This window comes from Zeus faber (genome assembly GCF_960531495.2).
Source record: "Zeus faber genome assembly, chromosome: 14".
In the NCBI taxonomy this organism is placed as follows: domain Eukaryota; kingdom Metazoa; phylum Chordata; class Actinopteri; order Zeiformes; family Zeidae; genus Zeus; species Zeus faber.
Genome location: NC_137200.1, coordinates 1,955,934 through 2,009,118, shown reverse-complemented (window position 1 = coordinate 2,009,118; position 53,185 = coordinate 1,955,934). Strand labels below are relative to the sequence as shown.

Sequence of the window (53,185 nt, the reverse complement as noted above, 5' to 3'; positions counted from 1 at the left end):
CGCTTGTTCCAAAGAGGAGCTCGACCACCATCTCTGCATCACCTACAGCGATTCTGCGAGGGAGGAAGACCCACTGCCCTACAGACCTTTGATAGACCCACCAGGACCCATCATGGACTTCAACAGCAAGGAGCCCAGTTTGAAGGAGGCTCAGGAGGTCGTCAAGGCAGCTAGAGCCAGTTCAGCCCCTGTGGAGTGCCCTACAAAGTCTACAAGAGAGGGTTATCTGGAGGAGGGGAAAGGTAGACCAACAAGATTCACAGAAGGTGTCTGGATTCCCAAGGCGGAGAATGCTAAGAACATCGAGCAGTTTAGGACAATCTCGCTGGTCAGCATTGAGGGGAAGATATTCTTCGCACATCATATCCTGTCAATTGATGGAGTTCCTCCTGAAGAATGAATACATTGACACCTCTGTACAGAATGGTGGAATTCCGAAGGTTCCAGGATGCCTCGTCCCAGGCAAAATCAGGGACCTCATCTTGGACTATTACAAGCGTTTCAATCTGAGTGGGCTGTAGAGGCTTTGCAGCTCGGTCTCTCTGCAAAGCATACAGCCTGCTGGGCATCACAGGTGCACGCCAGAGAAAGGCTCAGTCTCATTCCTTCAGTCTGTCAGTATTCACAACATTAGTGTTCGCAATCGCCACATCCCCTTAGCATGAAATAACACGGTTCCTCGCTTATCGACCAATTCGCTTAACGACCTGGTCCTAGGAAAGGAACTCGGTTGTTGAGTGAGGAGTACCTGTAGTTACTGTAACATCCAAACTTTCTCCCAAATTTTTAATTATTTTATACAGTCCTGATAAATACATGTGATTTCAAAAACATAATTAATAAATGTTAGTTTTAATTTGTATTTAATTGTATTTTTTCTAACAACGTATCATTGAAAAAAATAGTTAAATAGATTACTTGTCTATACTGCAATACAAAAATTGCTTATTATTAAAGGGCTCATCAATTTTTAAATCCGTTTCTCTTTTAATTTCATTACGTTTAGCTGTAGGAAGCTGCATCTAAATGAATTTTCATTAAAACAACTGTCTATTTTTTGCCTTCAAACCAAACCATGTCATTGTTATAACTCACCTTATTTTTTGTGAAAAGATCTGTAGTCACAGTGACGGAAGATGACGTTTGGTGTCGTGTCAGGCAATAATGACGTATTAATGGAAGCGTATGTAGCGAAGCTAAGTAATGTAATTTTAGTGGTGACGCTTTTCTGTGGATTAAATTTCAGGTAGGTTACGGTTCCAAGAAATCGGACAAGCATTGATGTCTTTCTGTGACTAATTACAATTTCATTGCTTCTAGTTTTCCGAAGCGTTCCTAGTACATAAATGCATCACTTATTCCCACAGTTGGGATAGACTCGACTCGATGTGGTCACGAGTTTCTGTGGATGAATGTTTTTTCGTGTCGAAATTCTCTGATAGGCTACGATTATCTGACACAGGAAAACGGTTGACATTTTTACGTGTTTATATATAATTTTCAGGATACTTTTTTCCAGATTCGTCACAGGAATATGAAATATGTCATGGACTCATTGATTTTTTTATCTTACCGCTGTCACGAAGTAAGGAGGACCAAAACGCCACATCTATCACAGGGTTATATCGGAATGTCTTCATTTACAAAAAAAATAAAATATCAGTCGAACAGTCCTACAGACATCAACCAGGTATGAAGGTACGTAAACACACACAATCATGCCTAGTTTGTAATCTCTAACCACTATGGATCGAGTCTACACCACACACTGGACATGACACAAATTGACATTTAGAACCATGTTCTTCTTCTTCTTCTTTTGGCTGCTCCAGTTAGGGGTCACCACAGCGGATCATCTACCTCCAATACCTTCTGTTTTGCGCATCTTCCTCCCTTACACCAACCGCCTGCATTTCCTCCCTCACCACATCCATAAACCTTTTCTTTGGCCTTCCTCTTTTCCTCTTGCCTGGCAGCTCCATCCTCAGCATCCTTCTCCCAATGTAACTCTCATCTCTCCTACACACGTGTCCAAACAGTCTCAATCTCGCCTTTCACTTTTTCACCAAACTGTCCAACCTGAGCTGTCCCTCTAATGTACTCATTCTTAATCATGTCCATCCTTGTCACTCCCATTGAAAATCTCAACATCCTCAACTCTGCCACCGCCAGTTCAGCCACCTGCATTTTTGTCAGTGCCACCGCCTCTAAACTGTATAACATAGCTGCTCTCACTACTGTCCTGTAGACCTTCCCCTTCACTCTTGCTGGAACCCTTCTGTCACATTTCACTCCGGACACTCTTCTCCACCCACTCCACCCTGCCTGTACTCTCTTCTTCACCTCTCTCCTGCACTCTCCACTGCTTTGGATAGTCAACCCCAAGTACTTGAAATCATCCACCTTCTCCACCTCCACTCCTTGCATTCTCAGCTTTTCGCCACCCTCCCTCCCATTCAGGCACATGTATTCTGTCTTACTCCTGCTGACTTTCATTCCTCTTCTCTCTAATGCATGCCTCCACTTCTCCAGGCTCTCCTCAACCTGCTCACTACTCTCGCCACAGATCACAATGTCATCCACAAGCATCATAGTCCACGGAGACTCCTGCCTGATTTCATCTGTTAACCTGTCCATTGCAAACAAGAAAGGGCTCAGAGCTGACCCTTGATGCAATCCCACCTTCACTTTGATTGTTTCGTCACGCCTGCTGTACACCTTACTACTGTCTGACTGCCCTCATACATATCCTGTACCACTCTTACGTACTTCTCTGCCACCCCCGACATCCTCATGCAATTCCACACTTCCTCTCTCAGCACCCTATCATATGTTTTCTCTAAATCTACAAAGACGCAGTGCAACTGCCCCTGGCCTTCCCTGTACTTTTCCATCAGCATTCTTAAGGCAAACATTGCATCTGGAGTACTCTTTTTCTGGCATGAAACCATACTACTTCTCACTGATCCCCACAACCCCTCTTAACCTAGCCTCTACTACCCTTTCCCATAGCTTCATGGTGTGGCTGATCAACTAGGACACTTCTTCTCCATTCCTCTGGCATCCTTGCCCTTTCCAGAATGGTGTTAAACAGTCTCGTTAGGAACGCCACTGCCATCTCACCTAAACATTTCCATGCTTCCCCAGGTATGTCATCTGGGCCAACTGCCTTTCCACTCTTCATCTTCTTTAATGCTGTTCTCGCCTCATCCTTGCTAATTTGCTGCACTTCTTGATCCACTATCCCCACATCATCCACTCTTCTCTCCCTCTCATTTTCTTCATTCATCAACTCCTCAAAGTACTCCTTCCACCTTCGCAACACACTCTCCTCACTAGTCAGCACATTCCCATCATTATCCTTCATCATACAGAACCTGCTGTACATCCTTCCCAGCTTGGTCCCTTTGTCTTACCAAATCGGTACAAGTCCTTTTCTCCTTCCTTACTGTCCAACCTCTCATACAACTCATCATATGCCTTTTCCTTTGCCACTTCTCTCTTCGCCTTGCGCCGCACCAGCTTGTACTGCTATGTACCTTCTTGGCCGTCTCCCTCATCACTTCTGCAGTCGTTTCCCAGTCAACCGTTCATTCCCACCTATTGCCAGCCTCACCTCTTCCCTAAATTGCATGTAACACTCCTTTTTCAACTTCCACCATTTTATCTTTGGCTCTTCTTTCACTCTCTTCCTCTTGTTGGCCTCCAGAGTCATCCTACAGACTGCCATCCGATGCTGCCTAGCAACACACTCCCCTCCCACCACTTTGCAGTCACTAATCTCTTTCAGATTGCACCTCCTGCATAAGATGTAGTCCACCTGTGTGCACCTTCCTCCACTCTTGTATGTCACTCTGTGTTCCTCCCTCTTCTTGAAATACGTATTCACCTCAGCCAATTCCATCCTTTTGGTGAAATCCGCCACCATCTGTCCTTCCACATTCCTCTCCTTGACACCATACCTACCCATCACCTTCTTGTCACCTATGTCTCTGACCCCTTCGCCTGCATGCCCATTGAGATCTGCTCCAGCGACCACTCTCTCCCCCTTGGGGACCCTCTCCACTACTACATCCAACTCACAAAATAATATAATAATTATAAATAAATTATATTATAAATATAATAATTTATAATATAAATTTCTAGCTTCATGCTCATCACTCTGTCTGACATGCTCGTCACATCCAAAACACTCTTGACATATTTTTCCTTCAAGACTATCCCTACCCCATTTCTCCTGCCATCCGCTCCATGGTGGAACAGTTTGTACCCATCTCCGATACTCCTGGCCTTACTCCCCTTCCAACTGGTGTCTCTCTCTTTACCCTTCATAGTGCCAATGTTCAAAGTTCCTACTCTCAACTCTACTCTCCTACCCTTCTTCCTCTCCTGCTGTCTCCGGACACACCTTCCCCCTCTTCTTCTTCGTCGGTCGACAGTAGCACAATTTCCACTGGCACCCTGTTGACTAACGGTACCAGTGGCGGTCGTTGTTAACCGGGACCGGCACTGATGATGCAGTGGCTTGTGCACCCCCAGTAGCTAGATTAAACATTTAGAACCATAACCTGCACATTTATAGCAAATTGGATGATAATGTCACAAAGCGTCCAATTTGTCTTAAGTTTTCAAATGTTGGCGGGTCAGTGAAGGACAAAGCACGAGATCTTCGTCAAATTTAATCAGTTTTTCACTAATTTCTGCTCCATATGTGGATCAATTTGGATGAAACTTGAATCATGATGTCACTTTTGGCCCAAAATTTCACAGTATAATAAAAATCCTAACAATAACAATAGGGGACCTATTGGGGGATAATAAATATTATTATTATTATTATTATTATTATTATTATTATTATTATTATGTTTATTATTATTATTATTATTGTTAATATTATAATTATGTTTATTGCTATTATTGTGTTTATTATCATATGAATAATAATAATAATTATTATTATTAGTATTATGTTTATTATTATTGTTGTTATTATTATTGTGTGTATTATGTGTGATTATTATTAATAATCATAATAATAGTAAATATATAGGGTTTTTGGGGGCTTTATTACAGTATTGTGTATTTATTGTATTCAAAAATCCATCTGAACTCTAGGGGAGTGATTCAATCCAATTATTAAATGGGGAAGTGTTGGCTCAGTAAAGTGGGCGTTTCGGGCTGAGGCTGACCAAACAGGTTAATCTGGAAGGGATCCGCCCATCCGGACTGACAGCCCCGACGAAGGTAGGTTCTCACAGCCGACGGGAGTGCCGTTCCATGGGATTTAAGGACAGCTCGCCGTTGATTGATTTTCGATAAGATGCCTTTGTAATTGTTCTGAAAGGGAGTACATGTAGTAGGCTGCGGTTTGTAGAAGAAGTCACCTGCTACATTGTAGGCGCTACTCAGCTCTCCGATGCATCCAACATGGCTGCACGCGTTTACTCTGCTGGGAGGAATCCTCGGGCCAGGTGAGAACTCACTTTGGGTTCATTAGAACTTGATGAAACAAAATTACACAACTGTTAATGCCAAGACATCCAATCGACATATTTAAAATGTTTTTCCGTAAAAATGGTTGACAGCCTCCCCATCAAAACAAACTTGTGTTTATTTATAACTTTAGTGTTTATTCAGCAGAGGCCTTTTGTTAAGTACTAAGGCCCTTTTACTTAAGTAGAAGTACAAATACCGGGACACAAAATTATTCTTGTCAAAGTGAAAGTACCACATTGCCATATGTACTCAATTCAAGTATATAAGTCCTTTCTGTTAAGTATTAAAAGTGAAAACACTTTCCATGTCCAGTGTCCTGATATAACAGAGCCTATAATAGATAAGATCTCTAATATATAATAGAGAGAGAGAGAGAGATAAAATGTAGTGGCATAAAAGTCGAAAGTCTAGATAGTACAGATACTTGAAAAATGTACTTAAGTACAATAAAAGCAACAGCAACATATCACAAGAGGAAATATTTTAATACATTTTGAGAGAATTAAGGAACGCACACACACACACCCCACCCGAGGGCTTTTCTGGGAGTTTTAGAAGGGGGGGTTGCTTTTGATTTCTATGTGAAATGTGAGGCCCTTTGAGACTGTACTGGGAATAATATATGACCAATATAACTAAACCTGACTTGCCGTGACATCGTTGTCAGCCACATGATATAGAGTTTTGCATTTCCTTGTACTTCAAATCTTCTCCTCCCAGAAAAAATAATCTTGTCTTGTTCCTGTTAAGTGTCACAGGGCCTGACCTTGTGCTGGATTCCAAAAAGTCTAAATTCCTTTTTTTAAATAACATGTTTTATATTCTGTGCATGTTGCAAGCTGCTGCCAAGCTGACCCTCTGTTCCCTGGACTTCCTACAAACATTAACCAGAGATATTGCATTAATCGTGATACGCTCTGTTCTATACAGTATACAGACCCAGTCGTGGCTTTGGCAAACATTTCCTTAACTTAAGTTACAGAATATGACTTGCCCTGTAATTTGAATTGCACTGCACAGCTGTAAATTTATAATAATAATAATAATAATGATAATACATACTGCTATTATACTATACTAATTTATTATGTGCCTTTCATTGAGGAATTATCTACAGGAAAAAATAAAGGAAGAACAAAACTTGATAAAATAATAACAAAAATAAAGAATAAAAATAGGATAAAAAAAAAAATCAGAGCAGACAGCTACAAGGAGCAGGTTTACCCCAGGGAGGCTTAGTCAAATATTTCACGTTGTGTTGACTTTTTTGAGTTAACAGATATCAAATATTGCTCCCCTCAGTGGTACATACATACAGGGGATTTGCAGAGACACTCTCTGGAGATTAAAAAGGGAAAGCGATAGATTCGAGGCAGTGACGCATGGTATGAAGACTCTGTCAAGGACTTTTGAGCGTTTTCTACGCAGGCCAGGCCAAGTGCAAACTGCGGATTGATAAACGGAGAGAAGGTGGACTGTGCACTGAATAAAAAGCCACAACACGACTGCTAATCTGCTCCACCTATGACGTGAGCAGGGTCGTGTGCTTCTTTCTCTCCATAAAGTTCTCATAATAAGCAGAGTCAAGGCCTTTCTTTTCTTTTTTGAAGTGCTTCCCATTCCCACTAGAGGTGTATAATTCTGCACGGTTCAATGAAATGCCCCCCAAAAACATTCAGTGGTGTTTTGTTCTCACTGGGTTGGACTGAAGAGATGCTACGGGTCAGCGGGCTGGAGATTTCCACCTCCAGTGAGAAGGAAGTGGTGAATGGCACCGACGTGCGACTCAAGTGCATGTTCACCTCCAGAAACACGTTATCCACCCAAACTGTGACAGTGGCCTGGAACTTCCGTCCCCTGAGCGAAGGACGCGAGGAGTCGGTGTGTGAACAACATAATTTCTTTGTTTATGAAATGTTGTTAATATGTGAAATAGTTTCAGAAGAGATAGAAATCACTCATCATTTTTTTGGGATGTCCAGATAGATGCTGATAGTGGGGTATCAGTTAAAATATTGTATGGTATTGGTACGTCAGAATATGGCGGAGGGAAATATCAAACATTTAATCAATGCAACTTGATTTTTCATGTTTTTCTATCAATGTCAAAAAAAAAGTATGATGTTTGACCCCCAAACGAACTTTAGGCCAGGTTTAGGCTATTCTGTGTGATTGCACGTTGGTCATGTGTATGTGTGTGTATGTGTGTGTGTGTGTGTGTGTGTGTGTGTGTGTGTGTGTGTGTGTGTGTGTGTGTGTGTGTGTGTGTGTGTGTGTGTGTGTGTGTGTGTGTGTGTGTGTGTGTGTTGCTTCAGGTATTTTACTACCACGACAGTCCTTTTCCTCCCACATCGGGGCGTTTTAAAGACCACGTCGTGTGGTCGGGGGACATACTCAGAGGAGACGCCTCCATTACCCTGCAGGAGGTTGTCCCGACCTTCAACGGCACATACATCTGCCAGGTGCGCAACCCGCCCGACGTGCAAGGCAACAACGGGGAGATCATCCTCAAGGTTGGCGAAAAAGGTGAGTCTGCTGTTTGACATCGTCGTGTAAAAAAACAAGGTTCTTACCAGGTCCTTGAGGTGCTTGAAGTGCTTGAATTCCGTCCTCAGAAATGTAAGTACTGAAATCCCTTTGAAAATAGCCCCTTTTGTGGTGAAGTGCGGAAAGGTTCTTGGAAAACATGTTATCCTTGAAAACCTGTGATATTCCCCCAGGTTTTGTCACTCAAATCGTAACATATTAAAAGATATCCAGAATTGCTTTTATGACATCGATTATGTAATTATGAAATGTAAATTTAATCCAGCATGCATGGAAATAGAAACTTTTAATAGTAGATAACATAATATTAATAATAGATAGATTAATAGATATATACTTATATAAATAATAGACAATGAGACTAGGATTATAATGCATCTCATTAGATCACATGGAAAATTGATTATATTCCTTGAAAATGAAAAAATTGTGCTTTAAAAAAAAAAAAAAATTACTTAGGTCTTTTGAATTTAATTTTGTAATGCCAGAATGTACCCTGTTAGTACATTTTGTCATTTCATATTGAGAGTCGTGTTCTACAACGGAGAAGCATCCGCCTCACCCTTACTGTTTCGGTGGCACGTCTCACAGTTTCCCTCTCGGAGATCGCCATCCTAGCGGCGGCAGTGGGCGGAGCCAGCGGTGTTATCCTGCTGCTGGTGGGTGCCACCATGCTCGCAAAGTTCCTTCAGAGGCGGCGCTCCGAGGCCGATGTTGAGATGGACATGCGGGAGAAGGAAAGGAAGGATCCCACAGTGTGGTGAAGGCTCTGCAGCCGCTGATGAAATTGTCTGGAGCCGGCAGAGGAACGTGACTTTGCAGCGTCTGTTTTCGGTCGGGGAAATACTAACAAAGGTTGAAATGGGTGTTCGCTCTTAAAATCCAGTGCTGGTGCGCTTCACCTGTGCGTGAACCTCTTAAATATTTCATAGTTTGGGGGGGAACACAGAACACCCTCTTTTTTTGCCTTGTTTTTATAGTCAGAAAATATATTTTATTCTATTTTTCCATTTCATTGAAGTGGTGTTCACTTCATTTTATTCATTGTTTTTATTTTTTTATTTTAGCCTGATGTGGAAGTGCTGAAGGGAATATACTAACAAATGTTCTGCTTGTCCAATGATTGTTCAGTCAGTTCACAGTAGTATCAAAAGTTTGATTATTTATCATTTGAGAAACAAAACGATCAAGAGCATTTTTTTAATATTTGACTAACTCATCATAAAGTTTGGTTTTTCATCAAATGGCAATCGATTTCAATGTAGTATTTATAATACTATGGTGAATTGTGTGAGGTCAATTCAGAAGGATAAGTGCTTGGTGTAAACGTTTTATGGGCAAATACTAACTTTTTTTTTTTAGAAAAAACAACATCCAAACAATAGATACAAAAGACATCTAAGCATAACCTGAAATGTGAAATTAATGTTTCCAAGTGTGAATACGACAAAACTAACTAACACCAAGACCTTCTCCCAGAGAAACACAAACTGTTATGTTGAAGTGAAATTCATTCATTTTATAACGCTGTGATTAGGATTTGTCTACGGAATATAGCTGCACAATACATAAATTCTAGTGGTGCCCTGGAGGGAAGGTGTGTTGGGGTCTTTCTGAGCTGAGGAGTCTGGGTATTGTATTATCCAAAGTTTTCTGGAACCGTTGGAACAACTTTTAATGCGTTCGGGTACCTACCAATATCTCACGAGTTTGTTTTTGGGGCCATATTAGTTAACCTGAAGAGGCCCTGCATCTGAAGACTGTGGGGAAGGCAATAGAAGCTGAGAGTTCAGATGAAGAATCTGAGCCTAGCAGTGGGGATGACGAAGAGAGTGAGGAGGAAGAAGGTGACGATGATGATGATGACGACGATGACGACGATGGTGGCGATGATGATGACGATTAAGCCAGGTCCATTTCATTTAATCGATGTCTTTCCCACTATAACAGTTAGCCACATTGCCAGTTTCTAAACGTGTCTAAATAAAAAAACAATAGCAAAACAGATTTCAGTCAGATTGCATCTAAGTCAATCTTGATTAGGGGTGAAACTTTTCATCAAATAACTGATTAATCAATTAGGTGAAATTAGTAAAAAAAATTAGATTTAGAACTTAACCACCTCAACCATGTTGTAATATGGAACATAGACATGGTTGAGGTGGTTGAGTTTATTATAAGGTTATTATTTTAATCATAAAGATCGATATCAAGATCTTTGTTTTAACTTAAGCATTAACCATAATTAAACCTTGTTTTACTGTCATTTTATGGCCAAAATTTTGCATAGATTAACCAGATAACCGATTAGATTAATCGATTGTAAGAATAATCAATTCTTGCTGCCCTAATCACAATTTCATAGTTATTGTTATCTGCTGCATTTTATATTTTATGCAAATGCTAACATTTTTATAGCTTTATGGTTGTTGCAGCTGAGTCTCTGGTAAGGAAGGAAGATTTTGCGTCCTTCTGCTTAATTGATGTGTTGAGTGGATTCTGTTGCTGAAGATCCAAAATGTTGGAATAGATCAAAGAGTTTTAAAGGATGCCACGGATACAGCTAAATTGTACATACAGAACTGCCATCTATTTTTGTAAGGGGTGTTATATGTAATCCCGTAGTATGTATGCATGCATGCATCCATCCATCCCTCCATCCCTCCATCCCTCCATCCATCCATCCCTCCCTCCCTCCCTCCCTAGTAATACTGTGTGATGATGCTTGCAGTTTGCTTTTAATGCTCTGAGCAGGAAGCAGTCTATCAACATGGTGTTTACCGGAAATGTAATATTACACAGAACTGCCTTTTTAATTGGGTTTTTGGGCATTTTCATGCTTCACTTGATAGTGACATTACGGGGAGAAAGGGAAGGCAGGGTACAGAGTGAGGGGATGACATGCAGCAAATGGCCTCGTGCCAGAATTTAGCCCGTGCCACTGTGGTTAGGACTCAGCCTTGTATATAGAGCGCTCTAGAGTACGGTGTTTGTTTTCGTTTTTTTTTTTGTTGTTTTTTCTTCATATAAGCATTGTCTTTTATGAACCTAGTTTTGAAACTTTTCCATGATTGTTTTTTTCATCGACAGAGCACTTTTTTAAAATAAAGAGTCATTAAATATAAAAAGCAAATATACAAGTAGAGGGTATAATATGGAAAGACAGCAAGATTGAAACAAAGAGTTTCTAAATAAATCAGGGTGGGGGAGTTTGACTGTATGTCAGCCGCAGGCAGCTCCTAGTAGTATAAAGGTTAAAGAGAAATGGCAGAAAATGACACCAACTTCCTGGTTGTTCTCACTACCAGGAAGAAATGCCACCATCTGGTGGTTCCACAAACACTATCTTTGTCATCATTCCAGAACAATTTTTAGTTTCTCATCAAAAGGACCAAACCAAGTTAAACGGTCAGAGGTAAATAACCGAAAATTAGTCAACAACAAATAGTGTTAATTTAAAGTAAGAGTAAGAAAAGGAAGCACAGGTAAAAACAACACATCATAAAATAAAATGGTACTTACATAAAATGTAAAACAGAATTTAAACCTTGAATTACATTTCAATGAATACTGTTTCAGTGCTGTAAAAGTCACCTCAAAATTGTGAGATATGCATAGTTAACCTCCTCAAAAGGTTTTTCAAATGATCATTGTGGAAGAAATTCTTCTGCAATCATCGGTGAGGTTAATCTGCCCGCTACAAGAAAACAAAACTGAGAATATTCAAGATTATTTATTCTGCAGAATAAAGAGAAAGGTTCAGTACTGCTCCAAAGCAGTGTTCAGACCAGTCTAATCTTATTTCTGATCAAGAGGGCTTTATACAACAACAGAGGGTGTGGCTTGAGTCAGAGGTTCCTTCCAAGTCTGCGTCCCCCAACTGTTTCCTTGGGTGCTACCCTCAGACAGTGAAATTCACAGGTACTTGCAAACTTGACCTGGCAGACGGGGCTTGCACGACATTGCACCTTTAGGCTCCCCTGTTGAGTTTCTTCATTTCCATAGAAGGTAAACAGGGCCAAATGTGATCTGATTCTTTCATGTTAGAATTGACATTGTAGGGAGAAAAAACATTTCTCTTTACATAAACTCTGGGGGGTTCCTGGGGAAACGGAGACAAATGTTTTAAAACCCACCTCTGGAGGTAGAGGCCTTTGTCCTCATTTAAAATAGTTGATCGTATGCATTTTTCCTCTCACATTTCCTCCTCTTGTTTCTTCTGGAACAACACCATAAGGAAAATTGCAATAATGCCGAAAATTCCATGTAATCTAAATTGGAATCAATGCGGGTTAGGGTTAGGGTTAGGGTGGAGGTAGAGCTGGTCGTCTAGTAATCTAAAGGTTGCTGGTTCGATCCCAGGCTCCTCCTGCTAGCATGCTGTAGTGTCCTTGAGCAAGACACTTAACCCCTCATTGCTCCTGATGGCTGCGTCCGTCGGTGTTTGAATAATTGTAAGTCGCTTTGGATAAAAGCGTCTGCTAAATGACGAAATGTGAAATGAAATGTAAAATTGAACTATATGAACTCATCACCACATTCCAGATATAATTCAAGGATATCTCCACCTCAAATTGGCCAAACCTCTCTTCTCACATTTGGCTGGAGAAAGGTAAAAGACCAGGTAAAAGACCAGTGAGGGTTATCTACTATACTATGACAACGCACAGGACAAGAACCCCTGGTCATACAGAGGAAAAATCCTGTGTGGCCATATTACAATTCTAACTAGAAAACACAAAAAGAAAATAATCATGAATCACATAATGAAATAAACAAAACAAACATATAGATTCCACTAATACATAATTCTATGCAAATTAATCAATGGTTATCACTTAATAATGACAACAGCAAAATGAATTGTGCACTTAATAACTAACACATCCTATAAGTAACGATAAACATGATAAGACAAACATCTCCATATTTCAGCATCTCAGCGTCTCATTCGTTATTAAAAGGTGGTTTCCACTCATCTAGTGGTATGGAGACAAACTAACCCGTCACCATATTCGTAATCATCTTACGAAAAGATCATCACGTAACTCTTTCATAGCTTGTATGGCTAAAAACAAATTTCCTGATTCTACATCATTGGCAGAAATATATGTATTCTGATTCTGATGTACAGCACGACTCACCTATCATAGCACATACACTTCCTTGAGCCGCACTCATTATGTCTAGTAACATGCGATTCTGGAGAACCATTCAACGGATCGAAGTTAATTCTTGTTTCTAGCTTCTTCTGCTAGGATAGTTGTATTAATGAACATTAACAACTTATAATGCATGATATTTAGTCACTTAAAAGCTGTAGATGTACCTACGGCGCTAATATAGACGTAAAATGTTCTGCTCCACCTACAATCCTATACTCAGCTGGAACCGATGTCACGGACATACACTACTCACAAAAAGTTAGGGATATTTGGTTTTCAGGTGAAATTTATGGAAAATGTAAAAGGTTCACGCTACAGTGATATTATATCATGAAAGTAGGGAATTTAAGTAGAAGCATGCAATGGTAATTTCCTAATCTCAAACTATTTATTGAAACAAAAGCCAACAATGGTGGGTATACCACAACAAAAAATGTCAATGTCTCAATAACTTGTCATGTGCCCTTGAGCATCAATTACAGCTTGACAAGGACGTCTCATGCTGTTCACACGTCGATTTATTGTTTGCTGAGGCATGGCACCCCACTCTTCTTGAAAAGGTGGCCCTCAGGTCATTGAGGTTCTGGGGTACAGAGTTACGAGCCTCTACACGGCGACTCAGCTGATCCCATAGGTTTTGTATGGGATTCAGGTCTGGAGAAAGTGCAGGCCACTCCATTTCAGGTACCCCAGTCTCCAGCAGCCGTTCCCTAATGATGCGACCTCGATGAGCAGGAGCATGATGTTTTTCAGGTAGTATGGGCTTGTCACTGTACCATTCATAAAGTGTAGGGCACACCTGCCCACACTGTAACACCACCACCACCAAAGGCTCGTCTGGTGACAACAGTGGCTGATGCATAGCGCTCTCCTTGACGTCTCCAACATCGTTGACGGCCATCATTTCTGCTCAACGTGAATCGACTTTCATCAGAGAACAGCACTGAGGCCCACTGGTCCCTCGTCCAGCGTAAATGCTCCCTGGCCCATGCAAGACGATGATGCCTGTGCCTGGTGGTGTGGTCAGGTACCCTTGCAGGTCGTCTAACACGCAGACCACCCTGTAAACAGTTTCAAATGGTCTGACGTGACACTTGGTGCCTCTCACCTCCCTTAAATGTACCTGGAGTTGAGTGGCATTCATCATCCGGTTCCGCAGGGCACTGTTCACAATGAAGCGGTCATCAGTGTGGGATGTGGCCAAAGGACGTCCACTTCTATGCCTTTCTGTGACTCTTCCAGTCTCTGTATCTCTGTTGCAACCTGCTGATAAAACTCTGTGACACTCTAAGCTCAGTGGCCACTTCCCTCTGAGAGCATCCTGTTTGAAGCCTCGCAATGGCGAGGTCCTGTTGATCAATTGTTAGGTGTTGTTTTGGTCTCATGATGTCAAAATGTGAACAGCATGATGAAGAGGACTGTTTAAATACCAATTCTAATTGAACCACTAATTTATTGGTCGATTCATGGATCAAACACCTGTTGTGAATTTTGCCGTTCAGCTCCTTGTTAGAGAACAGCACGTTGTGCAAAAAGTACTGAAACATTGAACAGTTGGACATGTGCATTCAAAAGTTGAGAGAACCTCAAATTAAGTTCATGTACGTGTTCAGCGCGTTCAGATGTCGTGTTATGTCAACTAGAAATCCAAAATCAGCCAGCCAAACAGGATCGGAGAGTTCTGGGATCGGTTGTCTTTTTTGTGCCAAGCTGTAGATGTACCCACGGCGCTAATATAGACGTAAAATGTTCTGCTCCACCTACAATCCTATACTCAGCTGGAACCGATGTCACGGACATACACTACTCACAAAAAGTTAGGGATATTTGGTTTTCAGGTGTAATTTATGGAAAATGTAAAAAGTTCACGCTACAGTAATATATCATGAAAGTAGGGAAGGTGGCCCTCAGGTCATTAAGGTTCTGGGGTTCAAAAGTTGAGAGAACCTCAAATTAAGTTCACCTGTAAATGTTATAGTGTATTTTAGGTTCATCCTGAAATTTCGCCTGAAAGCCGAATATCCCTAACTTTTGTGAGTAGTGTATATGTTCCTGATCGTCTTACATCAGGGGTGTCCAAACTTTTTGCAAAGAGGGCCAGATTTGGTGAGGTGAAAATGTAAGCGGGCCGACCATTCAGCCTGACATTCTTTGAACCATTACCATTGTAAATTAACATGTAAATATGTAACTATATCACTTTGTACAGTTTGTTGTATACGTGTTTATTTGTATTTGCTTTTATTTTGCTTTGTTTTACTCTGCAGTCTGCAGCTAGGTTGACATTGCAATTCGAATCTGTTGTCAATTACCTTATCAGGATAGATAAAGGTTAAAATAATAATAAATTAAATGCAAATGAACTATTTTATGAAATCTGACTCCGAATTTTTTTAGAAACATGTTTTTATTGATTTTGTTTTAACAAATCACATCAAAGTGCATTTTGACAAAGGATAGTATAGTCAAATTAAATGACTGAAATTTGACAAAACTGTGGTTTTGATCATCACAAAAAATTAATTCACTGAGACTTTAGTATTTATTCTCCTCAGAAGAATACAAAGAATAATTGACCTACATTAATGTGAAGGGTGCTACTGAGATCTCGACTGCAGTAAACAGGGCAGGTCTGGCTCAAAAACAGTGGTTTTGATGCGCAAGATGTCACGCAGGTGAGAGTCACTTAGTCTTGTCATCATGCGGTTCTTGTTAATGTTCATAACTGAGAGCGTCTTCTCGCACAAGTATGTAGAGCCAAACAAGCTCAGCATTTTCTTAGCAAATGTTCAAATCTTTTGGAACCTGTCTTTGTCCAGCTGGCGGTAAAAGTTTACAAGAGGGAGTTGCTGGTGCTGACTCTGACACTCTGCGTCACACTGCAACTCAATAAGCTCCAGCTGCAGGTGGGCTGGAGCGTCATTAGGATCCACGGAAAAAGGAGAGGAAAAAAGTGTGATCTCCTTTTCAATAGCTGCAAAATCCCTGAAACACTGTTGAAACTCCTCAGCCAGAGATGAGATGATTGCTGCATACCTACTCATTTGCGCAGTGATATTGTTTGCTGGAAAACTGGTCATTATTTCCTGCAGCGATGGGAAATGTGTGGTATTGGGCTGCTTTTGTGACAGGTGCCTTTGGAAAAGTAGCAGCTTTGTTCCAAAAGCTTTGATGTGTGAATACAACTGGCTTACCACTACATTTTCCCCCTGAAGGCTCGTGTTCAGTGCGTTCAGATGTCGTGTTATGTCAACTAGAAATCCAAAATCAGCCAGCCAAACAGGATTGGAGAGTTCTGGGATCGGTTGTCTTTTTTTGTGCCAAGAATTGTTCGATTTCCTTTCTGAGAGAGTAGAATCGCTGCAGTGTAGACCCCCAACTGAGCCATCTTATGTCATTACGATACACAACATCTCCATATTAAGCGTGGATGTCGATCAGAAACTGTTAAAACTGGCGGTGACACAGGGCTCTGGAGCGAATATAATTAATAGCCTTTATCATTGGTTTCATAACGTGATCATATTTCAGGTGTTTGGCACATAGAACTTGTTGGTGAATAATACAATGAAGTTTTATAGCTTTGCTTCCTTCTTCATTGACTTTTTTACAGACTAGGGTCGATAGCCCACTTTGCTCACCAACCATGGCAGGTGCGCCGTCCGTAATAATCCCAGTGATATTATTCCACTGTAGTTTCAAGTCATCTACGGCGGAACAAACAGAAGCAAACAAATTTATTCCTGTCGTTTGGTCCTTAAGGCTCTGGAGGTCAAGTAGTTCTTCACTTACATTAATTTCATTGTCCACTCCTCTCAAAAAAAATAGTAACTGAGCGCTGTGCCGCTTAATATTGAATTCCTTGAAAACAGCCACAGTCTCTTGACAAATTAAGCACACGCAGTTGTTTCGCATGTCAGTGAAAATATACTCCGATTTCCACTGGAAACGGTGGCCCTCATTGTCAACATTCCTTTTTTTTAGCCATTTTAGAAATGGGCTAAAAATATACCACGGTGGTAAAAGTTCACAGAGAGGTCATGTGGCGAGAGTGCGGCCACAAGTCTATTGCCATCCTCTGGTGAAATATAAAATTGCTTTTTTTTTTATGTGCTGGCGGGCCACATATTATTGATTTCATGACAGACGCTTCGGGCAGGTGGAAATTAAGACACGAGCCGGATTTTGCCCAGGGGCCGGACTTTGGGCATGCCTGTCTTACATGCACATCTTGATGGGCCTTGGTCAGATTATACATGTAAATTGGCATAGAAAGAAAGATGATCACACAGGCGTGTCTAATCTTTTCCTGTTGATGGGGCGTCATCCTTTTCAAGTAGAAATACTCTAGTGGCATATCCCCTTCACGGGACCGAGGTTACTAGCACATATCCCGCAAGGATCGTGGTCTCAGTTCACGTCCGATGGTTCTCCGTTGTTGTCGTCGTTTATCTGGTCCTCTGGAAGGTTGCAGACTTTCTTGCAATGGGATGCCACCTTAACTGCCACTGCGGTGGTGAGGAGGATCTGGAACAGTCCCAGGAATCTGGCGAAGTTCCAGCTTTTCCTCCGGCAGTCGCTACCCAGGTATCGGAGGTGGTGTAGTCGTCCTTCGATTGGGATGGGTAGGGCTGCTTTGACCTGGGCACATAGACGTAAACACTTGGGTAAGAGATACACATTTTTACAACATTGTTTGGTCTAGGTCCATAAATGTAAAATAGGGTACGTGGAATAATTCTGTAATTTCCCAAACAGTTATGTTGAATAACCGACTACAGACTCAGCACAAAAGTTTAAGTATGCACCCTAGTGTAATCACAATGTCTAATGTGTAGGAGACAATGTCCATAGAATCTAGATTAGGCTACAAAACAACCGACAGTGTGTAAATTATGCTTATCAAATTAACGCTTTTCAAATTTTCCTAGAACTCATTTCTTGAATGTTGCCTGAACATAATCCCATCGACACAATACATTAATAAAGTAAATCTAACAATGATAAATACTAAACTGGACAATCTGATCACTAGTGGTTTAAGGGATGTAATTCATATGTGGCTTTTGTCGACAGAAGACAGACTTAACCGCATTGGTCTCCTGGTCAGCAATTCATGCTGGGACAGTCATGTCGCACCATGTGATCATCCTTGCATTCCCATCATCACTAATGACAGGAATGAAAACTCAGTAGAGCTTACCCTTACTGGGATTCCATTCTGAAAAACATGTCAATTTTCACCAAACAATATTTTAATCATGACAAAGCGTCAGCTTGATAAGTCCATCATGAGGTTCCTGCATTGTTCTTAGCACAATCATTATGTTTACTTAATTCTCTAACTATATCCCTCCTTTTTGACAAATGGTACCTACCTGATGTCAAACAAGTAAAACAATGAAAAAAGTTGTGGGAAAGATCCAGCTCAGTACATACTGTACCAAGCGGCTCTGCCACTCCAATAATTTAGTGCAGGATACCTTTGAGTAAAGGAAAAAACAAAGTTAGTGAGCCTGTGTCCTCGTCTGTGGAGGAGACAACCATCATTAGACAGAGCAAAAATTGGGTACAGCGGCTTTGTTGGCTGCATTGGCTCCAACATTTCCTATAGAGATGGGGTCAAGTACAATAATGTAAACACACAAACACAAATGTGTGTGTGTTTGTGTAAACACAAACACACACAAACACAAATAGGAAGATCAAAATGGAGAGGTTATGACATCACAACATTAAACATATGTTCTGTATGTCTTATCAATCAGCTACACCACACCATATCACAGTTGCCTGTACATATTCAGGCAATCAAAATAAAAACAAAAAACTGTTTACCAAAGATAGAAACACAAACACAACCGGTTGTACAAAGATAGACACACACTGTTTTATACAAAAACAGATGACAAACAAATCAAACAAAAACCCTCCTTTTTTGTACTCATGAGTTTAAATCATTGTAGTTGAACTTTTCAAGAACTTCAGTCGCAAGATCTGGGCGGGGCGAAGCCACAAGGTCTATCGCTGTCAAGCAATCATGTGAATCTCCATAAGAGTGAAGAAGAGAAGTTGGAGTAAGCAAAGTGGAAGTTGCACATGTTGATGATGGAGAGGTGATGTCTGAGAGAAATGAACCGGTTTGCTTCGTAGCAAGATAAAGGCTACATAGTAATCAACCCAATGACCCTGGCACCGAGTTTCCGAGCATAGTATGCAACAAGACATAATTCATTTCCATAAGATTGCAACAACACAGCTTACATTAAACCATCTTATTCATCCACAGTTAAAGTAATCCAGCAAACCCAACATGGAGCTGGTGCAAAAAACATGGTCGAAAAACAACAAAAGGTTCTACCGTGTAATGGCTTGGCAAGCATTGCCTCGTTCCATGATCCAAAAACGACAATAACCACAACAGCCAAGAAAGGCCATGCCAGGGTGCGACCCTGAGGAGACAAAATTTAAATAAAATAAAATGTCATGACTCAAATAATTAGCGTTCTTTTGTGCTGGCTGGAGTTATAAAGGAAAAAAAAGAAACTGTAAACATCTTGTTCTAAGTATTTTAGCGATTCCTGTGTATCTACGACACAAGCAGATCAATTAACTACAATATTCTAATAAGTGTGCTGCCACTGATAAATTCAAAATCAGTCAAAATAAATTTCCGTAATGTGGCAGAAGAAAACATTACCGGAGGCTCCACATAACTTCAACAACGAGTTAAGCAACCAGAGAGGGTTAGGAAAAATGTGATTCACATACTAAAACATTTTAAAATATAGCGCTCAATACTATATTCCTAATTTATTTATTTATTTGTTTGTTTGTTTATTTGTTTGTATAATTCTTACTTATACCCTTAAAAGTACAATTAATAACTGCAAACAATAAGCCTCATATGTCAGCAGTCACCAATCTAATAGAACCCTAACGTTATCAATCAAATAGGAGCCTAACTGGTGTTGATAAATAACATTTGATCAACTATTGATTATCTCATGGTCTATTTACATTGCTCAACTCCTAAAAATGACATACATTATGTGCTAAGTTTTGAACTGCTAGTCTTACCTTTTGGACAAGGAGTATTCAACTATAAGTTCCATCATTTTGAGTCTGATTAGAGAAAAATCGAGAGGTTATTTGGCATTCCAATCAAGTTAACACCTTTTTAAAACAAATATATATGTATAATGACAATAACATAGCCAGCATTCAAATTGAGACCATCTAAAACCTAGAAGGGCTATTAATAACATATCTGTCGATTTAATGAAACAATCACTTTCATCTATAATCTGTGCCTAATTCTGTTTCTACTTAATTATTGAATTTACAAACCATTCAAAACCTTTTCCTAAAATTTAGGAAAATTATTTAATTTAAATTTGGCAATATTTTTACTAGAATGTATTTTTTCTTAGAGAACATGAAATAATCTGTGTACTATCAGGATAGACAGATTGATAAAACAATGGCTGAGAAAACACAGAAGCAGTCCTTATGGTAATCACACAGATATCATTTCCAGCAGGACTTCAGGTGGTCAGTCATTCAACAGCTCTCAGTTGGAGAAGAAATTCCAATTGCAGTCATTCAGTTTCATCTTGTCTGATGCAGTGACATCATCGAATCCAAGTCCAAAGGAGCACAGTTTAGAAGGCTCCTCAACTGTGCACAACATATTTTCCAATTGTGCGTCTGCTGTACTTGGAGGCCAAACACTTCATGTTCGTTGGTGGAGGGAAGGATCAGCAGGAGTCAACGCTTGCATTGAATTTCCATAACAGAAGCGTTTTCATTGTTCAGAAAATGTCCCAAGTTATTCAGCCTGATCTTGGCTAAACTGGATCTCGTATACAAGGTTTTCACAGACCTCCTCGGAAATGCAGGAGTAGGCAAGTCTCTCATCAGATATCAGGCTTTTGGGCTTGTGTGAAAAAACCCTAAGGTGCTTAATGTATTGTTCTGAGACATTATCATAAGATGAAAGGAAAGGTCTGCCACTGTAAGAAGCAGTGTCATAGAGATAATCACTCTAGGGTGCTCTGACAACAGTGTGTTAACTGAGTGTTAACACAGTAATCCCTAACTCTGAAGATTGTTTCAACAACTAGACTAGACAACTAGAATGTCATATTAAAATAAGAACTAATCAAGAATTAGAATCTGGTTCTATAATGCACTCTATAATATCTGATGCTTTTATCAATTTTAACGATTGAGCTCAATATTGGATATAGAGCTAAATTCAATCAAGGTCTCTTCATTTACATACGTGCATGCATATCATCTCAAAATAATTCCAATTGAGCCTATTAAATAATCAAATTTTCAAATCAGTTAAATACAAATAGTAATAACATCAATCATTTACAAGGACCTTTGAATGCTGGACATGTTATGGCCTTACTCAATTGTAGAGCAATTCTCTTTGATCTGATTTCTTTGTCAGTCCTCCAAGTCTTCGCAATCAGACACAGTCACATCTACACTGTTCAAAACTGCAGTCAGTGGATTCCTGCTTAAAACTGCGGAAATAAAATACTGAATAGATGGGTTGCAAAGAGTAAAGAGATTTGAAACATACAAACACAGTTGTATATCACACCAAAACTAACGATTCACTCATGCAATATCATGATTTAATGTATAGTGTTCAATCTATACTATATAGTTATTTATCATATCCTTTGATTTAGAAGTACCAATTTATTAATGCTTTGTACCATTCAATTTGTTACTGCTGTAACACTGCAGACGATCCCACTGTGGGAAAGGATCATCTTATCTCAACCAGCAGATCACTTTGACACAAGAACACAAAAGGGAAAAATAAAGCAAATTTAAAAAAGAATAACTCTTTATAAACCAAAAAACTAATTCATTTCTGCTGCTACTATGCATCATATCTGCGCAATGTCTTAAAACATATTTTGGAAGCAATTTTCTTTTTAATTTATATTGATCAATTTAGTTTTACCAATTTTGGAATGCTTTTCCATCAATGCACAATGCACTAACTATAGTTCTTAAAAAAAACAAAAAAACTCACCATACTCCTAACTTTACCAAAGTCACATTTAATGAACCAAAAACACTTTCCAGCAACTTAAAATCTACTTCAACTCACCACAACACTATTATCGCAATCATCTCTCTAAACACAATCCAACAGTTCAAACTGTGCAATATCTATTCATACTATCACAGCATAGCTCTCTGTTGTACAACATTTGACTATTAGTTAAATTATACAGTTCTGCAGCTTCCTCTGCTGAACCAATATCCTACTAAAATGTCTTTTACACACACTGTTCTCCAAGTTTCATCCTAAACAAAGAATCCCAAATGCATCATGGGCAAACTTAAAACTTAAAAAAATCAAAAAATGTACTAATTCATTTAAAACCTTACGGTATCCTTTCTAGCAATCCTACCAGATATTTCAGATTATAATGCTACTTTTACACCAAGGACTCATGTGTGAAACTAGGTTGACATGTTATGTACAGCACACATACCACGCTTATCTTGCATTTATACATTTGTTTGTTTTATTGAGATTTTTATCAGCCAGGAGGCTAAACAAAACCCAAGAAACTGATAGAATCTCTCCGAACTCATCTCATCCATATACGTTCCAGAGTGATCAATCGACCTGGCACCAATTTGATCACACAGGATTCATGTGAAAGTGTATTATACTGCAAATAGAGTCACACAGTGGGCCCTTGAACTGCGTTCTCCTAACTAATTAAAGCTTACTGAAACTAGTTAGAAAGTAAGTTGCATAGCTGTATTATCAATACCTCCAAAATGAAATCTAAACAAAATAGTAAACTATAAACAAAACAATAATTAAAGTTATAATAATTACAATTATTATTATTGTCTTTGATTTTATTTTGATTCCCTTTTCTTTATAATCAATTTTACTCTATTTATTAATTAATTTTATTGTATTTCTACAACACCAGAAGTTTCTCACCTTCCCTCAGCGCTTCTGCTAGGAGGAATCATCAATACTCTATAATATTATGTATTCAATAATGTTGAGTTATTATTGAATAAAAAAATATATATAAAAAAATAAAGATAAACAAACAAAAACCCATGATCCTCTTGATCGATACGTATCGGCCACTTTTGCGGTCCTCCAGACCGGTTATCCACTACCCCGTCCTAGTTGCGCCGCACGCAAACAGGCCATACCTCTATGTGGGGGGGGAGGGATTTCTGAGTTAACAAAGAAGTTTCACTCAGAGCTACTTCTTACACAATAGCTTTTCCTTCGATCTTCTCTGATCGGTACAATATCTCAGTTAGTCCCCACCTTAATTTTCCAAGATCTCGTGTTGCTCTCTGCTGGATCTGCCAGTCATGTCCAGATGATTCCTTCTCGGATGTCTTTACGGTCGATTCCTGCCTACCGTTGTGCACACAACCTGGGCATGAAGAGATCCAACAGAGGCAAGCAGAGATCCTGCCGACAACCCAAAACTGTGGAAGAAATTCTCTGCAATGATCGGTGAGGTTAATCTGCCCACTACAAGAAAACAAAACTGAGAATATTCAAGATTAGTTATTTTGCAGAATAAAGAGAACTGTTCAGTACTGCTTCAAAGGAGTGTTCAGACCAGTCTAATCTTATTTCTGATCAAGAGGGCTTTATACAACAACAGAGTGTGTGGCTTGGGTCAGAGGTTCCTTACAAGTCTGCGTCCCCCAACTGTAGAGGCCTTTGTCCTCATTTAAAATAGTTGATGGTATGCATTTTTCTCTCACATCATTTCATTGAATCATTACAAACTTGACTAGATATATACTGTATATATTTTTTGTCCACATAGGACAGGTTTCCCTTGATATCACCCCACTCGTTTTTCATTACAAAGCACACAATATGCACTAATTATTCATCAAACTTGGCCATGATGGTCATAATGTGCATGGGGTTTATTTTGCTGCGATGTTTTTAGTATCTTACAAATGTAATGCTTTCTTGCATTTGATGAGTGGCAGATTTGGCACAATAACATTCATTGTCATTTCACTATATGTATGCTCGTATGTATATGTATGTGACAAATAAACATCTTGAATCTTGAGACGAGTTGACCCAGTGGCCCTGACATTATGACAAATGTAACTCACATCAAAACAGTCATGAATAATTGAATTTAGTTTGTTTTTAATGACAAGACAGCACATTTTCGGATTTGTGTTGCACAGAATAATTCTCTCCACTGATCACAGAATGAACAGTTCAAAGGCAGATTTGATGTCATTAACTCATGTAACTGCAATTCTGGTACTGTTTTCAACTGAGTTTTCCTTGACTTGTTTGTGACCATGCCAATGTTTCCATTCCATCAGCAACACCTCTCTTTTAACCTGTGTATTTTCTTCTTCTTCTTCATCAGAGGATGATTCATTGTACTCCGAATTATGTTCAACATTATCCTCAGTTTTGGACACTTCCTCCTCTATATAACTGTCATTATCACTAAGATTAGAGCGAGGCCTTCCTGACATTGCATTTAGGATGGCTTTTATCCAAAGCGACTTACAATTATTCAAACAGTGACAGACGCAGCTATCCGGAGCAATCTCTCCAGACAAACTTTTAATGTCAGTGTGTTGCCATTGGTTAAAATAAAGGGGGTGTTTTTTATATTTGTGGTGAGAGCAATGTTAATTAGATAATGCTAGAAAGAGGGGGAGAGAGACTTATTTACACTACTGTAGCTGCTACTTCATAAAACCCTATTCTCCTTTGTGGTCAAAACTGGCCAAAGCATCAAAATGGGGTGCAAAGTGCTTATAGACTTACACAAAACATCAAAATGTCAATTCTGTATATAAGTTAATGACCCCAAATGATGCAGTCACCTGGCCTCAGGCTGAAACAAGTATGTTAACCAGCCTTTTTGTGATGATAAACACCGACATTTGGGTCAAATCTGTCCAATTTAATACAAGGGTTAAGGCAAGATTATAATTTTTGCTGCAGTAAGGGTGGGTTACTCTTTAAAGCTATAAGTATAAATGGATACATGAATTTATTCTATACTTATGCCTATTGTATCCAGTTGTAAGGTTCTGTTTTGCTGTGATACTCCAAGGGCGATCCTCATTTTGCAGTCACAGTCCTCGGGGGTCTGCACGGGTCTGCAGCACCCTTTTTCTTTCTGCACCAAAACAGTGCCCCCCCTTGCAGTTCTGGAAGAGTTCCCATTTCTCTGCAGTTGTCACAATTAAAACAAAATAATTGGCCTCCTAGGGTCAGCAGTCATGTTATGAATAAGCTCCTAATCAATCAGGCAAGTGCTTGTGTTTTTGCTAATTTAGCACAACATTTTTAATGTGTAAAATGGTCTGTAAGAAGAAAATTGCATTTGAATAGGTACAGTCCCCTTCTGTTAGAACTTTGTGAGCCACTGCATTCAAGAAACTTTAATACGATTAGAGATCTTATTAATGTCCACAAAAAATTGCTGCTAACTGCAGGTGAGGAGAGCCAGCACTGGCAACCAGCAGGGGACGCAACTGCAGAAGATTGAGATAAATAGCAGAGTATTGAAAAGCTGCTGTGATTTCATCTCTCTCCAGACAGTGAGGCTGGGCTCCCATTGCAGAGCTGTGTGTACTATGTTACTTTCAGTACTGTACAAACCTATTCATATCCAACAATAAGATCATATGAACATTGTGGCAGACTCAAGGGCGTGGTCGAGCGTGTCCTGGGAGGCGAGAGGAACTCACCATGGTAGACTGACGCTCCCGCCTCGGTGCCAGCTGTGGCCAATTGAATGACTGGCCAATCACAGCAGCTGGGAAGGTTTCTTATATGTCTGTCTTGTCTTGTAGAGGAGGGATGGCGGGGATGGTGCGGGAGCGTTATGAGTGAGTCCCGGTCGAGGTCCGTTCATCAAAAGTATTTTTGTACGATCCGCACTGGAGCTTGTTTTATAAACGTTGTGAAATAAAACTCGCCGTTCTGGCGCTTCTACCCCGCTAGACCCTGTGTCACGCGTCCTTGGCCAGAACCTTCTGTAGCGATCGCGCTACAAACATACATCTTATGTCCAATATTTTGTTCTTGTGAGACGCAGGACAGGAGACACACCATCCTATGGAAGCATGCTCCAGTTCCTTAAATAGATACAGCAAATAGCTTTCCCCATGAATAATAAATCACAGTGCAAAGTAGTTGCATAGGAAGTACATTATTAGCTTACCTGGCAGATACCTGTGGCTGTCTTTTTATTTAGCGTCAACTTGAGCTTCAGTCACAGCCCTTATGCGAGAAACTTCCCCATTCCCTCTGTTACAAAAACGATAGTACTGTAGATAAAAAATAAATAAAAAATACACAATCAAAGAGCATTGTTAGAGAGGGATGTGTTAGCTGTCCCCTTTTCCTCTTCTTGTGTACTGACCTTTTTGGGTAGTGACGGCACCAAGCCTCCTCATTCATCTCTTTCAATTTCTATATCTAGATCTATATGTCTCTCTTTATATATATATATATATATATATATATATATATATATATATATATATATATATAAATACTGTATATACTGTACAGTATATGGAGATAGTTTATGGGTGCACCAATGTTCTTTCTCTGTGTTATAAGATGCTGAGTAATCAGAGCTAAGAAGAGTGATTAAATCAAAAGCTCCAAGATAAGCATTTCCCCTGTTATGTTCTCTCTAGTAAATAGCACTGACAGTAGAAACAGGCCGGCTGTTGGTTTTCTCGAAGGTTGGAAGGGATGTCGTTATAGTAATATATATTTCCCACCATCTCATATCGTAATGCACTTGCAGCAGCGTCATATTAATTGCAACACAGTAAAGAATGCGTTATGGGAACTACAAGGTCATGTGACCTTCTTTGGCGTTGAATGGGACAAACGCACATGCACACACATTCACACACAGTGTCTGTGGACGTTGATTATCCTGAGCCAGGGGAATCTGATGCTAGCCAGGATTTACCTTTCAGGGAAAAGCCAGTGACACAATCATAACCCAGCAATATTATCATCTTAAAGCTGAATGGGAGGAGAGAGAGGAGAGGAAGAGAGGGATGGGAAAAAAAGGAAAGGAGAGGTGATGCAGGAGGGAGAAAAAATGCAGAGTCACAGGAAACTCAACTCCATCTATTGTGGGATAGGACTGAGGGGACGAAGGGGAAAAGCCATGATTAAAAGGAGCATCACATACCACCCTGCAGGTTGATAAACATGGTATTTAGAGGTGTTGTGCTGGGGGGATCACTCGCACGTTGCGTGCCTTCACACTGTGCCGCCTCGACTGACTAAATCTTAACTGAGGGGAGAACACGCACGACATTGAGGGCAGGACACTGAGAGGCTGTCTAGCACACCATGGCCTGCATGCTGCTTCCCCAAACCTGCACTGCAGAAGCTTTTCCTCTGTTCTCCACAAACACTGATAAAAGTGCCTGTGTCTGCATACACGCCTGAGTCAGGAGTCTGGGAGCTGGCTGGGTGGGGGAGGCAGGGAGGGAGGCAGGAGTGAATGGGGAGGATGGGAGAGAAAGAGGAATGAGAAGTGGAGAGAGAGAGAGAGAGAGAGAGAGAGAGAGAGAGAGAGAGAGAGAGAGAGAGAGAGAGAGAGAGAGAGAGAGAGAGAGAGAGAGAGAGAGAGAGAGAGAGAGAGAGAGAGAGAGAGAGAGAGAGAGAGAGAGAGAGAGAGAGAGATTTTGAATGGAGGAAGAAGGGGAGGGAAAAGTGGCATAGAGCCAAAGTGGAGGGTAGAGAAAAGTTGAGAAACAGCCAGAAGGACAGGGAGAAGAGAAGAGTCTGCCTCGCTCGGGCACTGCTGTTGAGGAAGAGGAGCAGTAATCCGCTGTCTGTCTGCTTGTCTGTCTGTCTGCCCTCACTCCATCCATCCCTCTGTCCCTCTCTGTCCGTCCCGCTTTCTGTCCCTCTGTCTGTCTGTCCGTTTCTCGACTCTGTCGCGTCTGCAATGTGTCTCTCTCTGCAGTGAGAGCTCTGGCTCGGCAGATTCTCCTTGACTGAACCCCGACTGCGCAGTGAGTCGCTGTCGTGGCCGCTGCTGCAGCGTCCACATCGACTCGGCCGTGCAGTCAACCTGTCGGCCTATGAGGGAATACGTCCACGGGAAAGAGGTGAGTCTGGTAACATGAGAATTACCACTCATACCACATGCAGATTTACACACCTCTTCTTTTCAGATCTGCCTCTCTCCCTCTCTCTCTCTCTGTCACCTCCTCCTCTCCAAGAGAAGGAGGCACCTACAGGTATGTAGTTTGTCACTGTCTGCACCCATAATGACACACAGAAAGAACAACTTTTTTTTATTGCACTGTAATGATATTATTGATTATGGTTTCTGTCTCAGTGTTTGTAATCCCCCATTTTCATCTTGAGCTATTATCACAAAATGTCTTTGCATTTCCCCTGATTTCTTAAGTTATTTGCAATAATTTCATCTTTCCTTACTCTTCCCCCTCTTTCCTCATTCTCCCTCTCCTGTGCCCTCTGTCTAACCTACACTTTCTCTCACAGGAGTGCTGTGGGGGCTGGCAGGCAGGCTCACTGCAGCTACGACGAGCTTTAACACTTGGACGTGCCTCGGTGGGGGAACGTACACCCCTGTAGTTAGCTTCCAGATCCTTATCCGGCAGCTGTGGAGAACCAGTGCAGATTTTCTCTGTCAAAATAGTCTCATACAGCTGGACAGAAAGGTCTGAACAACGCAATTATCCAAAGAGAGGGCTAGATCCCACTGCAGTGTTTGTTCGGGCAGGCATGGATGTCCAGGGGATCTGGTTCGACCCCTGCGGGATGCTTCCCAGACACATGGCTGCTGGTGTGGTGCTGTCCCTGCTGCTAGGTAAAACCCAGTCCTTCATCCACGTCATCGTCACTTTGTTTACTCTATCTTCATCATAACCGATAAATGCACTGTTCGCCTTCCAGTTTTTGTCATCTACTCATATTCATATCACAGTCATATTCACCAAAAAGAGTGCTAATAATTAGTAGAAAATTGTGCAAGTTACGTTAAACATGTAATATTTTTGAATATTTTGCTGTTATGTCGTGAGCGGTATTGTACAGTATGTCAATGAGACATGTCAGACATTTTCCAGGAAGGAGCCAAGGCGATAGAAACACTTGACCACACCTTCTATCATTCACAGCACTGAATCAATATTCAAAACAGCAGTGTGATGCTTCAATGACTAGAGCATCACTACAGCATAACATATAGATGTGGTTTAATCTTCTTGACTAAATGTTGATGTGCTGCATAGCGCCTGTGAACCACAGAATGACCTCACCCTACATTGGCAGGTTATTCACTGAATTTATATTTGGAGTTCTTTGTATTATTGAAAAAAATACAAGAACTTAGGATACGGAAGTCTTTGTCATTCTGAATGTCTATAGTTAAGAAGTTACGTGCGCCGGTTCCAAACTGCACCTTCATATTGAGCACCACCACACTGTAAAACTGCTCATTACAGATCTGCTGTATCTTTGATAGATTTTTGATAGACGGTGCATGCAGGCTTATGCTGTGATGGCGTGTCCTTGGTGAAAAGTCATTTCTTAAAAGTTTGGAGGACATTTTTTAACCATTTTTTTAAATTACTAAAACTATTGATGAGTTTTAAGAGTTTTAAGTATGTTTAAGTATCAGTAAACTTTGTAGATGGAATAAGAATGTACTCGTTACGATTGATTGAATACTCATTGAAGTGAAGTGAAAGTGAAATTAATTTACATTAATTCCGTACGTTACCATCATCAAAGATTTAAATACTACAAATATTGTGCCCTGCGGCAGTGGCCAACAATGTTCTGAATGCTATTGGCCGAGGTGAATTGTTCAGCGATTCTGGCATGTATACCCAGTGCTAACGAGACATTAATAGGAATAAACACACAGTGGGGCATCAGTTCTGCTCCAACTGGAATCACCAGGTAGAGAACTTTATTGATACATGCCCATTGATACATTCACGCATATCATATGTCAATCTCAGCACATCTCATTGGCTTTTATCATTGTCCACATACAGTACCTGCTTTAACTCATTATGTTTGCCTTCATTGAGAGGACATTTTTCATACTGTATATGTCAACATCCCCATTTGCTCTGTAAATTTTCACATACAGGTACTCCTCACTTAACGTCCTACCTGTTTATTGACCATTCGGACTTACGACCAGCTCTCTGACCAGTCTGTATTGTGCGCTGCGTACAATACCCCGGCGTGTGCGCCGTATGCACGGTGTCTCAGTGTCAAGCATCTCATCGCGCATCATCTTTCTCGGTCTAAGTCTCGTTCCCGCAGTCTGTCAGTATTCACTACACTAGCGTTCACAATCGCCACGCCCCCTTACCATGAAATTACCCGAGTCCATGCTTATCGACCAATTTGCTTAACAACCTGGTCCTAGGAATGGAACTTGGTTGTTAAGTGAGGAGTACCTGTACATGGTTAATCCTCAAACATAAAGTTTGAAAAGGTAATCAACATAAATTGTGTTGCAGGTTTCATCATCACATCTGCTAGCATCTGGTCTGTTGGGCAATAGTCCAAACTTATTTTTCCACAATTCACAGTTAACCTTACAAAACAATACTTTATGTCAACATGCTTACACCTCTGTCTTCTTGCAGGATTGTTTGTTAACGCTATTGTACCTTAGTTATCCTCATAAACCTTAGATGGTGCACACTGACGACCATCAATGCCTTCTAATAGTTGTACTATGAGTTGTACATACACTCTTGTGTGGGTGCAGCTATTGCCATATACTCTGCCTCACAAGTGGACAGTGCAACAGTGGGCGACTATTTGGTTTTCCATGAAATCAAAGGACCATTTTCATTAGGCTTACACAATAACCAGTTATACTACGTCTGTCAGTTACATCAGCTGCCCAATCTGCATCACTGTATGCTTGTACTGTAGCCCTAGTTTCTCATTGTCACATTTCCTGTAACGCAACTATTTCTCAATTGTGCCTCTCAGATATCTCAGTACATGTTTTGCAGTAGTCCATTGCTCTTCTTTTGGCTCAGCAAGGTACTGTTACAGTCAACTTACTACAAAACTTAGATCGGGTCTTGTACACGTAGTCAGATAGATTAGGCTACCGACAATACTGCTTCTCTGTATTTTCTGACATAACTCATCATTTCTGCATCTTTAGTGTAGTTCATTTTTTGTTCACAGGGTGTTGCTCTAGGTTTACAATCTTGCATGTCAAACCTTTCAAGTATTTTCTCCACTTATCTCTTCGGTGACACTTTCACATAATCAAAAAAAAAATCGAAATCGATACCAAGAAAATGTTTCCGTTTACCCGAGTCTTTCATCTTTAACTTTTCTGTGAGCATCTCCTTCACCGTGCAAGGCAATTTTTCCGACAGCCCATTATTCTGAAACCCCAATAGTCCAAAAAAATGTTCCCATTGGACATGGATGACACCCTTAACCTAACCCTAACCATCTATGCTTATACCTAAACTTAACCATCTCTCAGCTTATACCTTCACTTAACCATCTCTAAGCTTATACCTGAACTTAACCATATCGAACCTTATACCCAAACTTAACAATCTATTCGCTTATACTGTACCTAAACATAGTTTTAGTCTTAATTTTTCAGACCATCGCGGTTCAGAATAATGGGCTGTGGGAACAATGGGCAGTCCCCTCCTTAACAACCTTGAGTGCATTTTCATCACTGGCAGCAAAGATCAAGTCATCAATCCATATTATTATGATCACTTTCTTTTTTTATGTTTCCCTTGTGTAAACACAATGATCAGCTGGATTATGCAGAAAGTGGTTTTCACTCAGATACTTGTTCCAATTTCTGTCTGCCTGATTGTTTTAGTATACATATCGTGCCGTGTATTTGTCAGATCCTTGAACATTGTTCTTAATTACATATACCCATCTATCCCCCACTGCTTTCTTACCCTCAGGCAAGTTGGTTAGAGTAAATGTGTCATTTTCTCTTGGCTGTTGCATTTCCTCATCCATCGCATTAACACATTCTTTCGAGTTAGATGAGGTTACAGCTTCCCTAAATGTTAGGGGTATATTACACATTAATCTGTAACAATAATCTATGTTAGTCAGTATCTGATCATCACTCTCCTCACCAGATACAAATTCACTTAAATAACCTGCTTTCTTCCTCAATCTAGAAGGGTATAGCACAGGGTCATGATTGGTTTCACCTGTCTGTGCTTGGCTATTCACCTCAGGCATAGTTTCTGGAACGCGGCCCTGATTATGTCCTGGACTACTATTTTGCCTGGTCTTGCTGGCCATATTCTGCACCTCAAAGTCATGGTCATCAGGCGTCATGTCAGTCTGCCACTCTAAAATCGTTTTGGTCATAAATGTCACCAGTCTGTGCTCCTGCACTTTCCCATTGTTGTTGCAGGCTGGGGTATTCTTGTCATACCTGACCAAAACTCCCTTCTCACTCCCTGTTTATAGGCCTAACACAGTGACCCAAACTTTTGCAAGGTTAGGCCATCTTCCTGTCAGCATTGAGTAAGGTGTCTGTTTTGTGTGATTGTTAAAGCATCTGTTCCTTAATACAGATGCTATCTGCACTGCATAGCTACAGTACATAACTCCTTTGGCAACTCGCTCTCTCTATTAGCATACACCTAGCCATGTCAAACAGGGTGCGCCAATTTCGCTCAGCAGTACCCTTCTGGTGTGTTGAGTATGGTGCCAAAGTCTCATGTTTAATCCTATTACTGCTGAGTAGTGCCTGGTAATTCTTTCTCATGAATTCCGCACCATCGTCTGATCTGAAACATTTAATCTTCTTGTATGGGGCTGTCTCAGCAAGAAACTTCTCTGTTGCTTGCACCCTGTCACTCAATTTTTTTAGAAAGTACTTAAAACACTGCACTAGAATAATCATCAGTGAATGAGAACGCAAACCTATACCCGTCTCTAGACTCTGGGTCTATTGGTCCCGCTAAATGTACTAACTCTAGAGCTCCTTACATCAGGCTCCGTGTTCCAAGTTTGGATAAACTTCCCCTGAGTGCACGCTTGGCAATGTAGGGCAGGTTTGTCTATTTTACCCTTGATTGTCGTACCATCAACACACTGTAATTTCTGAATATCAACATAATTACAGTGCCCTAGGATCTCATGCCATGTCTGCATATGATAAAACCCCTTACGTTGGTCATCACATTCATCATTTACTGTGTGTAGGCAATACAGTCTGTTATACTCATGAATGTGGAATTTGGTACAGTCTCTGTGTTATAGGACATTTTCCCTTGCTTGAAGATTACGGTTGGTCCACTGGCAGTAGCTGCTTATACAGAAAATAAGTCCTGCGGGTATGAGGGGATGTAAGACGTGTCTCAGCTATATCCGTGATAATATGCAAAGTTTCCACTGTATCCACTATCAGATCTGTCACCTTGACGCCATGCCCTGGCTGGACAGGGCATGGCGATATGGCCGGGATTGCACCTTCACCCCCGGGTTTTTTTCCACATGGGCAGGGGAGAAAACACATCAGCAGACGCGGACGTGCGGCTGCAGCGCCGCGACGTCCGCCAGGAGAGAGATGTTCACTTAAAAGGGCCGCGGTGCAATCTGCCGGCTTTGGAACCTCTGGCCCCAACTCGTCCCTCTCAATCGTCACTGTGGCCAGTATTATGGGCACACCTTCCCTTCTTCATTCTTTTAGGAGGTTTAGGTGGTAAATTTGAGTGGACCCCCTCCTGTCTGTGCATTCAACTTTATAATCAACCTCCCCCACGTGTCGTGTGACCACGAAGGGCCAAGCTGGATGTCGGGAGCAGTCCTAACATCTTGTCTCCCGGTAAGAATTGTCTTAACCGAGCCCCCCTGTCGTACAGGCGGAGGTGACGTTCCTGGGCCTGGAGCAAGTTCTTCTGTGATTCCTGCCCTAACGCGTGTAGCTTTGCTCTCAGGTCCAGGACGTACTGGACCTCGTTTTTACTGGTGCTGGACCTTCCTGCCAGTTTTCCTTAATCAGGTCGAGCACCCCATGAGGTCTTCTGCCAAACTGTAGCTCAAAGGGGGAAAACCCTGTGGAGGACTGGGTAACCTCCCACACCGCGATCAACAGGGAGTTTAGCTTTGTGTCCCAATTTCGGCAAGTTCATCATGGACGAACTTCCGGATCATGTTTTTCAATGTTTTGCTGAAGTGCCCGACCAGGCCGTCCGTCTGCGGGTGGTAAACGCTGGTCTGAATTGAGCGGACACCCAGTAACCTGTACAGTTCGCGCAGTGTGCTTGACATAAACAAAATGCCCTGGTCGGTCAGGATTTCCTTCGGAATCCCGAACAGGGAGATGAACTGAACCTGCGCCTGTGCCACATTTTTGGCTGTAATACTGCGCTGTGGCACTGCTTCTGGGAATTGGGTCGCGTAAGCCACTAGCATTGAGCACTGCAGTCTAATGAACCGATGAGATCCATGGCAATTCTCTCAAACAGCGTCTCAACTAAGGGGAGGGGCCTCAATGGCGCTCTGGGAATAGCCGGTGGATTCACCAGCCGACACTCGGGACAGCCAGCATAGTGCCGCTGCACTTCCGCCCAGATGCCTGGCCAATAGAAATGGGCCATTATCCACTCGAGTGTTTTCTCGTGTCCTAAGTGACCGGCCATTGGGTTATAATGAGCCGCCTCGTAGTCGTAGCCACCGCTGGGCTGCGTCCAGGAGCTGCTGGGCGTGCAGGAACGGCCGGCCCGCGGTGTCGTAGGGGAGTGAACAGAGGTGCAGGCGGTGGCCCTCAGGTATTCTCCCGACCTGCTCAATCACCGTCCTCCAGACGACAGTGTAGCTCATCCTCTGCTGCAGGGTTAGGGAATGTGCCACCAGCTGGGCTTCTCCCGAGAGGAGGGGAACAAGCCACCACCCCTGCTCGTGGTCGGACGAGCCGGCCGCCTTGGCCATCAGTTCAAAGTTGGCGAGGAACACCTCGGGATCATCCTCCGCGTCATCTTCTGTAGCACTCTAGTGCACTCCTGGAGGAGGGCCTGGATGGCCTGTTGGCTCTCCCAGAGTGCCTCCTGGTCCCACTCACAGACCATTTGTTCCAGGGGGGAAGGCGTCCAGGATTCTGCCTCGCACTGCTCCATCCTGTTCAAGTGCCAGTTGTGGAGGTGTGTGCGGAGGGAATAAGAAAGAGGAGGCAGGCGGAGGCAAAACAGCAGCTGTTGGCGTGTATTTATTTCTAGTTTATGAAATAAAAGGCGGGCCAAAGGGACAACTTAGAGGCTCGCAGGCAAATAATGAAATAGTTTGTCCGATCGACTGAGACATGTTTGCCGCACCAGTTCTTGTCCCTGTGACGTCATGCAGCGCATTTGCAAATGGCCTCTATGAAAATATACATGGTTCTTTTTAAACCGTAAAATGAGGTGTTGTTGAGATATAGTGTGTGAGCAGAAGCTGCTGAGTGTGGAAAATTAGCATATGCCATTGGTACAGAGGAACAGTTGCTGCAGCACCTGCAAAGAAAACATTTTATTACGGTCGATGGAATTAATGGACCGTCCAGATTTTCACCGCAAAGCATCATGTGGATACTGGTTGACCTGTAGTTGACTAGATTCCTTCCTTGGTGTGGGTTACTCATGTTCATAATAATTGTCTTTAATACTTGATAGTCTATTGACCGCTATCAGATATGTAGTTATTATTCTGGCCCAAACACCAAAAATGTTCCACACCAATCTCTTGACCTGAAATCAGTTTGAAATCTCATACTATACAGCAGGATTATTGTGGGACCCCATGTTAAACCTGAACAGGGGTGGAAGATGAGTTCCTATGGATACGGTGAAACTGGTATTTGAGACATAGGAGCCAAGCCAATCAAGAACCCTCTCAGATAGTTGGTCAGGAATTTGTTGTAGACTGCGTCAAAGGCTGCACTGAGGTCTAAGAGAATGAGGATGGAGTAGTCACCTGCATCTGCTGCAAGGAGATCGTCAATTGTTACCTTCAGCGGAGCTGATGGAAAATTACCTTCTGTTGTAGCTTACTCAAAAATGGGATTTTTGAGGTAGGTCTAAAATCATTTGGGATGGCGAGGTCAAGACCTGTGTTGTTTTTTAAGTAATAAAATCTGATAAAACTCGGATGGACAGGCGTGCATTATTAAAGGGGAACAACAGTTCTGTAGTGTTTGCTGTTAGAGGAGAGGTTTCAATAAAGCAGGAGCTGGGGGCAGTCTTATAAGTGAAAACACACCAGCTGTAGTGGAATTTAGGACAATAGAGTGAGCAGGGGCAGCTGATTTAACTGCATATCAAAGAAAATACCTTTGTGATCTGACACACAAATTTCCTTCAGTGCAGGCCAGAAGGCCAGAAGATAAAACTAGATCTAAAGTGCTTTTTCTTTTTACATGTTGGGTCATGTGCAGACTGGACATTGAGGTTAAAAGAGTCTATGTGGTAAAGAAATTCATTGGCTAGAGAATGTTAAAATCACCAAGATCCCTTATTATCCCTCTATCCCTTATTTTGGCAAAATAAGGGATAGAGAATCATTTATCAAGGCTGTGAAGTAGTGTAGTAGTGAAGTAGGGCAGACTGGACCTATCCTTAAAGTTGATATTTGTAGGCTGGAAAATTGGAGCGTTCCCGTTCCACTACAATGCAGGAATAAAGACACTAAGGGAACATAGAAAGGACATTTTCTTTGGAGAAAAAAAATCTGATGGAATGGCCCGAGCCAAATGGGTAAAATTGGATGTGCTTAGAAACAAAGGAATTTTTCCTTCTTGGTTGTAAGAACAAGATTATAATTTTATTTGCTTCTTTTAAGAAATCTTATCAACTTAGACGTCCTCATTCCACTCGTGGGTATATTTCCTTGATTCAAGTATTCCCTTCTTTTTTTAGGAGCAAATTTTGGAGGATAGCGAAAAATTGTGTGTGTGTGTGTGTGTGTGTGTGTCTGTGTGTGCGTGTGCGCGCGTGTGTGTGTGTGTGTGTGTGTGTGTGTGCGTGTGTGTGTGTGTGTGTGCGTGTGCGTGTGCGCGTGTGTGTGTGTGTGTGCGTGTGTGTGTGTGAGCAATACATCGCTCTTTATTTTTCTCTTTCTCATCTCGCACAATTGTTCGGTTCAGCATTACTCACAGGATTATAAGAAGACATTGTTTATTTTGGTTGTCAGTGTGGTTTTGAATTCGCTCCTAGGTGGACAATGTAAATTTCACTGTAGTAAGAGCCACTGAGGGGGTGCCTGTGGTGTGTTGCACCCTGAGAGGTCACTCTTAAATGCTGGTCTTGTAAAAACATGTACGTTAGGCTAACTGAATGTCATTTTGTGGTGCTTTGGTGACTTTGTGGTGCCTGCTGAGCCCTCAAGGCGTGGCCACCCCATCCTCAACCACTATTGAGACACCAAAGTCGTTGGTATTGTAGTTATCAGATTACAACTTACAATGTATTTTGTCTTGGTTGTACTAATTCCGTTGACATTCTTCATGGTGGGACATGCTGGGTCATGCTGGGACACTCTGGGACATGCTCGGAGGCCCAGCATGTCCCAGTGTATCCCAGCCTAGAACATACTGGGACTCTAAACCAATCAACCAATTAATTCAGTTCATTTTTTCTGTTCCAAACATAGCTGGGAAGTTTTGGACAGATTACTGTCTGGGATTATTTGGATTTCACATTGGTCAAACATGTTTTCCCAAGTATAACCACTGAGTATGGGAAAGCTAAACTGTCCCTCTGGTGTCCTTCTTCGGTTGGTTGAAGTATGAGATGCATTGAAATGCACTATATTGTCCTTTGACTTGACCCACCTTGGTGTCTCAAACCCAACAGTCCTTAAGAGAATAGCTGGACATTTGTGTATTTCTAAATGACATAATTACAATTTATGGATTTTGAATCCAACTGGATTCACTGACTGCAGTATATATAGAAGTTATATACAGTATATGCTGTATTATATACAAATAATCTGTGTGACTTTGATATTCCTAACCATTCTGTCGTGGAAATGCACTACTATCCCTGTAAAAATCGTTGTAGGTGCACTTTCAGTCTTACAACTCGATATCTCCACAGAACCTAGTTGTAGATCAAAATCTTTGTGTCTGCAATCAAACTAAAACCAGACTCGCTTGATGTTGATATGACACTGTGTTGCAATAATTTGAACCTGTTGTATACGCCGCTCCTAACGCTCCCCTAATCCCTCCCAGGCCTATGGTCGACTCAGGCCTTGGAGATGTCTGTGGGGAAGATTCCCTTCCTGGAAGCGGTGAACGGCAGCACAGTCATGTTGCCCTGTACTTACGCCAGCTGCATCGGCATCAGTAATCTCTATTTTAACTGGCAGTTCAATGAAAGTGGCACCATGGTCAAGGTAAGGCCGATTTGATCAGCATTGGCATAAAGCAGAGTCCTTCATTTTTTCCAGCTCTTGCTGAGATCAGGGTGACAGTGTGAGGGGTGAAGTGTCCGTAAGGTTAAAGACTAACTTCACCCCCTGGTTTGATTCCCCCCACTTCACTAATCTGCATCAGTGTCCTCCCTGCACGATTCATGCCGATTTCAACTAGTAGGTGGCACTAATGAGCCACACATACTATCTGTAAAACTGATTCAATCACATTTGAAAAACAAAAAATAATATTATGACCAGGATTACTGTGTGTTACAAGGATTGATGTGTGTTTCATATATTTCAGTTCACAAAACCTCTTCCTCTTTGAAGTTTATTTTCCTTAAACATTGTCCCCTGGGATGAAATGTTGTGAAAATAAGGAGTCCTGTCCTACTTTTGCTTAAGCTTTTGTTAATAGACCACAATCAGTTCTGGTTTATCGACAGCTTTCTGGTCTTCCCAGATGTGTGAGTCCGTGATTCCGAAGGAAGGAGTAGAGCCCGACGTGACTATCCTCCGGGAACGCGTGGAGTTTGTGGGCAGCAGCAAAGGGAACAACGTCTCCATTGTTCTGTGGAACATCACTTTCGAGGACGAGGGCCAGTACACCTGCTTTGGACGCAACCCCAAAGAGAAGGGCAAGAACCACAGTGCCATCTTCACCCTGATCGTGGTGGACGAGTGTGCGTGGAGTCTAGCAGCTGTGCGGTGTATATTGTGCATGACGTCTCTTCTTGACCCTTAAAGGACCAAATTGAGTTGCAGCCCATTTACTTTATTTTCTCAATGATAGGTCACAAAAGGACACAATTTTGTCGTAGTTTGTATTTGTTAATTCCATATTAAAACGTCGCAATGTCGCCTTTTCACATGGTTGTCTCTCCATATCCCTTTCTGTAGTGAGGGTGGTGGACAACACCCTGACCATCATCATTGGCTCGGCAGTGGGTGGCGCCATTGGGCTCCTAATGGGCTTCATGTTGCTGAAGAACTTGACGCTCTTTGTTCTCGCCAAGCTTGAGGAGAAAAAGTGGGTACTACATGTTACCTGTCCTACACGTCTTTTCCTCACAATGCACTGTGGGATACACAAACTAGCGTAGTGTGCAGTGTGAACACTACAGTACATATCTGTCATCCTGGTAATCTTTGCATACTATTTGATGCATGCTATGGTTTCGGATAGACAACACACGTCCACATACTAATTTGCCGTATTAAATAGTGTGCTCGATGCCAATTGGGACAGTGCTATGTTGGTTGTTCTCTTAGCATTCCCATCAACACAGCTATTTGATGTTTTTTATCATTACTATTACAATAACTGCTGAACTGGTACGTTATATTTTCAGATGTGTAAGATACAGTATTACATTGTTATGTAGTATGTAGTATTTTGCATTAGGCAAGTTGAGTATTTCCAGTAATAATCCTCCTGATCTCTTTTTCCTTTCGTCCAACTGCAGTAAGGAGTGCCTTGTAACTTCGTCAGGGATTGACAACACAGAAAATGGCCTCTCAGGATCCAAAGCTGATTCAAAACCAACACCAAAAAAGAAATAAGTGAATGCATGTCAATAAATCATATTTATTTATATTTGCATATATTTGTATATGCACATATGTTTGCAGAGATGAATCTTCATGATGTCTGAGTTAGTAATAAGAAATATGGCACCTGGTTGTGGCCAACCGGTAAAATGTAAATAGTGTTACGTGCATTAAGGTCCAACACACTAAATGCACAGATGCAATGTGAAATAGGTGCAAGTCCACTAACGCCTACTCTTTTCAATGCACACAAAACATGGTGTAGAATGTGGCCGGGATTGTGTCAGTTGATTTAATCTCCCAGACACTTGCTGTGTTTAGGCCATAGGGGGCTTGCTTGTCTCAATTTATAATCCTCCTAGCAAACACAACACCAAGGCCTTGCATCAAATAACAAGTGAGTTTGGGCTATGACCTGCATGAAAACACCAGTGAAGTGGAAAGTGAACTGTTTTTCACTAAACTCCAGATGGAACTTCTAGCTCGCCAGCTTGCTTTGTTTACACTCTTAACAATGTACCTTGAGAACAATCACCCTTTATTGCTAATCAATGGTCTACATTGTACTTTGGGTACCTTTTTTGAAATACTTCCTGTAGATGCATCTGCATCATATTACAGTTAGAAGTATGTTTTTAAGAATCAGTTTGTGAAAGCATTGGAAGTCAATGAAAAGGCAGAAGTTGGTGGGAGAAGTGAGCGGCAGCAAATGGTCTCATCAATGTAAGGGAACATACTGTATACAGTCAGATGTTCCACATAACTTCAATATTTCCAAAAAGTGATTTTTTTTTGCAGCTCACACGAAAACTCATTTAAGATGTTCAGCGTCCCCCACAAGTCCACATCCATTTATATCTCACCCATCCAAATAATGTTATCTATGATTATAATGGTGGTATACTATACTTAATGTCTTCTGTGGCCACAGCCAGGTTGCATATGAAAAATAAACCTTGGACAATTATTCATAAGGCAAAAAAATAAATATATGTAGTTTGTTTAACTGCTTGAGACAGGGAAATGTGCAGTGTAAGTAGTTTGAGCTGGGCTGAATCTTGTTTTACCTCACATTAAATTCAGAGTTGGCCTCAACTGAAATCGTCCACTTAAGCTGTGTATTTGAGTGTTAAACACAAAATAAAATGTAAAAATGTAAAAATGTGCAAAAAACATCCAGTTCAGTTTAAAAAAACCCAGCTGAATATATTATTTTATCAATTAAAGAATATTGTGAGGATCCAGGCCAGCTCTCCATAACTTTTTTTGCTTGATACTAAAACACAGGTGCCTGTTACTGCTTCCTTGTTCCTCTAAACCCGAGGATGACGACATATTAGAAAACAGTTTATAGATCCCAGCAAATGCAACAGATAATACAACATGCTTCTGAACTGAATGATAGACAAACCCCTGAAGCAAACCCCTAGAAACATGAATGACCCTCTTACAATGCTGCTTTTAAGATGAATAATCAATGCATTCTAAGCATGTGATCCTTTATGGGCCAGAATTTAGACACATTGCTTGGAAGTAGAATTACGCACTTGTATTTCGGACTACGCATTCAAATATATCTGCGTTATACCGAATCCATTTTCTATTTGTTCTGCTGTAGATCCCATTTATAACGGATTGTCTTCTGAGGGACTACTTGGGCTGCTTACGGGTCCTACTGGTCCTGGCCAAGCCTCGACCAAACCCAATTTATTCCCATCCAGTGTGTCGATTAACATACATCAAATCCTAAATATTTTAATCCTTGCAATAATGAATCATTATAATCTGCAGTGCAGTGTACAGATTAGGATGGCATTTATACCAGAAAGAAGCAAACTGATGCTGAGACTTTGGTCCCTCTGTTCATGTGTTCAGTAAATTTGCAATAAGTTCATATTTCATATGAGGTTGGCATTAAACAATAAAGATGCACAGATCACTTAATGATAATACCACTAAATTAACGTACCGGGTCTTTCAAAATAAAAAATGATTGTAGTTGAATATTTCTGTCTTCATATCGGTACTCGGTAGGGTATTGTGCATCCTTGCGAATCAAGCAGACGAATGTGCGTCTTCAGCTCAACCCTTTCAAACTGTCCTTGCGCTGATGCAGGAAAGGGGAAAACTGATCTTTCCTCTAGAGCTGATTGCTGATTGACTGTATTTTGCTCTCTGTTCTTAGATCATAAAATCAAACCAATGAAAAACATTGTTTACTGCATTTACAGCATTTACAAGTGTTGCACATTTGAGACATTGAATGTCCGGTTTAAACAAAATACCTCTGGGTAGGGTGACCCAGCGTGAAATGAAAAGTACCATTGCGTGTTTGTTGTTTGGTGAGTTTTTCGGCAGCGTCGTCTAAAACTCACATGTTGTCACTGACCTGTTGTACTGTATGTGCCTCCAGTCTTAAATCGCTGGCTCAAAGCAATACTGTAAAGAGAGTGGGTCGTGCACTTTAAACATAGATGTTTATTTTTTGTGTACATAAAATACTTAAAAGTGTAATTCACAAAAAGTGTTGGCGTGTGGCAAAGTGTGTTGAGTTGAGATGGAGAGAATCCAAACAGTGCCCAGGTGTTAGAGGTGTGTGCATGTCTACGAACATTGTGAGAATACAATTGTCAGTCAATTAAGTCAAATTGGCGAGATTGTTCCAAAATCATCACTCTGTGCCTGGGATCAAAGCGGTTTGTGACACCACGGGAACTGTAACACTAAATTAAAACAGGCTTCATACCTCCACGTCACACTAATGCAATCATTCCCCACAATTAAACTAGTAGAACCTTGTCTTATACATAAGTAAGTATAAGTTTGGCATTCTGTGTAATCCATTTATTTATTTTTTCCTCTTCAAACTTTTAGTCATCTTCCTTTAATCTATTGGTATTAATATAAGGTCAGAGACTATTTGTTCATTATAAAACATACCCTCACCCTTTCATGGTTTCCACGAGAATGTTTACTGATACACTCAAAGCGGGGTTGAATGCAGAAGACAAATTGCAGGTGTATGCAAATGTAATTCACAAGTAAGGTGCTTCTTGAATTGTATGTCGCTCATTTAAATCTGAGGCGGTGTTCCAAACTGATCCCTTCTTCACTGCGTCACAAAATTTCATTCAAACACTGCTAGACTATATGGTCCATTGCTATTGACCCAAAATGCCCCTACAAATGTAGTGAACACACAATGTTCACCACGAGGGCACAAATATCACAAAATGTAAAAGCTTTAAAGCTTTGTTTTGTTGTTGAAATGTGAGTGTGGAGGGGTGAAGGACTTTCATTTCAGTGTCTGTTTCCGGGATTTGAGTTTTTTATGTTGTGTATTGATCGAGTTGTACATATTTGTGTGGGTGGACAGTATATCACTGAGAAATGTCAAAATTTCAAATCACCAATTTTTTTCATTCAGCCTTTTTTCTGAAAATTGGACTTGGAAAAAACAGAAATGCTGCTGTGCTTTATAACAAATGATGTAATCAGAAATCCTGTGCGTTCTTTTTACAATATAAAACAATTGAATCTTTTAACAAAAAATGAAAAAAAAAAAGTAGTACAGCTTGTTTTGGTGACGTTAAAGCAGCGGACTGACACACCTGCAGAAGAAATTAGGCAATTTATACAATTTATTTGCCATTCTATAACTCTGTCTTTCATTTTGTAATAGAGATGGACTTAACGGTCACGGGAATAGTTGTTTTGAAAAAAGGGATGTCATTCTTGGCTTGTGTTCAACCTTGGTGGTGATTTAGAGACGGTAGAATAAGGTTTCTATCATCATAAGAACAATGTATTTCCTGATAATTTTTTATGTGATTTAATTCACCTGTAGCTGATCCATACAAATTGCCTTCTGCTTTTGTAACCTGGAAACAAAGGCTGGATCAGGCTTTGTAGCTTTCCACAATAAGGGCCATGAGTATATTGAGAAAATAGATAACTCTATGCAAGTCAAAGAATAATCCAAGTGCTTCTCATACTGCACCTTTAAGTTACTGTGATGATATTGTAAGCAATACTAATAAAGGGAATGGCACCTGGCTCATGGAGGCGTGATGACGGGGTTTAGGGTGAATGGGGGAACATCCAGAGAACAACAACGAGGAGGCTCAAGCTCCGGCAGGGTATAGCCTAAGCCTGTTGCAGGCAGACCAGGGGGAAGCCTCACCAGGGTACAGCCTCACCAGGGTGCAGCCTCACCAGGGTGCAGGCTGACCAGGGTGCAGTCTCACCAGGGTGCAGGCTGACCAGGGTGCAGCCTCACCAGGGTGCAGGCTGACCAGGGTGCAGCCTCACCAGGGTGCAAGCTGACCAGAGTGCAGCCTCACCTGGGTGGAGTCTCAGCAGGGTGCAGCTTCACCAGGGTGCAGCCTCATCAGGGTGAAGCTTCACCAGGGTGCAGGCTGACCAGGGTGCAGTCTCAGCAGGGTGCAGCTTCACCAGGGTGCAGCCTCATCAGGGTGAAGCTTCACCAGGGTGCAGGCTGACCAGGGTGCACTGCAGGCTGACCCTTATGCATTGCAGGCTGACCATGATGCAGGCTGACCACAGTGCAGGCTGACTAGGGTGCTGGCTGAACGCCCAGTCCAACACTCAGACATACATTAAAGCTCTTGCTCACCCTCAGTGGATGACCCCATTTGACCCCTCTCATTCATGCATATCACTTCTATTTAAATTTCAAGATATTATTTGTCACATACATATACATACGGTCATACATATATTCTAGTGCTCTTTCCTGACCCCCCCCCCCCCCCCCCCCCCCCCCCCCCCCCCCCCCCACAAAGTCAAATAAAGTTTTGAACAATATCTATTCTGTGTTCTGTGTTTTGTTTAAATGATTGACGAACAACCTTTTGTTCCTTGACAGGCTTTGAATTCAAGCTATAACCATATGAACACATTGAACACATTGTACCGCTGGAGAGCAGTAAATGCTAATGTTGCCCATGTCGTTTATTTTTTATAGTGTGGTATATATGAAAAAATAACTTTGAATTATCCTTGTTTAGCAAAGTGACATCGTATAGATAAATGTGCAGTGACTGACAAGCTAAGCGTGTCTCAATATATAGCATATTTCTGTGTACGCTTGCGTGCAATGGAAAAACAGGACAGCAGGTGGCAGCAAAGATGTACACATTCAGACAAAGGCTCCCGACCCAGGACATGCAGGTATTTGCTAAAAAAAGATTAGTGTGGTGCTGCTCTTTGCTGTGGTCTAAGCTGCACACATCATCATGTTTTTCATAAAACCTGCTTCACTAATGGCATGGTGCTACGGTTTGTGATGTTGACATTATGTGGCAAACATATTTTTTGTAAAAAAGAAAAAAATATATCTGTATTTTACTCTCAATTATAGGACTGGGAAGCTATTATGCCAATTGTCTTTAAAACAGAGCGATATAAACGAAATAAACTAACAAACCGTCAAATAAATACCACATAGTGATAGACTACTGTCGCTGTTACACAGTACCTATTATTTGGAAAGGTAATTGTGGCCCTGCAGGTCAGAGGCTGTGTGGAGAGTGAACATTCCTCTTTCTTGGTCCTGCCATGAAGAGGAGAAGGAAGAAAAAAATATATACGGTGTGTGCACAAAATTCTCAAACTTAAATTGGGTTGTGGAGATACAACAGTTCTGAAACAAAATCAGTTTTTAAACAAGAGTTTGCAATTGCATTGCAGATGAAATTGTGAACTGTACTAGCCAGTTCATCAGTTGGTTTGGGCTGAAGGTGTTCTTTATCATAATTATTATGATTATTATTATGATTATTATTATTATACATAATTTTTATTTTTTATTTTTCTCAAAAGCGCTGTTAAATATTGGTTTATTTTGCATTTTAAGGGAGAAAGACACAAACAAAAACAGTATGAAAAAGTTGTTTTTTGCTTGCTAATGAGAGAAAAACAAAATTTTTGGATCCATTATAATAAGATTATTCAACCTGACAAATGCAAAGGATCACGAAGTGACTTCCTCTATTCCTCTAGTGTGCCGCATATTACTGCGCATTAATGCCCCTCCATTAGCCCACAGACCCAGTGCAGTGTGTGCATCTGTAGATCACTTTGAAATGCTGAATAATAAGTTAACCAAGAGACAAGACCAGAGACATCCCAGAAGGGAACTCCACTTGAGCTCATCAAGGCCTCATACTACACTAGGCCTAGGCCTATTACAGGAGTTTCATGATTATCCTGCTGCAAATGTGTGTTTTCTGATCTGCATCCTAGATATGATGAATGCAGGAATAATTGGTTGGTGTGGGGGCAAACTGTAGCACCCTTTGTGAAATGTATCAAATTGTGCATAATATTGGCCGCCTGAAATGTTTGCCTTTCTTTGTGCAAAACTCAATTTTAGGCGCATAGATCCTGTGGACACCTTTTGGGGAGCGCACCTTTTGGGGCGCTATTCGAAGTGTGACCGCGGGACACACTACTGTGTGCGTAAAATTAACTTCTGCAAACAGCCAAAAACCAAAAAGAAAATCCTGGTTTCCCCCACTCGTCTGCATTGCCCGTGACGCATTGGCTCGCGGTGGTTCTTTCCGATAAGGATGAATCGGTGTTACCGGGAGGAGGGAGGATGGGGAGGATGGGGAGGATGGGCGGGGCTGCGGAGGCTCACTTCACCGGGATGGAGAGCGGGGCGGCAGGGCTGGAGACACCTCCAGGGATCAGTCCAGTACGGATAGCCGCCGCCTGGCCACCAACTGCGTCTCACAGCCGCCAGGATTGCCAAATATTCTTGAAAAATATACCTGCTATTTATGGCATGTGGCTTGTAACTTTACTCCTGTTGTACTCGTTCCAAGAAGGTGAGGCAGCATCTTTTTATTATCTATTATTACAGGCTGCTCCACGTGTGGCCTCTGTTTTCTCACCTTTTTAGTTTAATCAAAAAAAGCGGACGGAAAGTTTAAAAATGTAGTGGGGGAAACAATGTGCATGCCTGCTCTGTGCTGTGGTGAATGATTGGAAAAGCCATGCCCTGAGGATTTACAAAATGGATTTGGGGTTGAATTCAAAATGCATGAAGCATTTCTATAACACCTGGAGAAGTGGAAATATTTAAAGTTTAAAGTTGCATTTTGAGTGTTTTGTACTTGATTGTTGGTCGTGCAATGGCCACATTGTGCTCCAGATGATTCTGAGAGCACAGATTGTTTTCGCATTACCGTCTACAGTTATGAATATGTAAAATGGCTGAATCGCGAGAATGAGGTGGAAATACAGAGAGAGAGGGGGGGGGGGTGAATTAATGAATCTACATTTGAATGTGGTTGATGATTATTTTACAACCTACAATTTTACTTGAATGTGAAGTCTAAAAGTTTGAAGTGATATTTTTTTATTATTATTTTGATTTGGTCTGTAGGATGTTTGCAGGCTTCTATTGTTCAGCCTGGGTGTTAATTGCAGCTGTTTCATTGCAATGAGGTTTTTCTCTAATTTAGGGAAATTGTCTTTAAGCCATTTTTTCGACACGCAATTCCGTATCAAATAAAGAAAATACGGCCATGTTATAAAATCGAATGAAAAATAAAAGGCCTTTTGTGCGCATCCCAAAGTAGTTAAATTGCTTGTCTACAGCCAAATTCGGAATTTACCACCACACTTTATTGAGTAAAAATCGCTTTGTGTGCATGTGTAGGGAGTTTAACATTTATATCTTACAGTGAAATTTAAGCTATGAGTAAAATTGCATGTTTTTGATCGTATTTTTCGGTGTAAATCCCTGCCCCTATTACCAAGCTGGCCCTCTGCTGTTACAGTGAATTAGAATAATACTGATCATAACTGCTGAAAATATCAAAAGCCTTTTTTAACCTTTTTGTGTGTCGCATGCTTGTTAAAAAAAACTACATTCAACCGACCCATGCCTTTGGACGGTGCAGGTTTTTTTTTACAGTATATATTTTTATTTTCTTACAGAAAAATCAGGAGCGGCGATTTAATCGGCAATTATTTGGATTGCTCAAAGACCAATCCTGCTGTTTTCCGATCGAATTGGTAAATTCATAAGATAATAGTGGGCCCTACTAGTCTATGGCCCTTACTGTGCCAACAATAAACTCTGTGTAAAATAATCCTGATAAAGTAGATCACATTATAGCAGTATCTCTATGCATGTTTATGTCCAGGGGATGTAACGTCATGAGGCCTTTTCCTTTAAATATCTATATTTATTTGTTTATTTTATTCGGCCGAATTAGACCGTCCGGGTGCGCGTGGACCGGCCCGGACCGTCCGGGTGCGCGCGGACCGGCCCGGACGTGTTTCGCGCGCGTAGCGCACCTGGACCCCACTGTGTGTGCACGCGCACACGAGCGTGAACGCGCATGTTTGTGCTCGTTCCGCGCGCGGGTTGCCTGGAGGAGGCCACGTGACGACGGGCTCCCCCCCTTTCGGTTTGTTCCCAAATTATAATTGGATTGAATTCCCACCGTCGGTGTGCTGCGGTATCTCTGTTGGACTCTTTAAATTGATTTAAAAAAGTATATCTACATTTACAATTTCCATTTACATTTTTCCCCAACTAAAAGTACGTTTCAAATCATACAAGAAAACGACGTTTATGCAGAACATTGTTTTATCTGGCCTACTGCTTACCTCATTTGATTATGTTTCGGTGAACAACAAAAATGGGTCAATTTGATCAATAACAGCTAATTCACCTATTCGATTGGAAGACCGTCATGCCTCGCGACTTCTCACAGGCCCATTAGCGGAGCTTTATTATTTTTGGAGAAAAGTAGGACGCCGTAGACGACGATAACAACAACGTGACTGTTTGGGCCAATACACAACCTTGTTTTTAGCGATCGATCCAGAATGAAACCCGCCATGAATGACCAAATGAATGAAATAAATGATAGCCCTAAAACTAATCATTTGACCTTTTTAATGAAAATCGTAATAAAAGTCAACCCCATAATTGCTTGATACGTGGACGCCCCCCTCTCCTCCACCCGCGTGAGGTTGCTCACGAGGCACCATCCGAAGGCGGAGCGCAGGGCCCGAGAGGTGCCGCGATTGCGCGTGCATGACGCCAGTTTATGTCTGGTCAATCGAAGGTCTTCATACAAGCTTCTCAGGGAATGTCTCATTTTCTGCATTTCTTTCCAACGGCACAGTGTAATTTGTAATCTGTGGGAGTGATGAATTCCCTGAATTTGTCCTTTTTTTTTTTAATTTACTGAATACAAAAAAACAGACCGTCCAGACTGATTCAACAGAACAATTTTCGATAAAAAAATTGGTATAAGGTAGAAAACGATGAATTCACTTGAATTCTGATCAGTTTTAATCTCTCACTCCCTTCACTCTATTCAGTGAAATACCAGTGATTTTCACCAATTTATTTTTGTTCTTATCCCTAAACTCAATGATTTTTTTGTTGTTGTTGTAGTTTTCTAGTTAATCCCAGTTCATTTTATTATGGCGGATCTAGACTCTAGAAAATGTCAAATCTCAGAAGCAAGTTGTTTTTGCTGGATCTCTCTCTCTCTCTCTCCATCAATCTGTCTATTTTTCCTCTACCTGCCTGGCTCCTTCCATCTGACTCCATCTCAGCTCTTTTTTCCTGTTTTAGCCCCATCTCTCTCTCTCTCTCTCTCTCTCTCTCTGTCTGTCTGTCTCCAATTCTCTCCACCCCTGGCTTCCTCCTTCTCTTCTCTTCCCTCCCCACCCTTCCTCCGCTCATAGATCCCCCCCCCCCCCTCTCTCTCCCTCTATCACTCCCTCCCTCATCACTAGGCAGAATTAAAGGCTGGGGGAGGGGCAGTTTATGCAGACTGTGCTGGGACTTGTGATCCACAGATTTGATATTCACATTAAGAGAGGAACAGGCTGCTTTGATGTGTGTGTGGGGGGGGCTCCCAGGGGAATGCTGAAGTAGCACACTTTTTTTTACGGGGGGATGTGTGTGGTGGGGTATTGGGAAGTCTTGATTAGATGTAACCCCCAGCACCTCCAAAACACCACTTCTCGCCCACACGCTAACCACCTACTTATCCAAGACCCTCTAAGGATTATCCCTGAGCTTACACCTATCTTCCCTGCGACCATGCAGATAGATAGATAGATAGATAGATAGATAGATAGATAGATAGATAGATAGATAGATAGATAGATAGATAGATAGATAGATAGATAGATAGATAGATAGATAGATAGATAGATAGATAGATAGATAGATAGACAGAAAGATAGATAGATAGATAGATAGATAGATAGATAGATAGATAGATAGATAGATAGATAGATAGATAGATAGATAGATAGATAGATAGATAGATAGATAGATAGATGAAAGAAGAAGAAAATGGCAATATGCAATAAACAATTAACCTGAGGATCACCTACAATAATTGACTATATACGGCAAAGCTAGAGATTTATTAAAAGATAGGGAATTTACAATAAAAATAAACCTAAATATAAACCTGAGTCAAAGAATAAAGTGGCTATTGCAATTACCTACTGATAGACATACATGTAAACCTGGAATCAACAAAAACAAAATAAGCCTAGAAAAATTTATTTTCTAGGCTTAATTTTGGTTAACTTTCCACATCTCTTTCTGTTTGCATTTGTTTCACCACCGCTACCGAGTGCATAATTTTCTCCTCACACACATGCACGCATGTCCATGCATGCCCGCGCACACACACACACACAAACACACACACACACAAACACACACACACACACACACACACACACACACACACACACACACACACACACACACACACACACACACACACACACACACACACACACACACACACACACACACACACACACACACACAGAAAGTTTTGATTTGATTCAGTCAGCTTCAGCAACTGGGAAAGAAAGTGGGCCACATACCAGGCATTAACAAGAGCTGCAGTGTCGTAAAAGTAGCTAAAGTAAAGATGGTGGAGAGAGATATGCAGCGATAAGAGAGAGGAGCATTGGAAATGCCAAATGCCAGAGTTCCAGTCTTGGTGGAAGTGACAAAGGGGGAGTGGGGGCTTCGAATCCTATTCATGACCCTTTTGTTGCCGCTTGCACAGCAAACTTCTGGGAATCAACATCTGGAGCTGGACGTATAAAGCATGAAAGGGGTTAGATTTTTGGTTTCAGAGCTGCAATCCAGCTTGTGTTCAGTGTTCATCCTATTTTGTTTATTAACTATGGGCTGCAGTCATTTCGATGGCCTCATCCGTACACTAAAATTTAGTGCATTGTGACTCCCAGGGAGTTTATTTCAAAGACCAGAAAGTGCCGTGGGCATTCTCCCCTGGTTAGCTTACAGTGGGTAAAATGAATAAAATTTAGATGCAGCTGAGGGTTAATCGCTGAAATGAGGGAGAGGTGGAGAAGGGGGGGCAGGGTGCAGAGGTCGGGTGCAGGAAGGGCTGGGCATCGGGTTTGAGGATGCGTGTGCATGAAGCGGTTGGGGTGCCGCGGTTTGTTTACTCTCTCAAAACACAATGTAGTTGTGAGTGTCTTGTGTTTATTTGCATTTCAGTGTGTGTGTGTGTGTGTGTGTGTGTGTGTGTGTGTGTCTGTGTGTGTGTGTGCGTGATTATGTGCATTCGCATCCGGGAGGCGTGGATCAGCTGCATTATGCATGATGAAACCTTGCATAGGTTATGACTTGTGCCTCTCTAGCATACATATTCATGACTGCATAGCTCTCTGGCAGGATGTATAAAATAGTGGCTACGAGGCTGACAGCTGAAGCTCCGGCCCAGCCGGCATGTGAGCGATTAGACAAGGAAAACATAATTCAATAAGGGGCCAGTCGCTGTCGCATCGAACCAAAGTTTTGTTTCCAAGTCACACTGATCGAAGAATCGTGTTCCTCCAATCTGGTTGCGTTGGAATGAATCCAGAAGCTGCGATCAATACCACTGATAGGTTAGTTTGTGTTAATTTGCAGTTTGGATCAGTCCCCTAAAAGTCCCCATGCAACGCTAAAAAAAGGCGGGCTTAACAAGGTGATCTCAAATGAGTGATGCCAATACTCATTGCGTCTGTTGGTGCCTTTTATTGCTCTGATTAATTTATTCGCTGCAGAAACATCCTGGTCTCTGGTTGGGATTGAATTACGATCTAACTGTGCCACAGACTCAGTTTACCTATGATGTACCCTTTGTGTATGTGGACAGTGTATTGAAACTTTGTATCAAAATATTGTTCCTGATTACAAGGAAAAGTTAAAAATTAATGATGAAAATTAAATTTCACATTCAAAACTTGTTACTTTTAATACTCTTGTAATCGTTATGTCCTGAAATATCAGCATTCAGAAGAGAGGACATTGCATTGTTAAACCAATTTTTGCTTAAAGTGCCAATCTCGAAGATTTTCATTTTAATAAATGTCTGTAAGTCACCATCTATCTAGTGCCGAATGAGATAAGACAAAGGTGATTGAGCCTATGGCCCACAGCCCTTGCGTTTTCAGTTTTCTGAGTATTAAGAACCAGGTGTCTGTGGTGACTTTCCCACCATGCATTCAAATCAGAAGTGGCGCAGTTAGTGGTATGTTTTCCATCACCTAGTAGTGGTTGATTCAGGTGCTAACTACTAACTGACTAACGTTGCACAGGCAAAACTGTTTGGATCCTTCGGAAGAGAGGTTCAAAAAACACCTACAATTACCACTTTTGCCATAGGTGCCACCGAAAACAACGAAAGGGAAATCTTCAAGATTACCACTTTAATATCCAACAGACAGTATTTGCCAACATACTACTTTTTCTGTATTATTCTGCAGATATGGGACTATGTAAACCACAACATTTTGTAAGATGTTGGGTTTTGCCCTTGACTTGGTAAGTAAAATGCATCAACTCTTAAATAGTTGGTCAGTCTTCAGTTTGTTGTCCTTGGAGGTTTTAATT

At 41.3% G+C, this 53,185-nt stretch overlaps 3 protein-coding genes across 4 annotated transcripts in view; all 3 read left to right on the top strand.

Moving 5' to 3' along the window:
* Positions 1–5,309: 5,309 nt before the first annotated feature.
* Positions 5,310–9,955, top strand: mpzl2b (myelin protein zero-like 2b; the record flags this gene model as incomplete). The annotated part of the gene is given in 6 exon segments (XM_080013974.1): positions 5,310–5,477; positions 7,214–7,383; positions 7,818–8,028; positions 8,641–8,809; position 9,781; positions 9,785–9,955. Coding segments are annotated over 6 exon segments (777 nt in total). The 5' UTR covers positions 5,310–5,422.
* Positions 9,956–29,037: 19,082 nt separating this feature from the next.
* Positions 29,038–40,257, top strand: scn4bb (sodium channel, voltage-gated, type IV, beta b; the record flags this gene model as incomplete). The annotated part of the gene is made up of 5 exons (XM_080014186.1): positions 29,038–29,122; positions 38,510–38,673; positions 39,158–39,377; positions 39,595–39,724; positions 40,161–40,257. 5 exons carry the CDS (start codon positions 29,038–29,040, stop codon positions 40,255–40,257), a joined length of 696 nt encoding a protein of 231 aa, XP_079870312.1.
* A 6,799-nt stretch (positions 40,258–47,056) lies between these two features.
* The window catches only part of LOC307240274 (cell adhesion molecule DSCAML1-like), a gene marked incomplete at both ends in the record, with an annotated part of 71,767 nt that continues 65,638 nt past the window's right edge, over positions 47,057–53,185 (top strand). For both annotated transcript variants that reach the window (XM_080014003.1, XM_080014002.1), the window contains one exon: positions 47,057–47,099. In XM_080014003.1, coding sequence (XP_079870129.1) covers positions 47,057–47,099 — 43 coding nt within the window. The remainder of the gene's footprint in view (positions 47,100–53,185) is intronic.